This window comes from Cannabis sativa, chromosome X (genome assembly GCF_029168945.1).
Source record: "Cannabis sativa cultivar Pink pepper isolate KNU-18-1 chromosome X, ASM2916894v1, whole genome shotgun sequence".
NCBI lineage: Eukaryota > Viridiplantae > Streptophyta > Magnoliopsida > Rosales > Cannabaceae > Cannabis > Cannabis sativa.
Window position 1 is genome coordinate 11,153,338 of NC_083610.1, and position 60,948 is coordinate 11,214,285.

General features: G+C 32.0%; 2 protein-coding genes across 3 annotated transcripts; both read left to right on the plus strand.

Moving 5' to 3' along the window:
* The first annotated feature begins 39,361 nt into the window (after nt 1–39,361).
* On the plus strand, nt 39,362–44,159 carry LOC133031693 (inositol-tetrakisphosphate 1-kinase 4-like). 2 transcript variants are annotated; one of them, XM_061105230.1, is made up of 10 exons: nt 39,362–39,958; nt 40,941–41,022; nt 41,155–41,187; nt 42,007–42,127; nt 42,263–42,355; nt 42,568–42,687; nt 42,774–42,950; nt 43,196–43,251; nt 43,352–43,436; nt 43,594–44,159. In XM_061105230.1, the coding sequence occupies exons 1-10, from the start codon at nt 39,774–39,776 to the stop codon at nt 43,683–43,685; spliced, it is 1,044 nt and encodes a 347-aa protein (XP_060961213.1). In that variant the 5' UTR covers nt 39,362–39,773; the 3' UTR covers nt 43,686–44,159. The 2 variants fall into 2 exon arrangements, with proteins under 2 accessions (XP_060961213.1, XP_060961214.1); XM_061105231.1 differs by lacking the exon at nt 39,362–39,958 and adding an exon at nt 41,417–41,481.
* A 12,390-nt stretch (nt 44,160–56,549) lies between these two features.
* LOC115702428 (uncharacterized) lies at nt 56,550–59,502 on the plus strand. The gene is made up of 3 exons (XM_030629891.2): nt 56,550–56,851; nt 58,139–58,518; nt 58,646–59,502. The coding sequence occupies exons 2-3, from the start codon at nt 58,147–58,149 to the stop codon at nt 59,207–59,209; spliced, it is 936 nt and encodes a 311-aa protein (XP_030485751.1). The 5' UTR covers nt 56,550–56,851; nt 58,139–58,146; the 3' UTR covers nt 59,210–59,502.
* The last annotated feature ends 1,446 nt before the right edge of the window (nt 59,503–60,948 follow it).

A 60,948-nucleotide genomic window follows, 5' to 3' on the forward strand; every position in this document is an offset into this window, starting at 1 on the left:
TAGTGAGAAAGTATTTGTAACCTTCTACACTAAGTATATGAAAAGGTCCCTAAATATCCATATGAACCAAATTAAACACATTCTTTGAGAAATTGTGATTGGAAATAAAAGGTAAGCGCTTTTGTTTTGCCAAATGGCATATATGACAATGTTTAGTAGAACTTGGATGTGAAATATTATGTTCTTTATTGAAAAAACTTGAAATACACATCGAAGGATGTCCAAGGCGATTGTGCCATTGGTTTACATTGGTTTTATTGAAAGAAAAAGGGAAAATGGCAGCGGCTGTAGCAGAAGGATTGTCTTGTTGAATCAAGTACAATTTCCCACTTCTTTTAGCTGTCCCAATCACCACATTCAGAGTAAGATCCTGAATTTCACAAGAATTGCGATGAAACACAATATCATTAGAGTTATGAAGCATGAAATCAGTAATGGAAAAAAGGTTAAGGTGGAACTGTGGGATATACAACACATTATGAAGGGTGATGTTGTTATTAATCTTGACAGTTCCAACCTTTTGAACAGGGACATCTTGTCCATTTGGTAATGTAACAGCCTTAGGGAAAGTAACATTAGTAAATGAAGAAAAACATTTAATGTTGAAGCACATGTGGTGAGTTGCACCACTATCGATTATCCAAGAAAAGGAATGAGAATTTATACCTGCATGATTCGAAATTGCAGGATTGCTGGCTGGGTTTTCAGCATTGCTGGTGTGTCCTAGCTGCTGGCTAAGAAGTGATATGAGATGCTGGCAGTGAGAAGTAAGATCAGCATGTGTAATCTGGTTATCATTCTCAGGTTTCGGGTTGTGTGTGGAAGCAGTATTTGCCTTCCCTTTTCCCTTGTCTTGCTTCTTCTTATCACCATAGCCGGGGGGAATCCATGCAAAAAGTAACATTTATCAACCAAATGGCCTGGTTTGCCACAGTTAGAGCATGATGGCCTAGGCTTCTTGGTTCTTGGGGGATTGGTTGAAGACGAGGCAGCAGCAAAAGGAACAACTTCAGAAGATCCAAGGGATCGTTGACGCTCTTCTTGAATGATCATAGCGAAAACTCGGGATAGGTTTGGAATGGGTTCATTTAATAGAATTTGAGCCCTAACCGAGGCATAGGATTCATTCAAACCAGTCAAGAATTGAAGGACTTGATTTTGGTTGTAATAATCCAAGAAAATTTTCATTGCACCACAAGAACAAGTGGTTATGGGTTGAAATTCTTTCAACTCATCCCATAGGGATTTCATTTTGGTGAAATAAGCAGAAACCGAAGAATCACCCTGCTGAAGCCGAGTGAGTTGGGTCTGCAACTGAAAAATTCTAGGGCCATTGCCCTCATTGAAACGTTCAGCAAGATCGTTCCACATCTCGGTAGCTAAATCAAAGTACATAATACTTTGTGCAATCTCAGGGGAAACGGAATTAACTAACCAAGACATTACAGTATTGTTACACCTTAACCAAGAATTGAGAGAGGGGTTACCAGGTTCTGGCCGAGGGAGAGAGCCATTGATGAACGAGACTTTGTTCTTGGCAGCCAAGGCCATTGTAATTCCTCTTTTCCATGGTTGATAGTTGGTGCCATTGAGAACTGTGGACACGAGTACAAGGCCAGGGTGATCACCGGTGCTCAAATAGAAGGGGCTGGAATGATCTTCAGCAATCGAGCGAGGGTGAGGAGCTTGAACTGCGTTGTCATCAACAATGGTGGCTTGGTCCTGGGGAGGGGGATCTGTCGATTGAGATTGAGTCCGAATCTGTGGGTTGCGAACAGGAAGGACTGAAGAATTAGGAGCTTGAACGGGATCGGAATTGATCTCGACTGTGTGATTGTCGACCGTGGAAGGAGGAGCTCCATCCTGGGAACGGGTCGAAGGTCTGGCCATGGAAGCTGGAGGCCTGATTACGCTCTGATACCATATGAGAAGAAAGAAAATAGCAGAGAGAAAACAGAGCTAATTTTCTATTATGAATTCTCTACTTCATTTTACAAAGAAGGGCTGAGCTTATATAGCCCTAAATGATCAAGAATTGTTAGTTGCATAACTAACTTACAACCGAATTGGCTCCAGTATTTAACAAACTGATTAACATAACAAACAATCCTAACAACCCTAACTAACTTAAGCAAGTGGTTCCTAAAATATAAGAAAATAAAATTAAAAAAATAATATAGAATAAGAAAATAAAATTAAAAAAATAGTATAGAAGTGTATGAAACGAAAAAGATAAAATATTTATAACACAAATATCAAAACGATTGAAAGATAATCCTACAATATTAATGACATGCATTCACATGATCCTATTTATTATTTATCATTAAAAAATCACTTAAACTTTATATCTGTTATGTTCCCAAAATTAATGTATAATGTGCTTATAATATTCAACATAATTTATATATTAGGAAAATTGTGGCATATAAGTCTCCAAAAAATTTAGTTTGGGGTAGACAAGTTCCTAATCTTAAAAATTGGCAGTAATTGTTCTACTCTTAATTCTTGTTAGTCCATTAGTACCTAACTTACCAGCTCTGTTTATTGTGCTTTAAATTACCATGTGTAAAAAATTTATTGGTGCACATCATAATTTTAATTAAAAAAAATAAATAAATTATTTAAAATCATAAAAATTATTATTATTTTTTTTACCCTTTTTTCTCGTTTGTCTTCTTCTTCCTCTCCATGTCCTGTTTATTGTCCAGTACCCATTCTCACCATTGTTTTTTTCTTTTCTTTTTCTTCTTTAGTCCCATTCTCAACCACCACTGCTACATCACCCTCATCACTCCAACCATCGCAACCACCACTATTGTCACAACCAAGCCACGGTGGACAAAGCCCTAAATACAACTAAGTCAAAAATCTCAAATCCAAATCATTCGAGACAGGCATCCAAACATCCAAACAGAAAAGAAGAATAGGGCGACAACTTAGAATTTTATCATTGTCATCGTCGCTTAATCGATCTCGTCGTGGTCGTTGTAATTGTCAACGAAATGTAACAGATCCAGTACTCGACGAAATCGTGGGTCGCATGGTAGCGATAGAATTTTGTCCAGGTTTAATCCGGGGTTCGTGACTCGATGCATCAGAGATGGGTCTGGCTTCGTGGATCTGTTCCAAAGCGTGACTTGTGCACCTACGTTCGTTGGCTGGAGTCACGAGAAACCCACGACACCGAGCAAAAAGAGGCCCACCGGATTGTTCTTATGCCTGACTTGGGTGCTCAACATTAAGGAGACTCCTTCGTTGGAACACTACTACAAAAGTCAGAATTCGCGACGGTCCTAAAAACTCTTTTTTGGGGGGATCGTCGTTAAAAAAATTAAGTAACTGTATAAAACTGTCAGGAAAAATAAGTATCCTGACGGTTTATAACAGTAATTACAGGAATAGATGACAGTTTTAATTAGAATTCGTAAAATTTATTGAGCCCTTATAGGTGACGGTTTTAAACCGTCAGGTATAAGAGCCCAATAAAAAATCGTTACATACTTCTCGCCACATTTCCCACGTGCCCACCTACTTCTTTTCTATTTTCCACATGCTCACCTATTTCTTCTCACCTATTTTTTCTCCATTTCCCACACGCTAAAACGAAAATCTTAACTCTCCAAAACCCCACCCACGCATCCGCACCATCGCCCTCCTCTCTCGCCGTCTTCCTCCCTCTCTCGATCTCCCTTTCTTCTCGTCTCTCTCCTCCATCGATCTCCACCCACCCCTCCTCCCGTCGGTCTCCCTCTCCTCTCCGTCGCGTACATCAAACCACCACCACCTCTCGTCGGTGTCCCTCTCATCTCCGTCTCATACGTCGGACCACCACCAACTCCTGCCCGTTTCTCTCTCTCTATTTCTCTCTCTTCGAGCTCAGTATAAATACATTTATTTATTTATATACTTTTTTTATTTATTATATATATTTATTTATAATATAGGACACGGTTTAAAACCGTCACTTATATCCTGTTGGACACCACAACACGTGAAAAACGTAATTACTTTATTATTGTAAAAGTAATTACATTAAGACTTGAACACTTTTTACTAGACCACAATACACCAAATACTCACACACTTATTTTAATTCTAGACACCTTTACAACACTCTTCTGTATAGCTCACACTTTTGAAAGACTTTAGGGACACACTCTCACTCTTTTGAACACACTTTAAAGACACTCTTGTTGGATGCACAACTTGTAGACCCATGGCCCCTATTTATACTACTCAAAAGAAACCAACTATAATATTCTAGATAATTCTAACTAATTGTGTTACTAAAATATTCTTGAAACTTCTTATGACTATTACTCTCTATGATTCTAGAAAATTCTATAATATTACCAAAATGATAGAAAATTCTAGATACTTGTAGAGTAGGTGTTGATCTTTAACACTCCCCCTCAACACCGACTCTTCATACTGAGTTGGTCTCTCAGCTTCTGAAATCTCGTTGTGCTAAGTCCTTTAGTGAATAAGTCTGCTACTTGATCTTCGCTCTTCACTTGGTGCATCTCTAATTCTTCCTGAAATACTTTCTCTCTGAGAAAATGGTAATGCACCTCCACATGCTTTGTTCGAGCATGAAATACTGGATTCTCTGCTAGACGAATAGCAGACTGATTGTCACAATAAAGTGGAACTGCAGAATCTGTAAATTGGTGTAGATCCTTCATTAGTTGCATCAACCACGTACTCTCTTGAGCTGCCATTGCTGCTGCTCTATACTCTACTTCTGTGGTTGACAAAGACACTGTTGGTTGCCTTTTGCTACACCAAGACACTACTCCAGATCCAATCTTGAATACATACCCAGTCGTTGATCGTCGGGTATCATGATCTCCAGCATAATCAGCATCGCAGTAGCCAATGATCTTAACCCCATCACCTTTCTTATAGAAGAGACCATAGTTAATGGTATCTTTGACATACCTCAGTATTCGTCATACTACTTCCAAATGTGGCTTCTTTAGTTGCTGCATATATCGACTTACTACTCCAACTGCATAAGAAATATCTGGTTGAGTCAATGTAAGGTATATTAGGCTTCCCACCAGTTGTCGATACATTGCTCCATCTTGCAAGTCCTTCCCAGCATGAGCACATAGCTTAGCATTAGCTTCCATAGGTGTTGAGATGGGCTTGCACTCGAGCATTCCAAATCTTTGCAGCAAATCTTTAGCATACTTTTGCTGACAGAGAAATAAGCCTTCCTCAGTTCAATCAACCTCTAATCCAAGGAAGTGTTTCAATTCTCCAAGCTCCTTCATTTGAAAGCGTACTGATAGGTTCTCTTTTGTTTGATAAATTTCTGCATCATCATCTCCAGTGATAATGAGATCATCGATATATACCAGGACAATTGCGATCTTTGCTTCCTTTACTTTGACAAATAAGCTTGAATTTGCATGTGCCATGGAATATCCGCTTTCTACTAAAAACTCAGCAATCTTTCTCTACCATGCTCGTGGAGCTTGCTTTAATCCATAGAGCGCCTTTTTCAGTTTGCAAACATAGTCAGGATGTGCTTTATCCTCAAATCCTCTAGGTTGCACCATGTATATCTCTCGATCCAGTTCTCCATGTAGAAAGGTATTCTTCACATCCATCTGCCATAGCCTCCAGTCTTTACTAGCTGCAAGTGCTAACAGAACTCGCACTGTTGTAATTTTAGCGACTAGGCTAAATGTCTCGTCATAATCTAGCCCATATTGTTGAGAGAATCCTTGAGCAACTAACCGAGCCTTGTATCTCTCAATTGAACCGTCAGGACAAGGTTTTACCTTGTAGACCCATTTGCACGAAATGGGTTTCACTTCCTTCGGCTTTGGCACCAACTCCCAAGTCTGATTCTTTGCTAGCGCACTTATTTATTCTTTCATAGCTCCTAGCCACTTGGAATTTTGGTATGCCTCTTCATATGACTCTGGTTCTCTGAACTTTTCTTCTTCAGCTACAGCAGCATTAGCATATTTTGGATTTGGCTTTCGCGCTCTTATTGATCTCCAAGTTCTGGTTGACTATCATCATGTCCTTCTCTTTGATGCACCCCCGTTTACCATGGATTCTGAGGTGCCTCGTCCTCGGTGTTTTCTTCTTCATCTGTATCTTGAGTTGTAGGTAACTCAACAATTCGCTCCCCCATTTTCTTCTGTAATTCATCTTCCATTTCTATAGAATCTGGTAATGCTTCCTTTTGCGATGACCACCATGATGATGTCTCATCAAAGACCACATTCCTTGATGTATAACACTTTCCAGTTGTAGGGCCGCAACATCTCCACCCTTTCTGTTGGCTATCGTATCCCACAAAGATACATCGTATCGCCTTCTTGTCAAATTTGCTACGTAGGTGGCTTGGCACGAATACGTAGCACACACAACCAAATACTCGAAAGTGACTTACTGCAGGTTTACAACCCCACAATTTTTCAAAGGGTGAAACGAACCCTAACTTAGCCTGGGGAAGCCTATTGATTACATGAGCGGTTGTCTTCATACCTTCAGCCCAAAATCTCCCTGGAACATTCTTTGCATGTAGCATGCTTCGACATGTTTCTGCAAGATGACGATTCTTCCTCTCAGCTACTCCATTCTGTTGTGGCGTATTTGCACATGTGAATTGATGGCGTATGCGGCATTCTCAAAGATACTCAGAAAATTCATCTGAGGTATATTCGCCACCGTTGTCTGTTCGGAGGCATTGGATTTTCTTACCGACTTCTCCTTCTACTATTTCTTTAAACTCTTTAAATTCTGAAAAAGTTTCGGATTTTTCTTTCATAAAGAAAACCCATACGTACCTTGAGAAGTTGTCGATGAATGTAACCATGTACTGCATGCCGCTGATTGATGGTTGTTTGACTCGGCCAAACACGTCAAAATGGACCAGCTCTAATGGTGCTTTAGCTTTGAACTTTGAATCTTCATACGGTAATTGATGCGCCTTACCGTATTGGCAGCCAGCACATACGGTCTCTGTTCTGACCTCGAGTTGAGGAAGACCCTTTAGCATAAACTTCTTCATCATCACCTTGAGTTTATGATAACTGACATGTCCTAGCCTTGCATGCCACAAATTTGTTGTTTCATTCTTTCGAGTCTTGTCTACATAAGCAGACTCTGCTAACATTACATAGACAGACTCTAAGCGGCGTCCTTTCATCATCGGTGTTCCAGAGATTTTAAGATCTTTGTAGATCTTGACATCTTGAGTGCCGAATACGACATGGTGGCCTATCGCCGTAAGTTGCGCAATTGATAGTAAGTTTTTCTTCATCCCAGGTACATGGTAGACATCCTGGAGTGAAACTTCTTTTGGGCTGAATCTCGGGATGATTGTTGTTTTACCGATGTGCGCGATCGGTAATCTTGAGTTGTTGGTTGTCACCACAACGCGACCACCTTTATATTCTGTCATATCTTGCAGCTTCTCTTCATCTCCTGTCATATGATTTGAGCAGCCAGAGTCGACTATCCATTCATTATTGTAGTCGATCTTTCCTGGAACAGAAGCTGTCAAAGCTAATTCTTCTTCATCCACTGCAAATGATGCTTCTGCGTCCCATTCTTCATCGCTTGTCCTTTCTGCATTTGATGTGGCTGCATTGCCTTCTGCAGTTTTCTTCTTGAACCAACAACTTTTAGCCATGTGGCCATACTTGCCACAGTTGTAGCATTTTCCATCAAATTTATTGTTTTTCTTTGATTGACCACCCCGTTTGTCTTTATTCTGAGCTCCCCCTGTTTGGGAGCTCCCATGATGACTATCCTTGTCATCATGTTTTCTAGTATTTCTACTAGTATTTGGTTGGGGTCGTCCTTTCTTATCTCTACTAAAGAGTGCTTCTTCGTCACTCTTTAATGAAACTCTAGACGTTTGCTTAGCTAACGCTTCTTGGTCAGCTAGCAAGTTTTCTAACTCAACAAGAGAAGGTTGGCTTGGCCAACCTTGTATTGCAGCAATAAAAGTTCTAAATTCTTGCCTTAATCCATGAATAATAATTCTTCTAATTCTAGCATCTCACATGCCAGCACCAGAGTCTAATGCAGAGATTTTGCGACAAAGAGATTTTACCTTGGTGAAGTATTGGTTGATCATCATGTCGCGTTACCTAATTGAGGGAAGCTCGTTCTCCAAAAGCTGCAATCTTGTATCATTCTTCTTGGTGAACAATGATGCGAAAGTATCCCATGCTTCCTTTGGTGTCTTGGCCGACCTGATGTGCTCCAACATCTCATCTTCGACTGTGGTCTGAATCGCAAACATGGCTTCGCCCGCTTTAATCTTCCATTTCTTTAAAGCAGATGCATCCTCTGGTTGTGTGACTTCATTGCCACCAACGATCTCCCATAAGTCTTGGCCTTGGAGATATGCCTCCATGTGCATCGACCACGTGTTGTAATTTTGGTTGTTAAGTTTCTTAATTCCGCCGACCACTTGAAGGTCACCCATGGTGCAAACTCTGTAGTACTAAACAACACACGATCACTCTAAGAAACTCAACAAAGGACTCTTTCCGAACGAAATCGATCCGGCTCTAATACCACTTGTTGGACACCACAACACATGAAAAACGTAATTACTTTATTATTGTAAAAGTAATTACATTAAGACTTGAACACTTTTTACTAGACCACAATACACCAAATACTCACACTCTTATTTTAATACTAGACACCTTTACAACACTCTTGTGTATAGCTCACACTTTTGAAAGACTTTAGGGACACACTCTCACTCTTTTGAACACACTTTAAAGACACTCTTGTTGGATGCACAACTTGAAGACCCATGACCCCTATTTATACTACTCAAAAGAAACCAACTATAATATTCTAGATAATTCTAACTAATTGTGTTACTAAGATATTCTTGAAACTTCTTATGACTATTACTCTCTATGATTCTAGAAAATTCTATAATATTACCAAAATGATAGAAAATTCTAGATACTTGTAGAGTAGGTGTTGATCTTTAACATATCCTATTATAGGCGATAATTTTAAACCGTCGGGAAGTCCACATTAGCGACGGTTTTTAACAGTCGCCTATTTTGCCCGTTTTATGACGGTCGTATAGGCGACGGTTATAGAAACCGACGAGAATACTTTAAACGACTGATTAAAAACGTTAGGAAAAACTATTTTTATAGTAGTGGAACCACTGACTTCTCCCAACAAGCTTTGATGGCGGATCAGAAAAAAGAGCGCTGGACTGAAATAGATCTGAAAGAGGAAGGCTCAAGAAAGAAAATGAAAAAGAAAAAGAAAAAAAAAAAAAGAAAAAAAATATTTTTAAAAAAATTAATGAGTTTTTAATAAAAAAAAGATAAAAAAAACTTAATATATTTTTTTTTATTTTAAATTATGATTTCAATCAATAATAGATTAACACATGTCTATTTTAGAAGACTCTAAAAGATAGGTTAAAATGGGCTAACAAGAATTGGAAGCTTGGAGATTACTATTATAATTTTTGAAATTGTAGATTTATCTACATCAAACTAAATTTTTTTAGGGACTTACATCGTAAATTTTTTATATATTTGTATTATCATATTTAAGGATGTATATATAATTTGGATTTGATATATATATATTTTTATATATACATATCTATTAATATTTTCTCCACATAGCATTGGTGCATTTTTTTTTTAAGGAGGTTTTTGGTGCTTTAACTAAACCTTAAAGTCTTTCAAATAAAAAAGAAAACTAAACCTTAAAGCTCAAAAGTTGCTTGAGATCAAAGCAAACAGGCCAATACATGAATATATATATATATATATAAATATATTTATATATATATAGCTCACATATATAATTATATTCCTAGCCATAACTATATTTATGTGTATATATGTCTATAAACACATTCTCACACACCATTATACATTAATAACTCGTGTGATTCCATTTATACATTAAAATACATTACATTACTATAGTTCGTGTGATTCCACTATATATTTTTTATTAATTGATCATGATGGTATATTACAATTTCTTTCTTTACGTGATGGTATCAGTTATCATAATATGATCAACTTGTGCATCTATTAATTCATCATCATGATATTATATGCTATTGTCCACGAGGGAATAACTTCAAGAAATTCTCAATTATATAAATGTTGTTATATAAATATATATATAATATAATATATAGATTCCGAAGGATAATATGAAATACGAGAGTTTATATTTATAATATGAAATTTTATAGTGGTGAAACACACACAAATCACAAAACACACTCATTTATTATCCATTTAAATGTCGTATGTACTTTTGGATAATATATCTTTAAATATATCTTTATATATTAAAAGTGCTTATCTAACGACATTTCTTGATTTAACAAAATATACTTAAAAATAAAAGAATATTCGGTTAAATATAACGATTAAGTTTGATCTCCTGTTAACAAATAAACCCAATAATTAAACCAAAAAATTAAACAATCTTTTAAATATTAATAATCTCTTTTTAAATTAAAAAAATCATCTTAACCACATATGTCTCTAACAAACCTATCTTGGGAGAATATTAATAATTTTTTTCATTTATTTTTTTTTAAAAAAAAATCTTTATATATTAAAGTTAACCTCACGTTATCTAATGTTTTCTCTGGATAAGCATAGTAAGCAGAAATACCACTTCTATCTTTGTGTGATTGCAGATATACCACTTTTATCATTGACTCACTTTTTAGCTTTATAAATGGAGATGTTCATATAATATTAACACTTTACAGAATATTTATAGATATAAACTTACATTATTACAATGTTATGTTAAAAAAAGAACTAAATAGAATAATTTACTACTCCAATAATAAATTTATTTACAATTTTATAATTACACTAATATTATTTTAATACATTATTAAATAATCTTTTCTAATACAAATATTTAATTTTTTCAAATAAAAAATTTGTAATCTTTAAAAATAAAATAAATTCAAAATCTTAAAAAGATCAAAATCTTAAATGAAACTAGCAATACGTGGCTCGGCACGTACATTCACCTAGTACATATATAAATATATATTAAATATTAGCTATTTATATTTTTAAATGAGACTTACTTTAATTGTATGATTTAGATTTTTTTTAAGGTAGTGGTTATAGGTTAGAAAATAAAATGTTTATAAAAAGTAAAATTGATTTCATCCAAAAAAAAAGTTTATTGTTTATTTGAAGAACATGTTATACCAATTCATAAGTCACAACATTAATGTTGAGATTTATATAATTAAGAAAGTAATGTCCAAAAAATTAGATATAATGAAACTTTTATTATTATAATTTGATTTTGATTAATTACAGTGTCATTGTGTATAATTTGAGATACATAATAATGGAATGTTTGAGTTAATTGCATGTAGGTATGGATAATTACTTTTATTATTATTATTATTTAAATTACTAATTTCTTAAGGACTAGATTGATATAATGAGTCAATGAAATGGAACTATACTATCTATATGATAGGGTACGTATACCTAATTAATTGGCCTAATAGACTATTATTATAGTAGATTATTATATATAGATTATAAAAGCAAAGTCTATTTTATGTCCTTTTCTATAGTCTTTGGAGCATACGTTATATATAAATATCAGTAGGCATAATGGAAGTTTCGATGTGGCTCAATTAATAAATTAACCACAATTACAATTTTTTTTTTCATTACTTAGTTTAGGAATTTTATAGTACACCTCCTTAAAAGGTGGCTTTATTACAGATTCTATTATTTTGGAATTTTTAACATTTTTTTTCATGATGTATATCATAGTTATCTAAATGTAAATTATTATAAAATTTTAAGTATTTTATAGTGTTTAAAATAAAGTTTAAATATTTTATTTTACACATTATTTTTTTTATACGTGTGGTAAATAATTTTAAAATTTTATTTTAATACTATAAATTATATTTTTAATTTTTCAAAAATTCACTACGTAATTATGGAAAAAAAAAAAGAAACAAAACTCTCCTAAATATTAACAATAAAAAATGTACCAAATGGTGTTTTGGATGAGTATACTTTTGATTTTTCCAATAAATTTTTGTAATATAAAGTGTATAATTAGGAAATAGATGAAACCCTATACCATAATATATGCTAGAGAATATTCATGAGAGTGGTGGCAACTTTTTTATGAGAAAGGGTCTGATATTATAAATTTAAAGAGTCATTTACAATAACAGAGAGAGTGGAAGGAGGAACACCCTCACACCACATACAATCATTATCCATCGTTAAAATTTGCTTACCCAAAGCCATGAGCGGCTTGATTTACATCTCTACGAATATGAGATACGCAAACATTAAGAAAAAAGAATAATTGAGTTTTAACATCAGAAATTAGATCCTTAAATGCTAAATTCTTAGATGCTAAAACGATTGATTATTAGTATGTGATGAGATTATTACTCTATTTTTCGAATATTTCTTTTTGTTCATTGTTAGTTACTAAGTCATAACAAACATTCTTTAAAAAAATTAAATTATTGATTTTTAAAAAAATAATCAATTATTGAAACTACATATTTAAAATGAAGGCAGAGTTTTTTTTTTAATAATGCAAAACATCCAAATTTTATATTTGAAATTGAAAAGTAATGGGATTTATTATTATTTTTTTTTTTGGAAAACTTATATATATAGAAGATTTTTTTTTTTTTGCAGCTAAACCCTACCAACTGTGATTTCTTTTGTACTTATTTTTTCATGCTCATATTTTGACGGTAAAAACCTTTCAAATTACTGAAATGTTAGTAAATTTAAGGTGTCGTCATGATTGAGTTAACGGTCACCATGGACTGTTTATGTGTACACTCTTGTACACATGATAAATTTGTATTTATACACTTAATATTATAATTTTAAGATTAAATATTTAAAAAATAAAAAATGTTATAAATTTTAAAATAATTTTTAAAAAATAATATTAGATGTACTAATATAAACTTGTCATATGTACAAGAGTAATACATAAGCCGTTCATTAGCCTTTAACTGTAAAAAAAAATATGTCACTTTAAATTTGCTGATAATTTAATATTTTAAAAAATTTTACCGTTAATACTTAAGCTTGAAGCATTAAGTAGCCAATAAAACTCATAAATATACACCATTATTTCATATCGCAGACACTTATATACATATATATACTAGGCAAAAATTACGTGCAATGCGCACGTATACTTAGTTATATGCTTAATTTGAAAAAGTTAATTGAAAATACATAAAGTTTTAAGAATAGGAAATTAGATGCAAAATGTTTATAAAATAAGTCAAAAACAATCACATTTTGAATTTTTTTTTAAAAAAAATATTGTTTCTAATTCTAAAAATTAAAAGAAAATATACTCTAAATCTTTAAAAATTAAGAAAAGACTGAAAAACAATGTCAATATTCTATCATTATAAAACCTAAAATATACGTACATTTCATAATTTCTAAAATTAATGTTATTGTAACAAATAAATATTCAAAATGGTCTCTCTTGAATATAAATCTCAAAAAAACTTGCACTATAATATTAATGCAAATACAATTTAAGAAAAAAATTATGGTAAATTAAATTTGCACTATAATTCACACAATTAATTCACATAGTATGTCATCTTTTATGGTATATTAACTTTGCCTATACACAGCAAAGGTGAGAAATACACATACCCAATAATGGAAAAATTGGTAGGCTTGTTTGGTGCTCCAACCATAATCAACTTTCATTGAGACTTTAATAGACCAATCAAAGGCATAAGTGGGTGCACTGCAGAGACTGTGTCGATAATTCCATCCATTGTACTCATGGCACCCTTCATAATAATTTTTAATTAAAAAACATGCATAACCCATTAATTGAAATTTAAAAAACCTTTTAATAACTAAATGAATTAGTACCTACATTTGATTTTGGTCACAATTGACCAAAAATGAGTCAGCACCAAGATTATCAATAGCTTCTTCCTTCTTATCGGGAGAGGTACTTATCATTGTAACCTTAACTCCCATAGCCTATGAATGTATTAAAGAGAACAGATTATCTATCTATATGTGTTAAAAAAAAATAAAATAAAAAATAAAATGACAAAGGTTTACATTTTTCAGAGAATTTAATTGGTATAATGAAAACAATTACCTGGCTAGCACTGGTGGTGGTACTTCAATCAAGTCTTTCAGATTTCTCTTCGATAGGATAACTCTTTTGATGCCGTATCGATGTGCTGCCAATATCTGCACAAATACATTTTCTGCATTAACTTGTGTGCTTCTAAATAACTCATTTACAACAAATCGTTGTTTCAGTTTTTACAATGGGCTGAAGACTTTGATTTCTTGAAAAATTTATACAGTTAAAGTTATAAAGCCAAAGGATTAGAAAATAGAACGAGAAAAGTAAACCTTATCCTTGATTTAACCAACGGGAAGTACGAGACCCCTCAACGTCATTTTTCCTGTCATCGATGTACCAATCGTCAACGAAGCTTCAAACACATTGCGCTAGAAAACATCAATTGCATATCCTCAAAAAATTAATAATTACAAAAACTTAAAATACCAATTTAAGAAATTCATAATACTCACAATTTTAGATTTATCTATTTATATACAATGAAAATTGAAAGTTATGGAGATTTTTTTTTTTTTTTTGAATAAACTGAGAGAGAATTAATCTCAAGGAGAAATTAATGTATCAGTAATCGTCGATAGTACTTAATTACTTTCCAGATTTTTAGGTTGTAGCTAAATTGTATATTATTTTTTATCTTTTCAGTTAACGATATTGAAAAGAATATCTATAATTTTTATTTTTCATTAGAATAATTTATAAAATAATATAAAATTAATTATGAATATTCTGTTAAAGAATGGTGTATTCTGTTAAAATAAACAGATAACTTAAAAAGAATCGTTAAAACTAAAAATTGTTGTTAAATGAGCAGTTTTAATATATAAAGATATACAAAAATTTAAGTGATTTATCATAAATTAATTTATTGGGTTTATATCTTGTTATAACCAAAACCAGTTATAAAGATCTACATAAAACTTTATTGATGTGAATTTATCACTATATTAGTGTTAGATGCTTAATACAGGCATCCCATGATAATGATTTTTTTTTTTATCCTTCTATGTAGTTTATTAACCCACCATAACAAGCTCGTACATAATATACATTAAAAAATAAAAAAAAATGTACTATTTTATATGTTTAAATTTTTAATTAGCATACATATATATAATATCAAAAGAAAAATGGATCCATATAACTTTGGCATATTCTTCCATGCCTCTTTTCCGAAAGAGTATATTCTTCCCTCCATTAACATTTTGTTAGATTGTCACCTAATAATAATAATAATAATAATAATAATAATAATAATAATAATACATTTTGTTATATTGTGTTTTGTCTAAGTGTAGTAATATTTGCAACCCACAATATTGTTAAAAAATAAAATTATAATATTAAGTCAATTACTAAGGGTGGTAACACTTTTTAATCAGTTTTTTATTTTTAAAATTTAAAAATAAAAATATTTTCTAAAATTATATTCTATAAATCTGTTTTTACTTATTAATTTTTTTTAATTAAGAATCTAAATTTTAAAAACAAAAATAAATCACTTTCAAAATTTTTTTAAACAATTTTTTAATTAATATTTTGAACTCCGACACCAACTTAGACTTTAGATATCAAACCTCGACTCGACCCCAGATTTGGACCCGCCCGCGGTCTCGACCTCAGGCCCAGCCCAAACCCGACTTAAATAAAATCAACAAATAAAAATTTTTAATTCCATTTTTGGCATATTTAATTGACAAAATATTTTATTATTTATTGTATATTTGGCTGGAGTATTTAAAATGGTTTCCTTATTGTGTGTATCCAAACTTGGACGGAAAGTTGTCTAGCTTTCCTATTTATGGAAATTGAGGTAAAAATAGTAAGTTTAATTACACAATTAATTCTTATCTAACCAGCTGTATATTCTGATCTTGTGTGAGTTTCCCATTTTCTTAGATCAAATTTCTTGAAGAGAAAATCGGAGCTAAATTTTTCTTTTCTATAAAAAGAAAGTTGTACTTACTGCCCACAATTCTGTAGGTACAGAAATGGAAATTCCTGGGCTGATTGAAGATTTATTTTAGGGAATTTTCTAGTGGGATGTGGTCTTGTTTCGACCGCGTGTAAGCTGTTAATAAGGTGTATATTGATTATAAATACAGCTTATGGCAGCTAGGTTTTGTATCTCTTTCATACACTTAAAATTGTATTCATATCTTAAGGAAATAACGTCTTTGTTTTGTAGAGAAGAGTTATTTGACTCTTACTCTGCTTATTTGTAGTTTGTTTGTCTTGAGTATGTATTCAAGTCTACAACGAAGAAGAACATCAGTGCAACCTTCAAGAGAAGGTTTTACAAAGCTTTCGAGAGATTGCTTTTCAAGTCTTGCATTGAGAGGATTCAAGCACTCAACCTTCGGGATAAGGTTTTACAAAGCTTTCGGGAGATTGCTTTTCAAGTCCTGCATAGGAAGGATTCAAGCACTCTTTAAGGTGATCGAAGAGATTTTGAGCTTTTGGAGTTTTATCAAGATTCGGTTAGTAGGTGGAATACATCAAGCTTGCGGCATATAATAAGAGGGAGTCTATTTATGCATAAGTCAATTACTTTGTATTTTTGAGACCGATTTAATGAATCTTATCTCTGGGCGTGGCCCCGTGGACTAGTAATAATCTGAAAGGATTGTTGAAACCACGTACAAAAACCTTGTGTATTTTTATTTTTCTGCACTGTTTGTTTTTCTGGTTTCTTCTGAAGTTACAAAGTTATTTTCTGTAACTACGGAAAAACTATTTTCAGTACCAGTTTCATTATTCTGTATTTAATTAAACATTTAATTAAATAATTAAACTGGAAATATTAAAATACAAAATTTCAAAAATGAAAATAAAATTTACAAAACACACTTTTATTTTTTTAAAAAAAATTGAAAAATAATAGTGGTTATAGAACACATTTTTATTTTTCAAAAATAAAATTTTAAAAACAAAAAATTTACTTTAATTTTAGTGATTAAAAAATTTAAAAAATAAAGTGTTACCAAACATCACCTAATTATTACTTTATTTTCGAAAAAGAAAGAAAGAGTATATATTTTAAGTTTATCATGCTCCCAAAGAAAAATAGTGTTGCGTCTTGCTACATATGTAAAAACACGAAGAAACTATGATAATACTTTCGAAAAAAAAACTACGATAAAATGAGATAAAATACATATATAGAGATTATATAAATCTAGATAATAGATATAATCAGGGTGAATATTATTTTGAACTCTATATTTCATAAAATTAATGATTGGACTTTTTATTTTATTAAATAACAAATTGAACTTGTATTTTCTAAAATGATACAAAATAGTACGCAAAATGATTTTTCATTAGAATAAAATTTAATAATAACCACCTGATCTAGAGATGTTATGACAAGACTGGTTACATTTTCTGTATCTATTCGTGCTAAAAATTGTCTACAAGTTGGTTTGTTTACCCGAAAATTTGACCTGATGACGTGTGCATTATTTTTGACATGTGGCAAGAAGAAAAACAACTCTGGGCCCCTACCTCCCGAGATTAAGGTGGTCATTGTGTACTAGGAACTATTCCAGTGCGTTAACATTAATTAAGGGGTGCCCAGGTAGACACTAATTTCCATCAAAGTCATTTCTAGGTGTTATCCTTTGACAAGTTCAAGCAAAAAAGTGGGAATGACCCTAAAACAATGAACCGTGAGACTAGGGATGTCACCTAGACATCCTAGGGCTTAACATGGGTCCTATATAAGTATTGGATGCCCAGGTTGACACCTTGTGTGCTGACTCGCATCAGTTTCGGATCCTAATAACTTCCTACTTGCAATTTGCTTAGCCATTAATGTACTAGGATACATAAGAGACATCTCTCATCTAAGTTTTAGATTGTGGAGATAAATCTAGAAGAAACTTCACATGGGCTCTCTGAGACCCTACTGGGCTCCCATCTTGACATATAACTGACCTGGGCAACACAATGGTTGAAATTTAGGTTTTTGGCAACTTCTTTAGACCTTGATTCCTTAAATCCAACAGGGAACAATGTTAGGACATGAGTTTTCATCAATGACATCCCGAAAGAGCCTATCTCAAACTATGGGCGCCTAGGTTGACGTTGCAACTTGGGCACCAATTTTGCTTCACCGAGTAATGCCTACATGAATTAGACGAGCACTTTTCACCAAAAAGAAGATTGGACATTCTAAAAGTAAAACAAAGACTGTCAGTTTAATAAGTGACTTCTTGGACGTATTTGCTATCTTGGACAAAACAATCTATTTAGGTTTTTAAGTGTAGTTGGCACAATAGGATAGTGGTGTCGTATACAATACATGATCGTATAGGACTATAGGGACACAATGAAAGACTAGAGCTTCTAATAATCTTTGTTAATATACAAAAATTCATCATTTATCACATGATGATCATATGAGACTTGATCTTAATCCTGAAGTGACTTATGAACTCATATCTATAGTCTTATAGCTTTTGACATATCGAGTAAAGTTTATGAAAGTGAATATAGACCCAATTTCTGATATCTTAGAGTTATAAGAATATAGGTAGTCGGGAACATTTGCACAGATATAGAATCCACTCCTTGAATGGTTGTAGATTAAATATTCCTTTTTGTATTGATAGTGGTACTTGAACATAGAGCTCTCAATTTCTATTAGAGAATAGAAATTTCATCTGTATATGACTTACACAAATTTTTATTAGAGTATCAAGGGTACTGATTGATAAACATATAATTAGAAAGGTTAATTGACGAAGATACCTAGCTCTAATTATGAATATCTAGTAGAAATTCATAACTCATGTAATGACTGAATCAATGGACATGAATTAATGCGATTAATCGCTTCTAAATAATATAGATTGTATGTTTTGAGAGTACAACTATAATTTATTAGTGGGATAATATCATAGTTGATAAATTAATTAGTTGAGCTAAGAGTTAGCCAGATAATTAATTTATTAGAGCTTAGAACTATAAGTCCATATGTCCTTAAACTAGCTTGATAATATAGACATAATGTTTTGTAAAATAGAAAAATAATAATGGTTGATTAATTTATGAAAAATAAATTAATAAAATATTAATTTATTTGGCACAATAAAATAATAATCATTTTAATATAAATTATTTTTGAGAAAAATAGTCTATAAATAAATTATTATTTTTGAAATAATAAATTGAGAAAATAAAATATAGTGATATTTTATAGAAAGTTAATTTTGAAAAAATTAAGTACATAGTTAGCATCATAATTAAAAAACTGTTTTTTGTTTTTAAAAACAGAAAATTGTTTTTAAAAACAATTTGGCTTGTTTGGTCTTGCTTTTTAAAAACATTTTTCCGAAAACAAAGTTACAAAAAACAATAATTTTGAAAACAACAAAATGTTGTGCATGTTTGGCATCATAATTAAAAAACTGTTTTTTGTTTTTAAAAACAGAAAATTGTTTTTTGAAAAAAATTTGGCTTGTTTGGCCTTGTTTTTTGAAAACAGTTTTTAGAAAACCAAGTTACAAAAAACAAGAATTTTGAAAACAACAAAATGTTGTTTTCTGTTTTAAAAACCAATTCACTTTTGGTCAATATTATTTTTAAAAAATACTAACCAAACATGACTTGTTTTTAAAAACTTCAAAAACTATTTTTTGTTCTCATTTTTTAAAATAATTTTTTGAAAACAAAAAACATAAAACAATACCAAACATGCTCTAATTATCTTTACAATTTATTTTTGAGAAAAATAAAAAATAGTATAAATAAAATGAGAGAATAATATGTAATATTAGACTACATAGAAGAGAAATCCTACCACAGTCTATGGATTGTAGTGGGTAGCGCCCCAAGCACAGTCCAAGCAAGAAGATGAGAAGTAATTGTCTTATATGCTCTCCATTCCATTGGTTTATATAAATACGACCTATGGGAGACACTTTTAGGGTAGTAATCTTTGAGAACCATACTGATCTGAGAGGCTCTCAAATTGGCATCTCAACTCTCTCTCTCTTTCCATCAACTTGGATTCTAACCACATTCGGCCACTCCAAAGAGTTGTAGCATCCCTGAGGCAATCGAGTCTTACAACCCCTTTCAGAAACATAAGTCTTCTAGTGTTTCGAAAAAGTTGTTTGGATGTTTTTTAGTTGTCAATCCACAAGAAGCATAGCCTTATTGTAGAAAAAATCATTCTAATAAGTTATTCGATCTCAGAGCCCCATTTACTTTGAAACCATGAAAATTTATTGACCCTGCTCTTAAAGAAGACATGTGTAAAGTCTTTTTTTGGCAAGTTAGTTGACAAAATAATTTTTCCATTTATGGTAAGATTGGTGTGCATTCATATTCGATTTCTTACCTTATAAATTCGGATTGTAGTTGCCATTTTCCTTGTTTGGAAAATTGCACTTTCAGCTGAACTTTCCTTTGTTGAAAACTTCTCAAAAGAGAAGGAATTCTCTTTTGGAAAGTTGTCTTTTTTAGGGAAACTTTGTTTATTGCCTTTTCCTTATTAATTTCGATTGTATCTTGATACAATCAGAATATCTAATCTGTTTTTGGCAGGAATCTAGCTTTGAAAGAAGATCGGACCCGATTTTAGTAAGTTTCCCGTTTCTGGGCAGATCTGCTTCGTCAGCATCCAAATCAGATGTAGCAGATCTTGTTTCTTTTGGAAAGATTTTGTACAGCTGCTAATTCGAACTTGTGGTTGCCTCTTTGGTTTCTATGATCTATAAATAGAGCCTAGAGAGCAACCATTCGAATTACCTCTTCCATTATTCATTTTCTACATTTATCTTTTGAGAGAAGAGAGTCTTTCTTTGTTTTGTGAGAGCCTAGTTGTTCATCTAGGTTCTAGTTGTTCTATTTCTGTTCTTACTCTATCCTAGAGGTTGTGAAGAACTACTTGACTGAACAAGAGATTGGTCTTCGGGAGAAGACTTGATAAAGCCTTACTTCGGGAGGAAGTAAGCACTTGGTCTTCGGGAGAAGACTTGTTGAAGCCTTACTTCGGGAGGAAGTAAGCACTTGGTCTTCGGGAGAAGACTTATTGAAGCCTTACTTCGGGAGGAAGTAAGCACTCACACTTCAAAGACGAAGGGAGTTCGGGCTTGAAGGTGTTTCAAGAAGTCAGATTCATAAAGTGGATTACAAAGGATTGCGGCAATACTTTAGAGGGAGTCTAAACTTGTTTAAGTCAATTGTCTTTGTAATTTTGATACTTTATTAATTGATTTCATTCTCTGGGCGTGGCCCCGTGGACTAGGAGTGTTCGGGAGAACAACCGATACCACGTATAAATCTCTTGTGTCAAGTTATTTATTTTTACGCAAATATTTTATATTCGCCTGTCGTCGTTTCTTTGTAGCAGAATTACTTTCGCCGCCGCAAACGCTTACGCTTTTATATTTTCGTATATACAAGCTGACATTTGCAAAAACACGGCTTTTCAATTGGTATCAGAGCGGGACACTAAACTCTTAGTGTGGTCCTATAACGTTTTTGTTAGAATGTCATTTTTTGCAGAAGGAAGTTCTATTTCTAGACCACCGTTGCTTAATGACTCTAACTATCCTTATTGGAAAGTTAGAATGAGGGCCTTCATCAAATCTCAAGATGAGAAGGCTTGGAGAATGGTTCTATCAGGTTGGTCTCTTCCAGTTGAGACAGATTCTTCGGAGTAATACTACTATAAAATCCGAACCGGAATGGTCTATTGAAGATGATAAACTATCCGCCTACAATAGCAAAGCCTTGCATGCTATCTTTAATGGTGTAGGTGAGGGTTACATTAAACTTATATCATCTTGTGTTTCGCTAAGGAAGCTTGGGAGATTCTTCAAACTCGGTTGAAGGAACTTCGATGTGAAAAGATCTAGATTTATCATGCTTCAAACTAAATTTGATGAGCTTAGAATGTCTGATAATGAAACTTTAACTGAATTTTATGAAAAATTATCTGACATTGCTAATGAATATTTTGCTCTTGGAGAAAAGCTTGATGATTCTGTTCTTGTGAGAAAAATTGTTAGAGTTCTTCCAGAAAGGTTTGATACTAAACTTTTGGCAATGGAGGAAGCTAAAGATTTTAGCACTATGAAAGGGGAAGAATTGATGGGTTCCTTACGTACTTTTGAATTAAATCAACAGATTAAACAAAAGGACAAACCCAAATCCATTGCTGATAAAGGTAAAAGTATTGCTTTGAAAGTTGCTGACAATGAAAATTTTGATAGTGAATGTGATGATGAGATTGCTTTATTAACTAAGAATTTTCAGAAATATATGAAAAAGATGGGAAATAAAAAGAATATTTCGAAAGGTTCAAAAGGTAATACTTTCATTAAACCATCTGTCTCTAACAAAAAGGGAATTCAGTGCAGGGAATGTGAAGGTTTTGGGCATACTCAAGCTGAGTGTGCAAACACTTTGAAAAAGAATAAGAAAAGTTTCAATGTCACTTGGAGTGATGATGAAACCGAAAGTGATGAAGATATTGCTGAAAATGTTGCCCTAACCTCTGTTATGACTAATGTGTTGTGTGATTCACAGGTGAAAGCTAGATTGGTATATCTGAATAATACCACCAAACAAGAGGAATCAGATTCAGATGAGTCTGAAATCTGTGAAGAATCTCTTGTTGAATCATACAAAGTCATGTATGAAAAATGGATTCAGGTTGCTTCTGAAAATAGAGAGTTGAATAAATTGAATAAAAAATTGTCTCATCAGATTGAAATGTGTGATTTGAAAATAAAAGAATATGAGACAAGTTTTTGTGATAAAGATGAAAAAATCTCTCTATTAAAGAAGGAACTTGAAAATTTTAAGAAAAATGTTCAAATGCTTAACCCTGGATCTTCTATTTTTGAAAAAGCTCAGAATGCAGGTCAGAGAGGTTTCGCAGGCCTTGGTTCTAATGGAATGGAAAGTTCTGGAGTCACGAAGTTTGTAAAATCTAGTGTTCCAACGAATCACCTTGAGGCTACAAACTCTGCCGTAACAGTTTCACAGCCTGGTGCAGCAAGAACAGCTTCTGATGCAGCAAAATCTCCAGGATTTTCAAAAAGGGTAAGATCTCAGGTAAAAAGATTTGTTCCCATTTATCATTTTTGTGGTAGAAAAGGTCATATCAGACCTAAATGTTTCACATTGAACAATCTCTTTAAAACAAATTATTTTGATAATTTGAAAAAATCTCAAAAGAAACATAAAGGTTTGAAACAAATATGGGTGAAAAAGAAGTGTCTAGCTGGTTTTTCTGATAAAACTGCTGTATCTCAAATGTGGTATTTTGACAGTGGTTGCTCTAGACATATGACAGGTGACAAGGATTTTTTGACTAACATTCGACCTATGCAATGTGGAGAAGTCACTTTTGGTAATGGCTTATTTGGAAAAGTTGTTGGTATGGGAACTCTAAATTTTGAAGGGTTACCTAGACTGAAAAATGTGATGTTAGTTGAAGGACTGAGGGCTAATTTACTTAGCATCAGTCAAATCTGTGATCAAGGGTTTACTGTTTCTTTTGATAGTGATCATTGTTATGTTCTGAATGATGACAATGAATGTATCTTGCAAAGATTTCGATCCAATGATAACTGTTACACTCTAACCCCTGTGTTTACTTGTCATTCAGCTATCAACAACACCACAGATCTGTGGCATGCCAAGCTTGGGCATATTAATTTTAAAAACCTGAAAAAACTGTCAAATGCAGGTATTGTTCGAGGTCTTCCCAAGCTTGGTACGGAAAGTGAAGGTAAGTGTGAACCGTGTCAACTTGGGAAGCAATTAAAAATCACTCACAAGCCTGTGTCTGATATCAATACCTCAAAGGTATTAGAATTGCTTCACATGGATCTTATGGGTCCAATCCAAGTTGAAAGCTTGAATGGTAAACGATATATCTTTGTGTGTGTTGATGATTTCTCTCGTTTTACTTGGGTAGATTTCTTAAGAGAAAAATCTGACACTTTTGATGCCTTTAAAACTCTTTGTCTGAGATTAAGAGTTGAGAAAGGTTGTAATATTGGGAAAATTGTTCGAATTCGAAGTGATCATGGTAAGGAGTTTGAAAATTCTGTGTATGATGATTTTTGCAAGTCTACAGGTATAACTCATGAATTTTCAGCTCCCAAAACTCCTCAACAAAATGGAGTTGTTGAGAGGAAGAATCGAACATTGCAGGAAATGGCAAGAGTGATGTTAAATAGCAAGAAGTTGACAAAGCGCTTATGGGCTGAAGCTATTAACACAGCTTGCTACATAATAAACAGAGTGTTTATTCGTCTGTGTACCTCAAAAACATCTTATGAAATCTGGAAAGGTAAGCGTCCCAATGTAAGTCATTTTCATGTTTTTGGATGTGTGTGTTATGTCTATAGAGATCGTGAGCATATTGGTAAATTTGATGCTAAAAGTGATGTTGGTGTGTTTATTGGATATTCCTTAAACAGTAGAGCTTATCGTGTTTATAACATGAGAACTCAAACTGTTTTGGAATCAGCTAATGTGGTTGTTGATGATTTTAGAGATTTTTCAGAGTTTTCAACAGAAGCCAAGATAGATAGTCTCATGGATACTCCTCCAGAAGTTGTAACAGCAGATCCTGATGCAGCAGAACCCATTGTTGATGCTGCAAATGACGAATCTGCTGCTGCAACTGAAACTGGAGAACCAGAACCGTCTATCTTGACTCATCCAAACATCATCACTGACTCTATTCAGAAAGAACCAAGCACCAGAGTCAAACTGAATCATCCAAAAGATCTCATCCTTGGAAATCCTGAAGAAAGCATGGTAACTCGCAGAAGGTATATTAATTTAATCAGCTTTCTTTGCTTTGTCTCTCAATATGAACCGAAAAATGTGAAGGAAGCCATGACCTTTGAGGAATGGCTCAATGCAATGCAAGAGGAACTCAACCAATTTGTTCGCAACAAGGTATGGATTTTGGTCCGAAGACCAAAAGGTATAAATGTTATTGGAACAAAGTGGTTGTTTAAAAATAAAAGTGATGAGTTCGGTACAATTGTGAGAAACAAGGCACGTTTGGTGGCTCAAGGGTACACACAGGTAGAAGGTATTGATTTTGATGAAACTTTTGCTCCTGTTGCAAGATTAGAATCAATTCGTTTACTTTTGTGTATTGCTTGTATTCTGAATATTAAATTGTTTCAAATGGATGTGAAATTTGCCTTCCTAAATGGTATTTTGAATGAGGAAGTTTATGTTGAGCAACCAAAAGGATTCGAAGATCCTCAATTTCCAGACCATGTATACAAACTTGAAAAAGCTTTGTATGGTCTGAAACAAGCTCCTCGAGCTTTGTATGAAAGGTTGACTCAATTTTTACTTTCTCATGGCTATCACAGAGGTAGTGTAGATAAAACTCTTTTCATCAAACATATAAAATCTGATTTTATCATTGCTCAAATTTATGTTGATGATATAGTTTTTGGTTCTACATCTAACCATGAAGTGCAGGTATTTGTTGATCAAATGAAAAGTGAATTTGAAATGAGCATGGTTGGTGAGCTTAATTTCTTTTTGGGTCTTCAAGTGAGACAAATAGAAGGAGGTACATTTGTATCTCAAAGCAAGTATGCTAAGAACCTGGTCAAGAAATTTGGCCTTGAATCGGCTAAGCAGGTAAGTACTCCTATGAGCACCACACTGAAATTAACAAAAGATGAGAATGGAGTAAAGGTAGACACTACACTCTATCGTAGCATGATTGGAAGTCTTTTGTATTTAACATCGCTAGTCGTCCCGATATACGTTACAGTGTGGGAGTGTGTGCTAGATATCAAAGTAATCCTATGGAATCTCATGTATCAGCTGTAAAAATGATTATTAGATATGTTAATAGCACTCCTGATTATGGAATTTGGTACTCGAAAGATACCAATTCAAATCTTGCTTGTTTTAGTGATGCAGATTGGGCAGGAAATGCTGATGATCGAAAGAGCACAAGTGGAGGGTGTTTCTTTCTTGGGAATAATCTAGTATCTTGGCATAGCAAGAAACAGAATTCCATCTCCTTATCCACTGCCGAAGCTGAGTACATCGCTGCTGGCAGTTGTTGTACTCAACTATTGTGGTTGAAACAAATGTTGATTGATTATGGGTTTGAATTGGGTGTTTTGACTATTTTTTGTGACAATACTAGTGCCATAAATATTTCCAAAAATCCTGTTCAACATTCTAGAACAAAGCACATTGATATAAGACACCACTTTATCAGGACACTTGTTGAAAATAAATCATTGCAATTAGAATATGTTGATACTGAAAAACAATTAGCTGATATTTTCACAAAGGCCCTAGATGCAAGTCGCTTTGACTCCCTCAGAAAGTCGTTGGGAGTTTGCATTGTTTAATTTTATCTGTTCATAATTCTTGTACAATAGTATTATGAGATTCTTCTCTAGCTCTTAATCTTCTATCATTGTATTTTGACAAATCATGTTTATGCTTTTGGAATATAATTAGTTAGGATCTCAGTCTGATCATACTTTGTGATGTTGTGTTAAAAGATTCTTGTTACTCTTTATTTGTGCCTGGGATTAAATAATGTTCTTATACAGAGTTGAGCAATTTTTGTTTCAGTCTTGTCAGGCCCCTTGCTGGAATAGAGCTACCCATACTGAGGTGTGAAAGCCATCTGATGAGTAAGCTGGAACATTGTAATTAGCAACTATGATGAGGATGCACTACCATAGAAAAGGGCTACCTTCAGTATGGTGTGAAAGCATCCAGTTGCGGGATCAAATTGAAAAAGGCGAAAATGAAAAATTTTGCCAAGGACAATGATCCTATTTACACTGCACACACTTATGTCTGACAAGTGTGTTCAATTCTGTAAGTCTCCTCTATTAAAATTAAATTGATAATCCTGGTACACAATTTTCAGTAACATGCATATCTTTTTCCTTAACATCAATTAGTATGATTATTTTATGAGATACTAATTAGTTATTTTCCTTAAAAGCATAACATGTATTTTATTTTGTCAATTGTCAATGATATTTGATTTCTTTGCTTGATTCGAATCACATATATTTATTGTACACATTGTATTTTATTTTCGGTTTTAATAAAAAAAAATAAAAAAATAAAAAAAGAGGGAGGCGTGTGACTTGCTTCATGGGTCAAGAAAATCTTGTGCATAAATGGTAAGTATCAACATTCATTCTTCTTTGATTTATTTTTGATATGTTTCCATTTAAAGATTGATCTTTTATATGTAATGTGTCTTTAATCTTGAAAGATTGACCTATTTTTGGACATATTATTGGTAATTCTAGTTTCCTTTTATTTTGTTTAAAAAAAAAAAGGGGAAAGAAGTTGCAAGGAGTGGGCAGTTTCCTTTTGTAATCGTGGGCTGGTGGTTTCTCAAATATGTTGAAATTGGTTTCCTTTTTGCTAAACTCTCCCATGTTTATTTCAACCAATTTTTGTCATTCACTCTCACGACCTACCCGATTCTTTTTCTTTGTCTCTCTTGCTTGTTTGCTGTTCATTGTCTCTTTCAGATCAAAATAGTGAGAACAAAGAACCTAGGGCATCCCAAAAAGGAAAATGGTGGAATCTAAACAAGCCCCCTCAAATGCTCTTCTTGCTGCTCCAATCGTCTTGCTGCCATGGAGGAGGTTCAGCAAGAGATGTCCAAGCAGTTGTCCTCATTGATCAAGCCTTATGGGGCATAAGTTTTCTTTCTTTTTGTTTTTGTTGGACATATTTCTATCTTTTCATTTCTTTTTGTCTTTGGCTCTTATAGATAAACAAAAAGGGGGAGTAATTGTATACTCAACTGTCTAGGGGGAGTTGAGGTTTGTGTTTGTGTTCATCTTTGGTCAAAGTTAGTTGTTTATATTGGTTTAATGTTGTGCTTCTCAGGGGGAGTTTTTATGTTTATTTTGCTAACTTTGTTTTGTAGGTGTTTGTTAATTAATAATATTTTGATTATCTAAAGTGCCAAAGGGGGAGATTGTTAGGTCCTCTTTTGGCAATTTAGTTGTCAAAATATTTCTTAATTAATGTGCATTTTATTGAGCATTCAATTTGTTTTTATCAACTCTAGACCCTTTTTCCAGGGGGAGTTGTGTTTGGTACTTGTGAACTTATTTGGTTTAAAAGTTAGCATGTTTCTTTAGTTATTGTTGGTTTTCGATTGTGTTACTCAGGGGGAGTAGTTATTTGTTATGGCTAACTTTAACTTGCAGGTACTTTGTGTTAAAAATTATTTTGTTCATCTAAAGTGCCAAAGGGGGAGATTGTAAAGTCTTTTTTTGGCAAGTTAGTTGACAAAATAATTTTTCCATTTATGGTAAGATTGGTGTGCATTCATATTCGATTTCTTACCTTATAAATTCGGATTGTAGTTGCCATTTTCCTTGTTTTGAAAGTTGAACTTTCAGCTGAACTTTCCTTTGTTGAAAACTTCTCAAAAGAGAAGGAATTCTCTTTTGGAAAGTTGTCTTTTTTAGGGAAACTTTGTTTATTGCCTTTTCCTTATTAATTTCGATTGTATCTTGATACAATCAGAATATCTAATCTGTTTTTGGCAGGAATCTAGCTTTGAAAGAAGATCGGACCCGATTTTAGTAAGTTTCCCGTTTCTGGGCAGATCTGCTTCGTCAGCATCCAAATCTGATGTAGCAGATCTTGTTTCTTTTGGAAAGATTTTGTACAGCTGCTAATTCGAACTTGTGGTTGCCTCTTTGGTTTCTATGATCTATAAATAGAGCCTAGAGAGCAACCATTCGAATTACCTCTTCCATTATTCATTTTCTACATTTATCTTTTGAGAGAAGAGAGTCTTTCTTTGTTTTGTGAGAGCCTAGTTGTTCATATAGGTTCTAGTTGTTCTATTTCTGTTCTTACTCTATCCTAGAGGTTGTGAAGAACTACTTGACTGAACAAGAGATTGGTCTTCGGGAGAAGACTTGATAAAGCCTTACTTCGGGAGGAAGTAAGCACTTGGTCTTCGGGAGAAGACTTGTTGAAGCCTTACTTCGGGAGGACGTAAGCACTCACACTTCAAAGACGAAGGGAGTTCGGGCTTGAAGGTGTTTCAAGAAGTCAGATTCATAAAGTGGATTACAAAGGATTGCGGCAATACTTTAGAGGGAGTCTAAACTTGTTTAAGTCAATTGTCTTTGTAATTTTGATACTTTATTAATTGATTTCATTCTCTGGGCGTGGCCCCGTGGACTAGGAGTGTTCGGGAGAACACTGATACCACGTATAAATCTCTTGTGTCAAGTTATTTATTTTTCTGCAAATATTTTATATTCTGCCTGTTCCGTTTTGCTGTAGCAGAATTACTTTCTGCTGCTGCAAACGCTTACAGTTTTTATATTTTCGTATATACAACTGACATTTGCAAAAACACGGTTTTTCAACATGAATGGCATGGTCAGAATTAGGATAACCTCGTTACCAAAGATTTGTTAAAGCCTAGCAGTAAAAGGAAGTGCATCCTTATAAAGTTTCCACAAGAACAATTTGGTCAGCTCTAGAATCTTGGCCCTCCAAAAGTTCTTAAAAAGCTAATTTGTTCCATCAAATCTAGATGCATTAAAGGCCTAATAAGCTTATTTAAGAGACAAATGCCTATCATCGTAGCTTTCCATAGCAAACAACTTGATTTAAGGAGCCTTCCAATCTCACATTGAATAATATTAGAGAAATTTTATAATCCATGCTAAAAAATTAGACATGGTGTTTAATTATACCCATAGAAAAAATATACCTATCTTTCAATTTTTTTCCAAAAATACCCCCATCATTTCAATTCCCCCCCATCTCTCTAACTTCCCTCTCTCTCCTCTCTCTCTTCCTTTCTCGGTTTCAAACTCACCTAACCCCTCATTCTCACCACCGCACCATTATCACCACCACATTATCACCACCGCTCGACCTAGACGACCGACGAACCCAGCCGACTCACACGACCCACGAACCCAGTCGACCCACACCACCCACGAACCCATTCGAACCCAACGAACGCAGTCGACCCACACGACCCACACGAACCCATTCGAACCCAACGAACCCAGTCGACCCACGAGAGCAACTCGATCCCACTCGACCCACTCCGTTCGAAGTCGTCCCAAGTGTTGGGTTTTATGCCCTAAATAAAACTCTTTACAATCTGATTAGTTATCAATATAAGAAATTTGAAGTGATTGATGTTTGCATGAATTTTACATGCTAATGGTTTAATATGTTTAACATGTTTAATATGTTTATTACATTCATACACACAAAATCAGTTAAATCCAGATCATATGTTTATTCACAATTACAGTATCGTCAACACAGTGGAATGTGATTGTGATCATATGAATCAAAAGTTTTGGTCCCTGTTTCATCAGTGTTATTGGATTTACACTAATGTGATAATCAGCGATGATGTGTACTTACACTTGGAGTAAGTGTTATGTTCTTTCCAGGACATTAGTAAAGTATACTAGTTTCGAATGTATGGAGTATACATTGGACTGGACCGATATTGCAACTAAGTTAAGATATTACAAACTTACCGTTATACATATCTTTCCAAGTCAATATCAGTAGTTGATCTTAAGATTAAAAGAATCTAAATCCTGATATGCTTGGGCTCAACTCAGGAGTGCTATTCATGTTCTTTGATTTATTAGTTAAGCCTACTTTTGGGTCAGGGTGATACGTATATTTTGGGAACATGATAGTATGATTGAGTGGGAGTGCTGAACATAAATATGGAATCTATAGCTTCTACTGGTGTATAGAAGTTAAGTGATGATTCCCTTCGAGCTTAGCAAATAGAAGTAAATGGATGAGCTCTTGTTTAACTGACTAATTATTAGATCACTAAACACCATTTACAGGTAGCTAAGTGTTTTAAGGGGCAAAATACATTGAGGGGTGAGAACGGTAAAGAAATCCCATCTCGATGTAAATCATCTATATAGAGGATCTTTAAATCACAATAATATTATAACAATGGTTAAATGAGATAGTATATTGGTATCGTGAAACATACAATATGCTCTATATAAGTCTGAGAGTGCAATTCTAAGTTCTAAGAGTGGATTCAACGAAGAATTAATAAGTAGGAATTTACTTGGTAAATTTGCTTCACTTATTGGAAGCTCAGCATATAGATCCATGGTCCCCATTCTAGTTGAGAACATTCTGCTTGTAAGACTCATTAATTGATTCGTGATTGATCAATTATAATTCTAAAGTTAGACTATATCTAATTTTATGAATTTTCACTAAACAGGGGTGAAATTGTAAGGAAAAGAGTTTTCTAGGTTTATTTATTTATTAATAGACTTTATATTTCTAATTAATAATTAAATTAAATGACAATATTATTTAATAATGTATTTTAGTTATTAAATAATTAGTTTTGGCATTTAAAAGGTTAGAATTGGAAAATTGGCGTTTTTGAGAAAATGGAGATAAAATTTGATAAAATTGCAAAATTAAGTGAGGCCCAATAACACCATATGGCCGGCCACTTAAATAGATTTTTCAAATTAATATTTTCATTATTTTAATGCCAAATAAATCCTAACCTAAACCTAGTAGTTGCCTATAAATAGAAAGTGATGGCTCAGTCTCATAACATGCTTTCATTAGTAATCTGACAGAAATTTCTCTCTTTAGAAAACTGAGCCTTCTCACTTTCTATCCTTGGCCGAAATACCTCTCTCTCTTTTCCCTTCATCTTTTTCGTGACCCTAGTGAAAGAGTAAGTGCCCACACACAACAAGCAGTAACTCAATCATAGATTGGAAGACTGTGAAGGATCAAAACTTGAAGAAGGAGGACATTCGGGCTCAGATCTTGATTATACTCTGCTACAGAAAGGAATCAAGGGTTAGAGATCTGAGTGGAAGGAGACATTTATTCCGCTGCATCAATGTAAGGTTTTCTTAACTTTATATGTGTTTATTTATCGCTTTAGAAAGTTCTTATTTAGGATGTTAATAAACATACTTGTGAGTAGATCTAAATCCTGGTAAAATAATTTCCAACACCAAGCACCGTCCACGAACCAGGTATGGGCTAAGCTTAATTTTTTTTTTTTTGCAATTTATCATTTACATTGTGCATCTGTGATATAACTGAAATATGTAGTTGAAATTAGGTTCGATTTGCTTGTTTTTGTGTTTGGAGAAGAATGTAGAATAGGGGGAATTGGTTTTTCTGGTTTCGGGTATTTTGTGCGATTTTGTGCGATGTTGTGCGACGTATTATGCGATTAAAAAATGCATTTCTGATTTCTGTTAGTTTTGGAAATTTGAGCGATGTTGTGCGAGTTACGTGCAATTTTGTGCGATGTTCACCTGACAGTTGTGCTTATAAGAATTGTGCGATTATTTGGCGATTTCATGCGATTTTCGTGCGATGACTTACACCATTTGTTCTTTGTTTTTTATGCGATTTTTATGCGATTTTATGCGATTTATGATAAATAAGCATTTTTGTTTTGTTTGATTGCAGATGGCTCCAGAACTGATTCTGCCATTGGCTGAGCATTTTTCAGGCCGTATCACCTTACTATACGATGCATGTGGAACACTATACTCTAATATTTTATCTTAAGATGATGACTATTTTTTACTCACTAATTTTAATACATCGAATCATTGACAATCATTTATTTGTTTGTTTATTTCAAGTCTCTTTATACTATGCTGATTTCATGCGATTTACTCTTCATCTTGTACACTATTTGGGTATGTGTAGATAGTGCAAAATATTTATGGGGTGGTCATGGCCTCTCCTAATTTTCTTATTAGTAAGCCTAATAATAAATTGTGAAGTTAAAATTAAAAATGAAGCCCAAACCTAGTAGTCTATTTAAATTAGTTATCTATTTTATAGTAAAAAGTGACAAAAAAAAAATATTTTATCTTTTATGATAGAAGGCAAAAGAATATAGTTATACTCAATATGATATAACAAAAATTAATTATTGTTCATTTTTAAAATATAATAATTTAAATTTAAACTCACTACACGTGTCTCTTATCTTTTATCTTATATTAAATGTAGTTATATCACATAAAATATTTTTTAACATAGCAATACAAATTTAAACATACTGTACATATTGTACATACGAAAATAGTCATCAAGTTGAAGGCTTCAAACTTTGCTTTAATTGTGAAAAACTGTGTTTTTGCAAATGTTAGTTGTATATAAGAAAATATAAAAACTGTAAGCGTTTGCAGCAGCAGAAAGTAATTCTGCTACAGCAAAACTGAACAGGCAGAATATAAAATATTTGTAGAAAAATAAATAACTTGACACAAGAGATTTATACGTGATATCAGTGTTCTCCCGAACACTCCTAGTCCACGGGGCCACGCCCAGAGAATGAAATCAATTAATAAAGTATCAAAATTACAAAGACAATTGACTTAAACAAGTTTAGACTCCCTCTAAAGTATTGCCGCAATCCTTTGTAATCCACTTTATGAATCTGACTTCTTGAAACACCTTCAAGCCCGAACTCCCTTCGTCTTTGAAGTGTGAGTGCTTACTTCCTCCCGAAGTAAGGCTTCAACAAGTCTTCTCCCGAAGACCAAGTGCTTACTTCCTCCCGAAGTAAGGCTTCAACAAGTCTTCTCCCGAAGACCAAGTGCTTACTTCCTCCCGAAGTAAGGCTTTATCAAGTCTTCTCCCGAAGACCAATCTCTTGTTCAGTCAAGTAGTTCTTCACAACCTCTAGGATAGAGTAAGAACATAAATAGAACAACTAGAACCTAGATGAACAACTAGGCTCTCACAAAACAAAGAAAGACTCTCTTCTCTCAAAAGATAAATGTAGAAAATGAATAATGGAAGAGGTAATTCGAATGGTTGCTCTCTAGGCTCTATTTATAGATCATAGAAACCAAAGAGGCAACCACAAGTTCGAATTAGCAGCTGTACAAAAACTTTCTTAAAGAAACACGATCTGCTACATCAGATTCGGTTGCTGACGCAGCATATCTGACCAGAATCGGGAAACTTACTAAAATCGGGTCCGATCTTCTTTCAATGCTTGATTCCTGCCAAAAACAGATTAGATATTCTGATTGTATCAAGATACAATCGAAATCAATAAGGAAAAGGCAATAAACAAAGTTTCCCTAAAAAAGACAACTTTCCAAAAGAGAATTCCTTCTCTTTTGAGAAGTTTTCAACAAAGGAAAGTTCAGCTGAAAGTGCAACTTTCCAAACAAGGAAAAATGGCAACTAATAACCGAATAAAAGAGGTAAGATTTTGAAAATGAATGCAAAGCAATCTTACCATAAAAAGGAAAAATTATTTTGTCACCTAACTTGCCAAAAAAATGACTTTACAATCTCCCCCTTTGGCACTTTAGATGAACAAAATAATTTTTAACACAAAGTACCTGCAAGTTAAAGTTAGCCATAACAAATAACTACTCCCTCTGAGTAACACAATCGAAAACCAACAATAACTAAAGAAACATGCTAACTTTTAAACCAAATAAGTTCACAAGTACCAAACACAACTCCCCCTAGAAAAAGGGTCTAGAGTTGATAAAAAACAAATTGAATGCTCAATAAAATGCACATTAATTAAGAAATATTTTGACAACTAAATTGCCAAAAAAGGACCTAACAAATTGAAGCAAAGTACCCATTACCTCTGTAGGTGATACGACTTGGAAAATGCTCAGCCAATGGCAGAATCAGTTCTGGAGCCATCTGCAATCAAACAAAACAAAAATACTTATTTATTATAAATCGCATAAAATCGCATAAAAATCGCATTGACCTTAGAAGGAAACTATGCACACACTCAAACTCGTCCATCAAAATCTATGCACACACTCATCAAGATCATTAGTGACCTTAGAAGGAAACTTGAATACTAACATTTGATAAACGGGTATAGCTTGAACTACACTTTTAATCAAAACAGTCCTAGCTGATTATGACAAAAGTTTAGATTCTCAAGCCCTCTCTAATTGAACTTGGACCTTATCGATCACAAATTTAAGGCTTTGTTTTCCCTAACAAAGATTGGATTCTCATGAAATTTCTCATTGCTCTCCATAAAAGCAAACTCAAGGGAGTTGGCTAGATCTTGAAAGACCTCTGAATCACAATTTTTTGATGAGATGATGATCTTTAAATTATGCTTATTTAGTCTTTGCCCCAACCATTTACAGTAAGTGTTGATACATTCTATAACATGTTCCACATTATGATGGTCTGCCTTAACAAAAATGGGCATGCCACCAGCTTACACTATTGTTATTCATGTTCCCAACCATTTATGTTACTAAGTTCTTAAAATAAAAAATTATTTAATCAGTACGATTATTATAAGATATCTAGATGGGTGTTGAAAAAATTTATGAATATGAACAAGAGTTCATGATTACTCAGCTTACTGACTTATATACTAATAATCATCTTCACAATATAAATTAAATCTTCTATGATAAACAGTTAGTTGATAAAGATATTAATTGGCATCGATCTAATCATATATAATTACTATTATACATAGTACATTAACTAAAATGTCTACCCATATTAGTAATCAATCAAAACCACTTGCATCACAATATTGTGCTTAGTAAACTGTACTATAAATCATTAATTAAATATTATTTATTTTAATATATTGATGATTGTTTTATTCATTTTGTATCATCTTAATTCTCATGTATTCATATAAAACCATACATTCGAACATGAATAAGGACTTTATATATATAAATATATTTATTAGAGTAAATACTACTTTAGACCCTATATTTTATAAATATTATTGATTAGACCCTCTATTTTATTAAATGACAAATTAGACCTTGTGTTTTTCAAAATTAGAGATGTTCGTGGTGCAAGTGGTGTGAGTTTAGGCTATTTTTTCAAACCAAACTGTATATGTAATTTTTACAATTTCTCAAACTGCAACCGCACTGCAAGACCTTAAAATCATGAAAACTACACTACAAAAATGTGGTGCGGTGCTGTACAGTTTAAGAGATTTACACTATCATCATTATCAAACACTAAAATCAAAATAAAAAGATTAGTCTAATCAAGTTTCAACAATTAAACAAGAAAAAAAAAACTATCTTATCAAAATTTTAATGTCATAACATAGATACTAATCAAGTTATAATATTAAATTGTCTTTAAAAAATTGTATAATATATATATTATATATTATATATCAATAATAATACGTTAACAATAAAATTTTGGAAAAATTAAAAAAAGGAGAATAATTTATATGAATGTTCCTTAAATTTAATTGTATGACTTGGACTTTATAACCATATGAGTTGCTCATATATGAAAAAAGAAATTATAATGTTAAACTTAGTATTTTTGTAATATATAATACGGTGCAGTTTGAATCGCGACTATTAAATTCAAAACTACAAATCGTGCGGTTCGGCAAAAATACAGACTGCAACCACACCGCAAATGATTTCAAACCATATTTTTTGCGCAATGTGGTGTGGTGCGGGCAGTTTGTGTGATGTGGGCAGTTTAATGAACACCCCTATCCAAAATGGTACAAAATAGTACTATGAGTTGATTTTTTTTATCAAAATAAAACTTAATAATAATTTGAGCTAGAGGTGTTACGACAAGATTGGTTATATTTTTTACACTATTCATGCTAGAAATTGTCTTCAAGTTGGTTACATCAAAAAAATTATCGAAAATTGAGCTCATGGTACTATATAGTACTATTTTGTAAAATACAAGATCTAATTTATCATTTAATAAAATAAAGAATCTGATCGGTAACTTTTCTAAAACACAGGGTCCAAAAAATTATTAACCCTATTAATTAATTATTATAATTAATTAACCTATTCATTTATAATATTTGTATTTAAGCTAGACCATTCCTGTGAAGTTCTCTGCATTTATCCTTTAAAACACATAATCAAAATTAGGGGTGGGCAATATTCAATCCAATTCAATTGAACTAAACCAATCCAATTCAATCCAATTACAAAAAAATGGATATCTAATCACAATTGGATTGGATTGGATGCTAAAAGTTGGATTCTAATTATAGTTAGGTCGATTTTTGGATGTCAAATCTCAAAATCCAATTGAAACTTGATCCAATCCAATTACATTTATATATGTTAAAAAATTATTTATATTTATTTATATTATAAAAATATAATATATATATTAATTATATTTTTATTGGATTTTTTGTGTTGGATTTGTAACACTTGGTTGTTTTGTGTATTTATTTTCATGATGTTTTATTTTATTTTATTACTTAAAAATATTGTTGTTTTAATTAATTGTAATGATGGTATGTTTATGGAGTATTAAACTTAAATAAAGGATGATATTTGATTTTTTTACGTATTTTTCTTCATATTTTTATGTCAATATTAAAATTTAGGTGTGTAATTGGATATCTAATTAAAAAATCGATCCAATTCAATTAGTAATTGGATTAGATTGGATTGGAGCAGATGATAATTTTCCAAATTCAATTACTAATTGGATTTGTTGCCCTTGATTTTGCCCAAAATACGTGGACCTGGATAAGAATGACACGTGGAGTTGAGAGGACCAGCTCTTAGAGAAATCAACTAAGTCTTAGGCAAAAGAGGAGTGTCTCTGGGAAGGTGTCTCCTGGAGGAGACATAAGAAGGATCTTTATGCTCCCGGAGGCCAGGGACATACTAAGGCAGTTCCGGGAGGTATTGGAATCTATTGAGTAATCACCTCGCATTTAATGCCGTATGGGGGAAGACGTATTGAAATCACCATAAACGACATGACAGATGGTGTAACCCCCCTTTTTCAGCTATCGCGCTATGATTAATAAGACTAGTGACGACTGCTATATGAGGAATCACATCAATCAAGAGGGGATAAAAGATTATATCCACCTAACCCCTAAGATACCTATGGTATAGGTCATCTATTTCCTATTTTATATCTGTTGGGAATATGTGCTCCTATTAAGCCTACACAGAAAGACAAGTGATTCATTCCTAGGGATCACCTCAGAAAAACACTATAAATACCCCCACAAACATGCTGAGACAGGGGTCGAGAATTCTGGGTAAAAAAAGAATCAAAGAGAGAAAATAGGAGAGAAATTTAACATTTTCTGCAATAAATACTCTCATTAATAACAAAGACTCGTGGACTAAGACTCGTTAGTGCCTCAACCACGTAAAAATCTCATGCACTAAACTTCTTACAACTTTTCTTATACATTATTTAATTGGTTGCCAAAAACCTCAGTCAATAGGATTGGATCGTATGAGGAAAAAAGTATTGAATTGGATCAAATGTGCACCTTAATCAAAACCTCATTTTTCTTATTTTACCTCAAACAGTTACATTCCACACATTAACTTCTTTAAAATACTCCTTTCAAAAAAAAAAAAAAAACTTTTTTAAAATACATTTCGAAAATTATACTTATCTCAAATTTTAATATATTATTTTTTTTTCATATTAAATAAATACATAATATTAATATTTATATATATCTACATATAAAATATATATTTTGTAGGGATATAAAAAAAATATTAAACCAAAAATAATTTATAAAATATGTTTAAAGTAATAAATAATATTTTATAACTATAATATGAATAATAAATTTGAAAAAATTTAAATAAAAAATAAATTTAAAACATTCTGTTTTTAGTTTAGTTATTCAAATATTTAAAATATTTGTATTTTAGAGGATAATACGAGTGCTCAAGACAATACAAATGGGTGACATGACTTATAGAGCAACTCAAAAATCATCGACATGCAGGAATGAGAGAAGCGACCACATGATTACGAGTGAAGATACTATTATATGTTTTTTATATACAATATATATCACATATAAATATATAATACATGCAAATTACTATATGCATGAAAGACAAAAGTCCACAAAAAAAAAAAAAAATAGAAAAAGGGTAATATAGTAAAACATATCAATATTATATAATGACATAACAAAGATAATGGAACTTTCCAATTATTATTATTTATTAGTTTTATTTGTATAGTTTATACTTTTTATTTTGATGAAAATGAAAATAGTTTATAGGTTTTTTTTTCTTTTTGCAAGAAATAGTTTATAGGCTGTTACTTATAAAATCTCTACAATACAAATTTGTCTATATATATTACATTATCTGTATGTGTGTTATGCACAAAAAAAGATTGAATATTTGCAACAAAATCTACCAATTTCTCTCTCTTCTTCTGTGAAATACACGTATACTCTCTTTCTCTCTCTCTCCACACATATATACACCCGTGCATACAATATAGAGAGAGAAAGTCAGCTTTCTCTATAAAAAAGGAGTGAACCCCTTTCAAGGCCTCACTCCATTTTTCTCTTCCTCAGATTTTTTTTTAGAGAAAGAGTGAAAGTGAGAAAGGATTTGGCTTGAACAAGACGTTATTTTAATTTTACTTTTTATTTTTTGTTCTGATTTCTCTCTGCTTTACAACATTTGTTCCTGCATTTTTACACATTTTCAAGAAGAAGGTTCTTTTTTCCCCTTTCCTTATAAAATAACTGATCCGAGAACTAGGGATTTTTGGCTTGTGTGGGATTGGGTATGAGGTTCAACGGAGAAAACCCAGCTGAGAAAGAAGGAGATGAAGAAGAACAGAAGGGTAGGGAAGTAAATTCCCTCCGAGGAGTTGGGTTTCATCATCAACCACAGAAGCTCATCGTTGGCTATGCCTTAACGTCCAAAAAGAAGAAAAGCTTCTTACAGCCTAAGCTCTTGGCTTTAGCTCGGTATGTAATAAATTTGTATCTAATTTTTTAAACCCTTTTCTGGCTATCCTTGTGTTCTGTATTACATGTTTGTATTTTGCCTTATATATATATATATATATATATATAAATATATCTGTTTTTTTTTTTTTTTTTGGTTTTTCTATTTTTTTTTTTTACCAAGTTTCCATATATGGTTGGTGAGAGCTTTTGGTCTTGTTTTGTAGTTTCATTTGTTTTGTGTTGTGTTTTTCTTTGTGGCCAAAAAAGCGGCTTCTTTGAAGTGGTGATGGTGGGTTTTGGGGATATGGGCATCTTTGTCTATTGTGGTTAAACATGTTTCACCTATTAACCGATTACTTTCTAAACATAGATCATGAGGCATATTTGGTTAGCTTTGTGGGTGTATAGAATCTTCTTTACCTTCAAAATTTTCTAAATAGGAATATTCTATAATATATACCATATTGATTAACCTACTTGCCTACTATTTGGAACCAAAAGTCAATTCTTTTGGTGATGCGTTTTTTTTTTTTAATTTTTTGGAACTAGTCCTAACTTTGACCCCTGTTATCTTACTAAGAACACGATTGACAAGCTTATACTTGGGATTATTGCGTAACTTTCTTATCTATTTTATTTTACTGGATTACCATCTAGTAATTTTGGGATGATTGTTTGTGTTTTCAGTGCCCATGTGCCCTCTTACTTAAGTAACTATTATATTATTATTATTTCCTACACTTTTTTTAGCAGATCAGCTGCTGATAAGATAACAGAAAATTCAGAAATGAATTTGTATTGTCAAATATATGACTGGAATTCATATTTATGTTGTAGTATTGATAATAGTTTTCAAATATCAGCAGGACCATTCCATTTGCATTGAATGTCTTCTAATTTTATACGATGTACAAACTAGTAGAAGTTTGTGAAAAGAATCCCATCTTGTATGCCACTAATTTAGATATGTGACTGTAGAGATTGTTTTCTATCAATGCAGAAGTAAGGGGATATTCTTTGTTGCTATTGATCTAAACAAGCCACTATCGGATCAAGGTCCCTTTGATGTTCTTCTGCATAAGGTATGGTTTGATTACTCTTTTAGATTGGCCATGATCACTTTTTGAGTCTCTTTTTGTCTATAAAGATTTTTGTTCTTTGACTGTATAATTTTTATTTGATTAAACCTTTGACACTTTTTGTTTTTCTTCTAGTTGTTAGGAAAAGAATGGAGCGATGTAATTGAGGTTAGTCGATTCTTTGTCCTATGATATTTGTGCATCTCTTATTTAAACTGTAGTTGGTTACAAATGTGTGTGCTGCATTTTCTTGCTATACAATTTATGATAGTATAAAAGGATAATATGCCGTTATAGTAATGGTGTGGACTAAGTGTGAACTGCCGGTAATTCGTAATTGGTTGTAAAGCCAATCTCCTGACCCTTAAAACTTATTTTTGTCTGACATAATTTGCAGAGTTTTTGCTCTCATCATCATGAATCTTGACCAGATAGTAGAATTCAGTCCCAAGTATTGAACAAGTGAGGATTTACTTCTGCAAGCAATATAGATAACTTCTCTAGGTGTTGGCGAGCTTGGTTGCAAAGAGATGTCATGCATTCCTTGTAGGATTTGTCTTGTTTGAATTTACAGGGTTTATTTGGCTAGTTGAGGTTAATTATGGAGGGTTGATATATGTGTTTGATATCTGTGATTTTCGCTTCATTGATATATCTGTGTTTGTTGCCACTATAGGTTTCTTTGGTATGATTTCTATAAACCATGAGTAAAATTTTGGTGCTTCATACACACGTTTGTTCCTTGCATTCTTTGAGATGATGGATTTTAAATGTGTGCAAGTCTTCAATTAAAATATTAGGGTTGCTGTATTATTTAAGAAGCATCCCCATTAGTATGGACATGTATATTGCAGATTAGTATGATAGGTTTAACTATCTTTTTTTTTCCCTCTATGGTTTACTTGTTTTCATAAAATAAATACTAATTGCGGTATAATTTTGTTTGTTGTTGACATCTTTTTGTGACTTTTCTTTCCATCATTGAAGGATTACAGGCAAAAGCATCCAGAAGTAACTGTTCTTGATTCTCCAAAGGCCATACAGCATCTACATAATCGTCAGTCCATGCTTCAGGATGTGGTAGATCTAGAGTTGTCTGACTACCATGGTATGTTCTATTTATGAATTTTAAAGATCCTGCTTAAATATTTTCTTACCTGTAACTGAAGATAGTTGATGAAAGTACATGTTTTGAATTGGTGACGTATCCTTTGATTATGCTTCTAATTTAACTATTATGCAGGCAAGGTGGGCATCCCCAAGCAATTGGTTATCACTGAAGATCCGTTGTCAATACCTTATGAAGTTACTAAAGCTGGGCTGAATTTACCTTTGGGTATGGCTGTTATGTTTTTGTGTAGATTTTTCAGCTCTTTATCTTGAGTATTTTCCTTTATTCTTGAAAGTTGAAACAATTGGGTTTGTGTCGCCTAATGCTGTAATGTTCTCTATGCCCGACACTAATAACCTAGTTTTCTGGATTTTGATCTCTGTGCAAATCCATTAACTGTCTGTTGATTTTGACATGTTTTCGTGGTTTCCATAAAGTTGCAAAGCCCCTACTTGTGGATGGCAGTGCCAAATCTCACGAATTATTCCTAGCATACGATCAATTCTGTCTCTCAGAACTTGAACCTCCCTTGGTCCTTCAGGAGTTTGTGAATCATGGTATAATGCTGTTACTGATGGGGAAACATATTTACTTCCATTTAATGTTTATATCGATACTTATATAACAGTGTTCCTTATTGTAGGGGGTGTAGTCTTTAAAATATATATTGTTGGTGATGCTATAAAGGTGGTTAGACGTTTCTCTTTACCCGATGTTACTAAACATGAACTGGCCGATGTTACTGGCCTGTTTCGATTCCCTAGAGTTTCATGTGCAGCAGCTACCGCAGACGAGGCAGATTTGGAGCCTAGTATTGCTGGTGAGTATACATATTTATTTATTTTTTTTGGTTATAATGCTCTAAATAACTCACCAGAGATGTGATATAACATTATTGACTATTGAGGAATCCATGTTAAGTAACCAGATCTTTTTCCGTTCTGATTAATATTGTGTAGTAGTGTGATAAGGTTTGCACACTAAGATAATTAGCAGTCTTCAGAGAATCTAATGATGAAATTGCAAAGTTCTTCCCTTGAATTAATGTGAAATGTATTATTGCAGAACTTCCTCCTCGACCTCTACTCGAGAGGCTTGCTAAAGAGCTTCGTCGACGACTGGTAAATACTAATCACTCACTAGTTTATGTAAAATAACTTTAGCAACAAATGAATTTTGTATCTTCCTATGTTTTAATCGTATATCATATAATTTTGTCAGGGTCTCCGGTTGTTCAATATAGATATGATCCGACAGCATGGGACCAGAGATGTCTTTTATGTAATAGACATCAACTATTTTCCAGGCAAGTATACAGACTCTTCTTTAGATTCTGCTGTGTTTTCGAAAATAATTGTTTTATAAAGTAACCATTTCGGCATCTAACTTTTGACTCTTTTGAATGAGTGAATGCAAGGTGCTTAAACAAACCATTTGTTTTTTTTTAAATAATAAAAATGCAGGTTATGGGAAAATGCCAGATTATGAGCACATATTTACAGATTTTCTGCTAAGCTTAGTTCAGAACAAGTACAAGAAGAGACCTTCTACTTAATATAGGTCTGCTGTAAATAAAGTTTCTTGCAGTTGCAGCAGGCATGGGCCCCTGTGGAGTTGAAGAAGAAGAACAATAACATCTTGTTCTAGCTTGTGTAATTACTTACTGGTATGATATGCCCCTCAAGCCATTCAACTCCCCCATGTACAAAAAGTTACCCATCAATCTAAAGTCAACATTTTTTTTTTTTGGTATTTGGGATACTTTGTGCTGTTTCTAGGCAAATGTTTGGATGTTTCTTTCTTCTCGTAAACGATTTGATAGTGACTTGGCTAACTGAAATTTAAATAATTTATCAACAGAGAGGGAAGGCATGCATGTTTGGAAATTGTATTTGTTTTCTGATTAAGTTTTTATATTGACAAAATAATAAGTAACCTTATAAACCGATTACTGGGTAATTGATGCTTAGGTGGATAGATTTATGGATTAACATCCACCTGATAATTAATCAATTAATATCTTTTACATTAATATTAATAAATTTCTTAGCTATATAACATCCACTTGATAATGATTATTGATTAGTGTGTTTTATATCAACATTATTATTTTTATCTCCTGAACTTTAACATGTACTAAATTATGTCCACTTAATATTTAAGGTCGTTAGAAATACTCCCTGAACTATTGAGATTGTTGAATTTAAGGGTTTTTGTCTAATTTTAGTAAAAAATTCTAATATGAATGAAAATTTAAGAGGCATGATTTAGTATATGTCAAAATTCAAGGAGAATTATTTGGTAGATATCAAAGTCGGTGGACCATGATTTAGTACATAAACAATCACTGAAATAGTAAAATTAAATAAAATTAGATAAAAATTCTTAAATTTAACAATCTCAATAGTTCGAGAGGTTTTTAACGGTCGAAAAGTTCGAGGAATACGATTCGGTACATACGTTAAAATTTAAGGGGTAAAAATCTTAATTAATCTTATTTCTAATATATAACATCCAAAAGTAGCTTCTTTTTTAATATTTTGTATTGGAGATCCTTTTCTTCTTTTACATTTATGGATGTAAGGAAATTTAGAATATGATGGAGATAGGTCATTCTTGATGTGTATTAGATGTTTATGTTTTCATTTTTATAAAACACTATCGTTTTGGGTATTCAAATTGTTTTCAACATGGACTGAGAGTTTTGGTAATTTAATAAATGTTGTGTGATTAGGAAAAAAAAAAACAAACAAACAAACATGTGGATGACACTAAAGCAAATCTTACAATTTTTTTAAAAAATTCTATCCAAGAAATTTTGTTCACATGTTTTAAAAAATGATATGTTTGGAAGTTGGATTTTAGTGAGAAAGAAAAATAGTAAAGAAAATGTAGAAAAAGAAAAATGTGTGAATAAAAAGTTAAATTAAATTTTCACCTTTCACAAAGAACATTTTGTTGAATTGAGTGTTTTTTTATACATTTTTTTTTCATACTAAATATAAAAATTTATAATTTTTTATTTTCCATTTTTTTTTCTATACTTTCCTTATTATTTTTATTTCTTCATTCAAATTTAACTTCTAAACATAACCTTATGTAACAAGCTTTTTAGCAAACAATTAGTCAAAAAAAATTACAATCAAAGTATTTTAATTTTGTCTAGAAAAATGGGGTTCCAATTCAAAACTGATGAGTAGAGTAGTCCAAGTTTTTATATATGATTCAATTTTTTACATTTAATCCATGTGGGATAATGTACCATCTGTTGCACTCGATCTCGTGCAGTTGACTAATCATTTGGATAGGCGTGGATCAAAAACCCATTAGGGATATGGCTTTGATACCATATCAAGAAATAGAGGTGTGCATAAATCGATCAAATCCAACGAGAACCGACCGCCAAATATTGGATATTCAATTGTGATCAGATCAGATTGGATGTTATTTTTAAATATCCAATTGGATCGGATCGGATGGTGGATGGAGTGTCTACAAATTCAATACATCCAACATCCAATCGAACTAATTTGTATTTTCATTTAGTATTTTATATTGTTATACGTCAAATCTATATGTATATATGAAAATTAACATAAAAATTTTACTCTTTTTTTCTTGGATGGGATGGATCCAATCTAATCAAATACATACTGGACATAAAATATTAGATGGATCCGATTCGATCCAAAAAATACTAGGTCTAAAATATTGGATAAACCCAAATTAAACTAATAAATATATATGAAATACATCCAATGGATAGAACCGATCTAATCCAACATCCAATGGATGTTGGATCGATTGGATGACTGAAATTGATTGGATCGAATCGGATGGTAAATTCTAGCATCCAATATATGATTGGATCGGATCTGGATAGACCTAAAAATATTAGATGTGATCCAATGAACATCCCTACTTATTATATTGTGTTATTATTGAATAATTTAATCTATTAAACAATAATAGTAAAATAAAATTAGTAATTAATAAAGTAAAACAAATTGAAAAAAAAAAAGAAAATCTCTCATCTTTTCCTCTATCCAACATTAATATTGATTTAATACTCCAATCCAATCCCTTCGTGACCTTCCCCGTCGATTCAGCCCACTTCAACCTCCTGCAACGTTGACCTTCAATATGCTATGTCAAAATCTATCCACCATTGTATAGCAAGACCTATTGTTTGTCCAAAATATTATGTACATAAGAAATTTTAAACTTATAAGGTGTTTCTTTTTTCTTTTTTTCCTTCTTCAGTCTATCAAGTCTATAGACTCTACACTTATTCATTGGTTTCAATGAATATATTTATCTTCCCAGCATAAGCTATAAAATAAGTTAAAAATTGGTAGTACTCAAGAAAAGGGCACTTCTTTAATCTATCAAGTCTATAGAGACTCAATGTTGATTTCAATAAGTTAAAAGGGAATTATTTCATTTTTAACTTATACATAGTCGCAGTTCACAAAGATTCAACTCGCTTATCGTTGCCGGCGATATGGCGTGGTTGATCATCAAAAATATGCTACAGCCTTCTGTTGCAAGCGGGGACGTCAGAAGAGTGGCTAGGTCAATGTTGGAGGAGGTCGATCGGAGTAGTGGCAGTGGGCTGGCCATCAACACCAGGAAGGTCAGTGAGGTGATAGAGTTAAGAGGATGAGAGGTTGAAGATAACTTTAAATTCGGATTTTTTAATTGTTTGTAGTACTTAATTCTTACAAAAAAAAATTGTATTACATAATTTTATCTTATTATTTTTTGGGTGATTCTACAATGCACCTCCTTAAAAGAGGTGTACTGGTGCACCCTTAACTTGTTTCGGCATCCAGAAAAATTTTTTACTCTAATTTTTTTTCATATTCATGTACGTTATAGCTATTTAAGATATCCTACAAAATTTTGAAAAATTCGGAATAATTTACAATATAGAAAACAATGTTCAAACAGTCTATTTTACACGCGTATAAAATAAAATAGTCACGCGTGCAATACACTGTTTGAACATAATTTTCGGCATGTTAAACTTTTCTAAATTTCTTAAAATTTTGCAGGATGTCTTAAATAACTATAACGTACATGACCATGAGAAAAAATTTGACTAAAAAATTATTTCGGATGCTCAAACAAATAGGGATGCATCAATATATCCATTTTAAAGGGGTGTATTGTAGAATTTTCCTTATTTTTTTATCTAAGAATAAAATAATATCATAAACTTAAAATATTAAAATTAAGGTAATTTAGGAATTTTATAAATTTAAACATAGTCAGAGTACCAAAGTATGTAATTTTTGTAAATACATGGTATTAATTAATTATTATCTAAAACAGAAAGAAAGTACTAAATATGTATTTTTACAAAATACAGGATACTAAATAAGTATTGGAAAATTCTACAATGCACATTCTTAAAATGGATATATTGATGCACCTCTATCTGTTTTAGCATCCGAAATAATTTTTTAGTCAAATTTTTTCTCATGGTTATGTACGTTATAGTTATTTAAGACATCCTGCAAAATTTTAAGAAATTTGGAAAAGTTTAACATGCCGAAAATTATGTTCAAACAGTGTGTTACACACATGACTATTTTATTTTATACGCATGTAAAATAGACTGTTTGAACATTGTTTTCTATATTGTAAATTATTCCGAATTTTTCAAAATTTTGTAAGATATCTTAAATAGATATAACGTACATGAATATGAAAAAAAATTAGACTAAAAAAATTTTCTGGATGCTGAAACAAGTTAAGGGTGCACCGGTACATTTCTTTTAAGGGAGTGCATTGTAGAATGACCCATAAATATTTACTGTAATTAGTTATTGTTGCAAGTATATATGTCTTTATAAATGGAGGATATAACTTTTATAAACTTTTTCTTTTTGTGTATATATTCTTAAATGGTGAGTACCTTTAACATGTTTTGGAACCTTAAATATTGAAATTTGATTGGGACTAATTTTATTTTTTTATTCAGATAATCAATTATAAACTTAGGTAATGCTCTTCTCTTTTGTCCAAACCTTGATTTGAGTTTTTGTAGGATTCATGCATTATTATTCTCTATCCATTTAAATATTAATGCACTTATCTTATTAGACTATTTTGATATTAATGTATCCATCATAATTATATTATATATACTCTCTGAGTTAAGTTCAGTTACACATTTTAGAATATATATATACACTATAAATCTCATAATCATAACAATAGTTGTTTATTATTATTATTATTATTATTATTATTATTATTATTATTATTATTATTGTTCATCTATTCTCAACACTTATTTTTACTCTTACTCTCATTCATACTCCTATTAACTTCTCAATAAAATAAATATTAATGAAATAATATATACATTAATTACATACTCTTAATTTTCTTTAAAGTTTGAATACTTACTTTTGTAGGGTTTTTTCAATTAAAGTTTTTTTTAGTATTTTTTTAAAGATAAACATAAATTTTTATTAATAGCTAAATTAGGCATAATCCATTATATGTAGAAATCACTCATCTAACAAAATCAACAAAAATAAGTTAACTGTTATAAATATTAATAATTATGTGGATGTCCAAATCTTTTATTTATTACCATGAATTGTAATCAACATTCCTCTTTTCCTTAGTTTCCCTTTTTCTTAGTTTCTTAATATCTCACTCTTGTATTTGTATAAATAGGGGTTCACCCCATTAGAATAAACAACTCAGAAATTCTCATTCACTTTCTCTTTCTCTCTTCATCTTCTTCTTCTTTCTTCTCTTCTACTTTATATTATTTTATATTATTTTATAACACGTTATCAGCACGAGTCTCTGCCCAAGCTTCAAGCATGAGTCTCTGCCTAAGACCCAATGTAAGTATTTTGTTAAAGTTCTTGAATTGTTTCAAAGTCACAATACACTAAATATATATTTATATATATACTCATCTGACTGAAATAATTTCAAGAATCATTTGGTTTCCTTTTTCTTTTTATCTATATATTATATATGTATGTATATATTTTTATATATTTATTATTACTTTCATATATATATATATTATGTTCTTATCATTCATAATATTTACAATGTATGTGTGCCTATGATATGATAGAGAAAATCTATATAAATTATACATATATCCAAAAGATTATGTATTATCGATAAAATATTGCATATATCCTAAAGATTATGCATTATCGATAAAATATTGCATATATCCTAAAGATTATGCATCATCGATAAAATATTGCATATATCCTAAAGATTATGCATCATCGATAAAATATTGCATATATCCTGATGAATATGCGTCCTCAATAAAATCTTGCATATATCCTGAAGATTATGCAAACGTAATATTCATTATATAGTTGATGGATATATAATGAAAGAGATGAATACATATTTATATATATGTTCTTGTATTCTTTGAGGACAATGAAAAATAATCTAATATCGATATAGATCTTGACAAACATTTCCTGAAGTAAATGTTTTATATTTATCGAAGAAAAAAAATGATTGTATTTATGTGAATACAACTAATGAATCATTAAAAATGATTATTATTGATGCAATTTTATAGTGGGTTTTGAATATCCAAAAGAATGTTAAGAAAATTGCATTGAAACATCAAAGTATAAGAATAACAATGAGCATGACTAATGTTATTTAAATACATGAGGCATGTATTTATTGTTCATCATTCACTGCAGAGAATGATACGAATTGAAGTCAATTACTTTTAAAGATTCCTCGTATTAGTCATGTTATTATACATTGTTATTACTTGCAATGTTGAAAATTATTGAATCTGACATATATTAAAGATTAAATTTTGCATACATCTTGGAGACTATGCGAAAATTACATTCATATATTCTTTAAAATATCGTAAAAGAAATTGTTGAATAATTTCTTATATTTTTATGGATGAACAAGTAATAAATTTTTAAGAAATTTATAATAATGTTCTACTTGTTCAACGTCATTCCCCGAAGTGAATGTAATGATTTTAAATAATCAATGACATTATTTACTACTCAAATATTTCCAGAAAAAAGTGGAAACAACCAAAAGATGTGATACCACACACAATCAAAGTGCATGAAATCTATATATCATGTGTGGAATTGAATTATAGTGGTCGCGTACCTGTAGTACGGACACAGTTATAATCAAGATAAAAGTATACTTGATTATTTAATAGAATGTGAATTGTACAAATTTATTGTACATTTAGAATATTTAAATATCATTACCTAAAGAGAATGAATAGACATGAAATTCTATTTCAAAGAATATAGATTTCACATATATTGGTAATGCCAGAAGCAAATTAATATATACATATTTTATTATTTCTTGAAATCAATAGTTTCAAACTATTGGTGGTACAAGATATGTATATATATAGTTACTATATAATTCAGTTTGCATATTCCCAAAAGTGGATATATAATTTACTAATATTTGTTAGTGATCCAATATAATCAAAGTGATAAAGAATCACAAAATGATTATTTGAAAAGCTTCCTGAAGAAGTCTTACATACAATTGCTACTTTGAGTAGTAAAATATTTTTGTATGTACCTAGATATATAACTTTTATCTAGTTATGAAAGTGATAAGAAATAACTTATTATATGTACTGGTTGTACATTTAAATATATAATATATCAAGTCATGATAATTAGACTGATGAATAGTCTAAATAAATTAGACGACTTGTTAAAAAGATACCAGGAAAAATAAATGATATATTATGGTTATATCTATTTAACCATTACAATAACATGATGAAGTTGTCATGTATCTTTTAAATTATACACATCATTGAATTAATGATAGTGATTCCTGAAGAAATATAAAGTTTGATAAACATAATAGTGACTCCTGAAGAGTGTATATGTTTTGGAGAATAATATAATTATATTATTCGTGTATATAAAAATGAAACTTATAATGATTATGTTGTAATAAATTTACATTACCTTTGAAAGTTTCATTGAAATACAAATTATAGTGAACCTGAAGTTCATTAATTGAATTATTTTGACATGATAAATCATATGCAATAAATTGTCAAAGGATTTGACTAAATTTTGTTGAAGAACCAAAAGATTCTTCTCATTGTTAATTTATAAGGCTCAAAAGAAGAATGTGCATATATTTGCACATAGAAAATATTTAAATTATATTTCTTTAACAATCTTGAGCCATTGTTAGATTTTTATTGCATAGTTTCTTATCGATGTGATAAGATTATATGATCATGCATTTACAAAATGTGTAAATTTATGTGTTTCTAATTATACACGTATGACTCATTCTTAAAAATGAATTAAGTTCATAAGTATTGAACTTGAAACTGAAGTTATTGAACCTGAAGTTCAATGTCATATAATATATATGAGTTTAAATAGATATTGATTCATTGTGATATATTGAAATCCCTACAGGTGTATTAATATTATCAGATATCACAATTTTTAAAAATTCTCTCGATCAGGGGGAGAGAAGCAGTTGGGATCGATGATAATTTTTGAAAAATGATCCTTGCACAAAGTATATAAGAACAATATAGTTCAAAATGATATATACCAACTGCAAATCAATATTATTCAAAGTTGAGATAGAATGAGTTGAAAACGCCTGAAGCGTAAATAAACAATGTAGAAATTATTAATAAATGTTCATTTGATTTGCCCTGAAGTTGTTAAATCTAGAGGTACTCATGGAGATACCTTATTGTTATAAAGTATTAAAATGATAACCCTGATGAAAACGGTACTCGAAAAGACTCCCAAGAGAAGTTAGATATAACACATTTGATCATAATTGAATCCCTGAAGTGATTTTATATAGGTATCTATAAATGATAAACATATTTGAAAATATGTAATTTAAAGAGATCTCTATAAGTTATGTCAATATGGGAGGAAATTATCATTTATTGAAATTTTTGTCGACAATAAATATTGAATGTGTGCATATGCAATAAACTAACATGAGATAGCAAGGATCATGGTATTAGATTTGTCGAGAATTATCGGCATACATTTTGTTTTTGGCCAAAATATTATGACGCAATCCAGGCAAATTTACTCACATAAAGTGAAGTAAGACCTGTAGGGTGTGCAAATAAATATTTCTAATGAGAAATTTGCATATATGTATTTGTACATGATGAATTGTTGTACAAAGTTTGCGTAGACATGAGATTGATTGAAGTAAGGCTTAAATATTGAGAAAATATAATCATGATTTGATTATAGCCTGGAATATATTTTATGAGAATTTATAAGCGTCACATAAATGTTGCAACAAAAGGTTATTTATTTGGAGCTCCTAATATAGTGAGAATTTGAAATAAGCCTTATCTAAAAATTCTAGAAGAATTTAATACATGTCTTAAGTGATATAAATTCTAAGTCGCGCGCACTATATGACAAAGATCTTTGTATGAAATAAAGACATGTAAGTAAATTATTATTTGAAAAATACCTATGGTTGTCTATGCAATATAAATACGTAAATTATACGTTGTGATAGACTCTTGAAGAGTTTTTGATTAATTGAAGAACAAACTTTTATTTCTTTTGTATTTCGAGAAATATTAATGTATAAAGTTTGTTCATTAGTATTGAAGTCCTAAAGTACTTCATATGTATCAAGAATTATAAATATATGATCATTTGATATGGAAATTAAGATCATAAAACAAGATGGAATAAATATATGGTCTCGGAGTACCATGATTGTCACAAATGAAAATTTATAGTACCATTAATGTGTTATGTTCATATCTACTTGAAATTTTAAATTTTCGTATGAACAAAGTTGTGTACACACATGAATGATACAATTAGTTGGATAAAGACTAATGTTCCACGAACCCCTCATCTATAATTTAGATGTCCATACCTGGAAGTGTTATAGAAAATATATGATCAAAGATTATATATGGTGATATTTTAAAAGTGATAACAATAATCTTATGAGATATATTATCACCAAAAGAATTATGGATCATATGTGCATGAGGGGGAGACATATTCATGTTGCACTCTTTTTTCCTTAGTTCAGGTTTTGTCCCAATGGGTTTTCCTGAAAAGGTTTTTAACGAGGCAACTTGCAAATAATTATGAATATGAAATATATATTGTACTCTTTTCCCTAGCTCAGATTTTGTCCCACTGGGTTTTTCTGGCAAGGTTTTTAACGAGGCAACTATAAATCATGTTAACATACTTGCATTTTATGAAGCAAGTAGAGAATGTGTGTGAGTGAGATCATTGACATAGCATATTTGGGAAACATATGAATTGCACTCAATAAAGAAGTATCAACCCAAGCAATTCTCTATGGATAATACTGCTTGCATCGTTCAACTAAAAGGAGGTACATTGAAGGAGATAGAGTTAGAACACATTTCACGAAATTCTTCTTTATACGCTTCAAGAAAATGCATATTGGTGTTCAACATATTTAATTAAGTGTCAATCTTGTAAACTTATTCACAAAGTTATTACCAACATCAACATTTGAGAAGACGGCAGATAAGATCGAAATTCGTCGATTAGAAGATCTCCACAAATGCCTAAATGAGGGGGAGTTAGTTTACACTATACTCTTTTTCCTTTGATCAAGTTTTCAGCAAGATTTTTAATAAGGCAGTTATTATGGACATCCAAGGGGGAGTGTTATAAATATTAATAATTATGTGGATGTCCAAATCTTTTATTTATTACCATGAATTGTAATCAACATTCCTCTTTTCCTTAGTTTCCCTTTTTCTTAGTTTCTTAATATCTCACTCTTGTATTTGTATAAATAGGGGTTCACCCCATTAGAATAAACAACTCAGAAATTCTCATTCACTTCCTCTTTCTCTCTTCATCTTCTTCTTCTTTCTTCTCTTCTACTTTATATTATTTTATATTATTTTATAACATTAACCAAATTGTTTACAATAATTTTTTTTTTTTTTTTAGAAAAATCTAGATTTTAGAAAACCACACCCAAAGAAAAATCATGAAAGAATAGATCATAATTGATTTTAAAAAATGAGCTAATATAAAACAAATGTACGTGAACCTAATCTAATTTCTCAACTTACTCTTAATTTAATTTTCTATATAAACCTAATATAAACATGAATATTTTTTAATAGATCTTACATGAATGCTAATTAGTTTAATTTATATTATATTTTTTTTAAAAGAATATATATTAAAGAATTATTATATAAAAATATATAATTAGTAAAACAAACCAAATAGATGGTTAGTTATTTTAAACAAAATCTTTTAATAATATTATTTTATTATGTAGATATTTAATTTATTTTTTAATTTTCAGTCAGCAATATTTATTAATAAAAAAATTTAAATTTTTAGTAGTTTGTTAGTTATATATATTTTTTAATAAAAAATATTAATATTATAATAAAACCAAAGAAAGAAAATGAATGTTGTGAGTGTATATTATAGAATTTAATGATGGAAGAAATAATAGTTCACTTTTTACTATTTTAAAATCAATTAATTAGGTATTTAAGTTTAAATTTGTAAAATTATATAACTAATTGATTTTTTTTAAATTAAGAAATTTAAAAATAATATTTTTTTAAAAAAAATAACAACTCCGATTTTTTTTTAGAAAAAAAACTCTAAAATTTTTGGCTATAACGTTTTTTTTTTTTGGTTTTGATTTTTTTTTTTAAAAAAATATATTTAAAAATTAAATGTTTTTTAAAAAATAATAACTCCAAATTTATTTTTAGTTTTTTGGCTTTTAGATATTTAAAAAATGATCATTTTTTCCTATCACTTACTAAACTCTCTATATCTATATATTTTAATTTATTTCTCATAATTTTATAATTCAATTTATTACTTACCTTATCTTTTCTTCTCTCATGATGGAGTGTTCTTAGTTGGAACATAAATATTAGAGCTTGTAGAATATGAGAAAGAATGGAGAATTGATAAGTCTGATATGATTCATAAATATTAGAGTTTGTAGAATATGAGAAAGAATGGAGAATTGATAAGTCTGATATGATTTTTATTGATAAGAAGGTGATTATTATTTGTATTCATATATTTCCTCTATTAATTTTTTTATCAATTATTAAATACACAACGTGTCTACCATTTATTTTATAGGAAAATCTAATGCATGCAACAATAGGAAAAAATTTAGCTTTTAAGTAAGTTTAAGAAGCTATTGAGTGAAAAAAATTTGTACTGTCTGTAAAATTTGAAAATTATGGCAACCACAGGTAAGTAAAGATCACTTTCAAATGACTATAAAATTTTATTTTTGGTTACAACTTCAGTAGAGAGACTAAAGGAGAAATACTAGTTAACATTCTCACTAATGAGTTTCAATTCATAACTCCAAATTTAACTCATTTACATGTTAATGTTGATGGTGAGTGTTGACGCGGTTTTTCGTCAGAAGATCGTAAAATGAGCAAGATGAACACAAGCAATAGTTAATCAAAGTAAACCGGTTTGCAAAAGGAAATTCACCAAAAACAAACACAAGAATTTTATAGTGGTTCACCCCCTTTTAACGGTAATAGGCTAGTCCACTTGGAGTGTTATTGATCTCAATGCTTGAGGAGAGTTCTCCAAAGTTATGTTCTACAAGAGTTCATTCCTCAAGTGAGTTTTTAGAATTTGAGAGAGGGAGCTCAAGAGTATGATCTCGTGAGTATCAATTTCAGGGTCCCTTTACAAGTGATTTCACCCCCTTATATAGATATTCATCTAGGATTTAAAATCCCTTAAATGTAGGTATGCCCTCCCGTAACTATAGTTGTATTAGGTTCAAGATACAAAATAATAATAAAATAATTATTTAAAAAATAAATATCTCTTCACTTATCATTTTTTGACTATATTTTTGGAGCAGCTCTAACAACACGTGTCCCTCGTATTTAGCGAACCCAGATGGTCATGGGTACCTGAGGGGAGCTAATTGGGTCGGTTCATGCCCATCAGGTCCTTAAGATAATTTGACAGCTGAGGAGCTCTTTGCACCTTAGCACCTGACGGAGTTGGGAGCTTAGTGCGTCCAAAATGCCTATTGAGCTCCTCCTTGGCCAATAAGCTCCTCCAAGGCCCATGAGCTCCTCCTTGGCCCATGAGCTCCTCTTTGGCTATTGAGCTCCTCCTTGGCCCATGAGCTCCTCTTTGGCTATTGAGCTCCTCCTTGACCCATGAGCTCCTCTTTGGCCAATAAGCTCCACCTTGTTGGACCTCCATATCTAGAATAAAAATTCATGCACAATTATTTTGGATTTTTTTGAGAGATAACATTTTCTCCCCCAAGTTTATCATAACTTTATAATGTTATGATGGACTTGTAGAAAAAATAATCCCCGTCTTCTTGGACTCCATACCCGCATATATCAGTACTGCTGAGTGTAGACATGTAGAAGACCACCAATATTTTTAAGCATCTTTGGACACAAACAAAAGAAGTGAAATAATAAGAATAAAAAAAAAATTAATTAACCCTTATAGCCTTTAAATAGGTCCTCTCCTTTCTTTACAAGCCACCCATTCTACTCTTCACTCTACATAAAAAATAATAGCTCTTCTAAAAATCCTCTCAAATAGCTCCAAGAACCATTTCAAAGGAATGCTCAAAGTGGAAACTAAAGATTATTGGAAGGGATTCAAGCTTGGGCATCACTATTGAGTAACTTTCTCTCATCCACTCACTATTTAATTCTATTTTCCATGTTAAAATTCATAGAAAATATAGTGTTCTTTAGACTTTTTCATAAAACCCTCTTTTTACATATTTGCTTTTTTTTTTTTTTTTAATGTTGTGAAATTTGGCTTGTAATTTTTGGAATCTATGAATGAAACTTAGCAATGTAGGCTATGGGTTATCTTAATCCACTCTTTATTTTAGAAATGAGTGAGATTTATGTATTTGGTGTGATTTGGGTAAACTTTTTGGGAAAAAATGAAGAACATGATGATGATAGTGATGAACATTTGAAATTCCTAGTTTTGATCCAAAAGAAATTTAAAATGGAGGAAAAAATGTGTTTGTGGCTATTTAGGCTTTAGAGGGTAAAGACTAAAAAAGTAGAATAGATTGGAGTATGTAGGAATTGATGAGTGTATATATGTATATACCATCTCCACGCCTCATTTTGCATATGTATATATACATACATATATATATATATCTATATATATATATTTAAATAGACAATTATGCCAATTGGGTCTCCTCTTGTGCCAATTGGCTCCATTATGCCATGCGGCTCCTTTGTTGGAGCTCATGGAACCATTCCAATCGGCTCCACTTTCTCTTGTTGGAGCTCATGGAGCCATTTCAATCGGCTCCACTCTCTTTTTTTCAGCTCCACTTTCCTTTGTTGGAGCTCATGGAGCCATTCCAATTAGCTCCACTTTTTTTTCAGCTCCACTTTCCTTTGTTGAAGCTCATAGAGCCATTCCAATAAGCTCCACTTTTTTTTTTTTTCAGCTCCATTGTAAGAGCCTATGGAGCCATTTGATCCCTTTGTGGGAGCTTATGGAGCCATTTGGCTCCTTTGTTGGAGCTCATGGAGCCACACATATTGTTTTTTTTTTCTTCTTTATGTATATACCAAGAGCATATAGAGAAGGTTGATGCCTCAATAAAATTCTAATATACCAAAAACAAGCCAAAAAATAGAATAAAATACCTTTTTTTTTAAATTAAATTCATTCAGCTTAGTTAATTTAAATTAAGTTTATTCCAATCCAATTTAACACAATTAGATTTTTTCAATTTGATTTACATCAAATTTAGTTTACATCTAATTTTTGTAATTGAATTAGTTTTTATCTAATTTATTTTAATTAACTAGCCTAAATACTTTATCAAGTGATTTTAACTTAGTATTTTTTTTTTTTGGACATACCATATGATAACATTATGATGTTGTGTGTGTTGCGATATTAATTTTTTTTTCTTTTCTTACAGATTCAGATATGTTCCACCAACTGATTGCAAGTTATGGTGAGACTGAGGATGTGAGTGAGTCTGGAGGAGAGGAAAGCGCTCAAAACCTTCCTCTAGTCCCTCGAGCCTGCTCCCAATTGAGGAAGCCTTGTCCTGCAGCGGTAGAAGGCGAGGAGAATGCTCAAGCCTCTCCTTCTGTCCCAAATATTGGTGGCCGCATGAGGAGACCTTCCATCGTGGTTCCCAGACTTCGTCCCGACGATGCTACAATTCAGATGCTAGAGTCTGTGCATGACAACATTGACCTCCTTGTTCGACAAACTGCAACTGTTGAGGTGGTGCGTGACATGTCCAACTACGAAGGTGATACTGTCACTAGGGGAGTCCAAGATATCCTTCGGGTAAGTGATGGACTATTCATCAAAATATATTGATAATAGCCTATCTTCTCACGTGCACGCTCATATTTATATGATCTCATATCCTTTTATTGTGCTAACACCCTTTCATTCTCTTATATTTTTTTAGGGTGTAACTCAATTCATGGTCTCCAATCTTAATTCTTCAAATTTACAAGAGAAACTGGTTGCCGCAGAAGCAACCCTTAAGGAGCAGAAGAAGCTCTCTGCTCTTTCGGATGCAAAGTATGAGTGTGACAAGGATGAACTTAAGGACATTCTTGGTAAGAGGTTGACAGAACTCAACGATGCGCAAACACAGCTGAAGGAAAGAAAGGGCCAAGTGGTTTATTACATTGATCAGAACTTCGCTCTTGCAAAGAAGAATACGGAGCTAGAGAAGGACGCTAAAGAACATGACTCAACGGTTAAGGCTTTGAAGGACATTATTCAGAAGCATGAGGAGAGGGCAGCGAAAGACCATCAGAAATACAAGCGTGCCTTCGACGACCAATTTTATCAGTTGTGGAAAAATAACCAAAATCTTAACCTTTCGCACATGCTTCCCCAGACTAAAGATAAGGAGCTTATGAAGTGCAAGGCAAGACTCCTTCGAGAAGCCACGCTTCCTCCCACTACTAATATTCCTAGTGCTGCTACTTCTATGGACCTGCCTGAAGATACTCTTCCTTAAGAGTTTTAGCCTTTGTGCTATTTATCCCGAGCGCATGTGCTCCTTAGTTTTATTATCTTTAGACAACTTGCATGGGTAATTTGTGTTTTTCTTTCCTTGGTTACTTTTCATCCAAGTACTTGACACACTCTATTTTTTCTAAGTTATCCTTAGTTAAATAGCTAATTAAATGAGTTTGCTCTTTAAGCTCTCTTGATGAACATGTTTGACTTACTAGTTTTTTTTTTTTGGAGTTAATACTCTTTTCTAGATTAAGTGCTTATCATGTATATGATTAAATCCACTCTCTATCCATTATAGTTTTTAGTCTAAGTGTTTGTGATTTTAAGAAATTCACCACTTTTCTAAAATTATTTTTGTTTATGGAAATTGTAGGATTAGGAACGAGTATAGTCAAATTCATACCCTTATGCCCCCCAAGTTACTAAGGTTTGATTATTATCCTTGGTGACTTGTTTTTGGGTTTGGCAATGTAACTATCTTTTGAATAAATAAATATTTTTATTCAAGCTTTAAAAATAACAATTCTAAGAATTTCTAAGAATATGACAATCTAATAAAGATCTTGGACATGAAAAAATAAATAACTAAGTAATTAACTAAGAGGAAACTTGGCTAAACATCAAAGTAAGGTAAGGACCCATGAATGAGGAGGACTTCCACCTACTGGTAGTATCGCCTCAAGTGCTCACTGTTCCATGCTCGCGGCACTTGCTCCCCGTTAAGGCGAGCGAGCTTGTACACTCCAGGCCTTAAGACGGTTTCGATCTGATAAGGTCCTTCCCAATTGGGCCCAAGGACCCCAGCTGTCGGGTCACGCGTCGATAAGAACACCCTTCTTAACACCAAGTTGCCTATTATAAACTCTCTATTCCAAACACGAGAGTCATAATACTTCTTTACCCGTTGCTGGTGAGCGGCATTACGTAATTGTGACTCTTCTCTTCTTTCATCGAGTAAGTCTAGTGCTTCCTCCAGGAGTAGGCGGTTACGGTGTTGTTCATAGTACTGATTTCGGTGTGAGGGGACTTGGGTCTCAACTAGGAGCATCGCTTCTCCCCCATAGGTGAGTGAGAAGGGAGTATTTCCTGTAGTTGTTCGGTGTGAGGTCCTATAGGACCAGAGTACTTGTGGGAGCTCCTCCGGCCATCTTCCTTTGGCAGCCTCTAGGCGCTTCTTTAATGAGTCTTCAATGTTTTGTTTACTGCCTCAACTTGTCCATTTGCTTGTGGGTGAGCTACTGAAGCAAATTCTTGACTATACCATTCTTCTTACAAAATTCCGTAAATAAATCACTACCAAATTGTTTTCCATTATCTGATACTATTTTTTGTGGAACTCCATAGCGACTTAGAATGTTTTTCACGACGAAGTCGAGCACCTTTTTTGAAGTTATGGTGGCCAAAAGTTCCGCCTCAACCCATTTTGTGAAGTAGTCTACTATGACTACTGCATATTTAACTCCATCCTTTCCTTGTGGTAGAGATCCAATCAAATCTATCCCCCACACATCAAAGGGCCACGGGGAGGTCATAGAAGTGAGTTCCATTGAAGGGGCTCGTGGTATTGTTGAGAAGCATTCGCACTTGTCGCACCTCTTTACGTACTGGCGAGAGTCTTGACTAATAGTAGGCTAGTAGTATCCTTGCCTTATTATCTTTTCAGCTAAGCTATCCACTCCGGCATGGTCCTCACAAAATCCTTCATGGACCTCCTTCAATATGCCTTGTGCTTCTTCA

Excerpts from the sequence above, each read along its gene's own strand:
- LOC133031693 (XM_061105230.1), top strand. The coding sequence starts at position 39,774 with ATGAGGTTCAACGGAGAAAACCCAGCTGAGAAAGAAGGAGATGAAGAA. Across the intron at positions 42,951-43,195 it reads TTTGGAGCCTAGTATTGCTG|AACTTCCTCCTCGACCTCTA; the intron begins GTGAGTATACAT and ends GTATTATTGCAG. Across the intron at positions 43,437-43,593 it reads AGACATCAACTATTTTCCAG|GTTATGGGAAAATGCCAGAT; the intron begins GCAAGTATACAG and ends ATAAAAATGCAG.
- LOC115702428 (XM_030629891.2), top strand. The coding sequence starts at position 58,147 with ATGTTCCACCAACTGATTGCAAGTTATGGTGAGACTGAGGATGTGAGT. Across the intron at positions 58,519-58,645 it reads GAGTCCAAGATATCCTTCGG|GGTGTAACTCAATTCATGGT; the intron begins GTAAGTGATGGA and ends ATATTTTTTTAG.